Consider the following 59238-nt stretch of genomic DNA (forward strand, 5'->3'; position numbering starts at 1 on the left):
GTCCTATTTATAGCCGGCAGCGTAGCCGGCAGCGTAGCCGGTAGCGTAGCCGGCATTCTTACTGTCTTTTTACTAATCCTTCTTTAGCCGTAGCCCTCCGTAAGATTCGGCAGTATTAGAAGAGTTCTAAGCTCCTAATCCGCAAAACTCCTTTCTAACGACTTATTCGCGAAATTGCCTAGGATTATAGAATAGACCTTCGCTTCTAAGCCTCCGCGATAGGCGCCCTTTAAGAGGCTATAGAAGCCTACCTAGTTTGTATCTTCGAATGTATGTTTCTCTTCTACCTCTTTTCGGACTATACTAATACTATTTTAGCGGTCAACCTTATAGCTATCTACGCGAAGCGTATAACGATTATAGACAAGGATTTCAAAGCACTCGATTAGATCCTAAAAGGCTAGAATGTCTACATTCGAGATAGTGCTAGATAGGATAGATATACTAGTAGGAAGGATGTTCGTAGTATCGTCTACAAGCTTTTCTATATACGAAATAAGCCGCTATTATACGGCGCTATATACCGCGCTCTAAATACTCTCTAAGTATATATATATAGTATAGTATGCTTTATTAGCCGTACGGAATAGAAGTCTCCCAAAATCCCGTTAGTACTAAGGAGTAAAAAGGCCGGCTACGCTGCCGGCTACGCTGCCGGCTACGCTGCTAGCTACGCTGCTAGGTTTTTTAAAGAACTAAAAGAAGATAGACATTCCGGTTGATTTGTATTAGTTTAGATTTTTATAAAAAGAAAATAGGGAAAAATAAGGAAGGTTGAAGAGCCTAATAGTTATAGTTATAGGCACTATCCCTGTTTTCTAGAGCATATTATATACCTGCCTTCGCAACTCTACCTAATACTCCCTCTAAATATCCTTATACTCTACCTACTAGAAATTCAACTAGGTACCTAGACCTATAGCTGCCTCTATATCTTTTACTATCTTCTATAGGTTGAAGGCCTCTTCTATAGCAGCCTCTACCTCCTTATATAATATAAAGTTACTACCTGCCCTACCCTTTATATCTCCTAAATAACTAAGAGTTCTAAGGAACGAACTAGCATTCGGCCTTAGTATAGCGAGTAACTAGTAGAACGTTCTACAGAGCTGCCTTATAGCTCTTTTATATACTATACCGATACCGAGGGAGGAGCTATCCTAGTACTTAATATTATCGAATAGTTCGGTAGGAAAGTGTATAAACTTCTTAAGGAGGAGGACTTCTAGGGAAATCGATAAGTTCTACCTAGATCTAGATAAAGACATTCTGCTAAGCAGTTAGGGAATTGAACCGTAAACGAAAGGATGAAATTCATACCTAAGGAGTGTAGTTTCCGAACTAAACTATAATGCCTTGTATATATATATATACTTTTAATTGGTTAGTACCCTTAGCTGATTGTCTATAGATTTGAGGTTATATAAGTACCTTTATACAACTACGTAGCCTAAGTAGGATTCGAAAATTCTATAAGTACTAAGGACTAAAAATGCCGGCTACGCTGCCGGCTATACTGCTAAGTCTTATAAAGGGCTTGCTTAAAGCTACATATACATTCGTACACTTCTTAAAAACCGATAAATTATATAGTTCGAACTAGCTACTTATATAGTTGCTTAGCAAACCAACCTAAACCAAACTAGAGTTTCGGCTTAGCAAACTAAACTAAACTAACCCGAACTACTGCGGGGTCTAACCTTAAAAGGCACCGTTGTCGACTATCTTGCTAAGTACTATAGTAAGGCCGAGAAGCGTAGTATACTACTACTCGACATCGCTAAATAGCTTAGTCTACAACTCTAGAACTCTAATCGGCCTATAGTCTCCTTCTTTACTAAAATAATAAATAAGTTTATTGGTAAGCGCGATATCTCTACTTAGGAAGCTTGCTACTAATTACTCGGTCTACCTTTGTCCTAAGGCTCTCGTACGATATAGAGCTTCGATTGTCGGCTTCTATAGCATTAGTCTAAAGTCAAGCGATATAATAAGCAGGTCGGTAAGATCGTTATATAGGGCAAATCGCTATTGCTAAAGTATATCGATCGTCTTAGTATCCTACTAGCGAAATTCGCTAAGTCTAACCTCCTTAATCGGCCTAACCTTACCCTATTCGAGTTCCTAACTCGATAGGACTTTGCAACGTTCAAGCTACGACCTCGTACGAAGGCTCGTCTTATTAACTACTTTCCTAAGTACTGCGGCAATCTATAGGAAGATAATAGGACCTACGAAGACTACTACCGCACTAAGGTCGCCCTATACTACCCTTTCGATAGTCGATATCCTAACCTGCTATACACCTTTGCCGATTATCTAGAAGAAGAATTCTATATATAGCAAGACGCATATAAGTAGTGTACAAACAACTATACCGGTTACGCTTTTAACTACTTTAGAATCAACCTCCCTACCCTAACTAAAGACCTATTCGAGGAGGAATACTATAAGCCTAAAGAGGAGGAAGTAGAGGGCGAGCTTCTTATACGTACTATATCTAACCGAAACCCCGCTAAAGAAGATAAGGATCTTAACAACCTTAGCAATCGTTAAATTAATAAGGATTACGACTAGACCGCTTACGTCGGGCTCTATAATCTTAGACCGGAGATTAAGGATTAGTAGAAGAACAAGCGTAGCACTAGAAGCACTTATTAGAAGATCGGCACTATTGCTAACTACTAGCAGAAGGTTAACGGCCTCTCTCTAGAATAGCGACTTTGGTATAACCGTATCTACAACTATGCTAATAAGATAATCAATAGGGCAACTATACCGGATCCTATCTTACTAAACATCGATAGCAAGGCGGGCGTTAGCAAGTCCTATATAATCGAGCTTCTCTCTTCTACTATCGAGCGACTAGTAGAACAATTCGATGCCTCTAGTACTATATAATACTAGCTCGGCAATCCGATTATGCGAATCGCTCTAACTAGTGCTGCTGCTTTTAGTATAAAGGGCTCTACTATCTATTCTGCTTTCCGGTTGCCTCTTACGATAAAAGAATACATCCCTCTCGAGGGTAATGCATTGTCGGCCTTCTAAGCACATATAACTAATATCCTGTATATTATAATCGACGAGAAATCGATGATTGATCTAGTTAAGCTATACTAGATTAATAAGCGACTGCGACAGGTAGGGCAGCAAGATCCGAGCTATCTATAGGCGGACTAAGATAACCCGGATATCGACACCTCCCTACTATTTAGAGGCTTTACGATCTGCATATATAGTGACTTTAGCTAGTTGCTTCTAGTCGCGGGTCGCCCTCTCTTTAGTCGACTAAGCTAGACTAATACACCTAAAGTTGTTCTTAGACGCTATATATAGCATCTGTTTAATGAAACTATCTAGCTTAATGTTATTTAACGCTAGTAGGGTACTAATCCTACTACCTAAGCTTTCAAAGCCGCACTCGAAGGCCTACGTACTAGACTAGGCAAGGTTACTATCGATTACTAGCAAACACTAGTGTCTCGTATCCGCGATCCCTCGTATCTATATCCTACGGCCTTCTAAAACGCAATTCGTCTTTTCAGCTATAAGAAGTAGGTCGCTATACTTAACTATATATCGATGCGAGACAATTAGCAGCCTATTAAAGCTATTAAAGCTAAGCATACTAGCCGCTATATAGTCTAAGCCGACTATAAGATAGGCGGTAACTTATACAAGATACTCCCGATCTGCATTAATGCCCGTATATTAGTTACCGAGAACCTTTAGGTATAGAAAGGCGTCGTTAATAGGATAATCGGTACTATTCGTAACGTTGTATAGGCAAAGGATGTAACCCGTACCGAGTAAGAGGTCGTCGACAACGATCTGCTAGTAGCTATACTCGTAGAGTTAGATTAATATTCCGGACCGATACTAAACTAAGAGATCGATAGCTTGCCGCCTAAAGTAGTGCCGATCGTGCTATCTCGCCGTAAGTAGAAGTATAACGACCGTTCCGATAGCTAATACACTCGCACTTAGTTTCCGTTAACTATCGCCTACGCTATTACTATCTATAAGGCATAAGGTATAACTCTCGATAAGGGTGTCCTCGATATCTCTAAGAAGGACTTTACGCCTATATTAACATACGTCGTATGCTCTCGGTTTCGTAGTCTTAACGATATCCTTTTCGACGAACCTTTCAACTATAACCGATTTAAAGGCAAGCTATACAAATCACATATCGACCGCTATACGGACTATATCCGTCGTAAGAAGCAGCGTACGGTACCGCCTAGTAGTATGCTTTTATTAGATCTACCGCACCTAGACCCTAATGCTACTAGGCGTAATCTATAGACCGTATAAGCTTAGCAAGAAACCCGCCTTTAGCAACAGCGCGTACGCGAATAGGATTAGGAGGAAGCTCGTCGTTAGCGCTAGCAACAAGAAGAGGTACAGCTTAATACTAACCTGCTTAAGATTGCTAAAATAGAATCTCGCGGCTAGTTGTCCGATAAAGCCGTACTTCTAGTTACTTCTATTCTATTCCTTAAGCGCACTTTGCCGACTCTAATAGTGCCCGGACGGTTCGTGCGATTTAGTAAACTATCTCGCAGGTTTATAGAGGTCTATAGTCGCCGCCTTAAGGGCACCGCGTTTACTAATGCTCTCCGGAATATAGAGGCCCGTAATGAACTTGTTTACGAGGGTCCTCGCGGTATTAAAGCTATAGAGCGGACCGACTAAGATCGACTCGGTAATCGACATATCGCTAGCGAATTCCTTAATAATAAGACCTTCTAGCGCAACGTTTAGGCTAATCGTTAAGCTCAATAGTCTTAGCAAGCGCCGCTTCTTCGCGGTAGTAATATTGTAGACAGCGAATAGGATACTTAGTAAGAGCAAGGCACGTAGCAAGAGCAAGGCACACAGCAAGAGCAAGGCATACAGCAAGAGCAAGGTACATAGCAAGAGCAAGGTACGTAGCAAGAGCAAGGCAGTGAGATAGACGTTAGGGATAACATTAATAAGGAGACTCGGATTCAGATTGCTATTATAGAAGAACAGGCGCGTTAATAGGCGTTTAACGATAGATTACGTCGCTATTAGGAGGAGGACTTGGCTTTAGCGCAGACACAGGACGATAGTAATAAGGCATTTAAGTAATGTAGCGACTCGTAGCGGTAGCGATAAAGCTACTAATACTATAGCTATATAGACCGCAGTAATAGGCGTAAATCTAATGTTGTTCTCGGGCTCTACGCCGTCGCTCCGCTCGATTAGGACAAGCACTATAGGGCTTAAACGATACTTTATAATCCGTCTCTTTAAATATAGGCAATATCGATGCTAGGTAGTGTTTAAATACATTAATATAGGTCTCCCGAATAGGCTCTAGTATGCGAGCAAGCTAATTAGAGTCTATACTATTAGGGGGCATAGGTTTATCGTTATTACTACCGAGTAGGTCGGCGGTCGGATTAGCTAGAGTTAGGTTGCTAATAAATAGGACCCTAATATTATTAGGGCACTCGCTAATATTAATGTGTTTAATGTCCTCTTTCCTAGCGATTCTAAATCGCTACTTCTAAATGCCTAAGTCTATAGCTATAGTATAGTGCTTAAGAACAGGGTTGCTAATAATAATAGTAGCTCCCCTATATAGGTTGTCTATATCTACTACGTAGGCAGTAAAGTCTAGTAGGCGTTTATTTCCGAGGTCGTCCTTTAGAGCTATAGGAATATAGTAGGCCCTATAGGTTAAGTGCCGAGCGTTATTAAACTAAGTAAGGGTTAGTAGGTTAGTCTTCGGCAGTTGTCGAAGGTCTAATTGCTTAGCTAGGCAATGGCTAATAAGGGCACTAACTGAATTTCCTAGATCTAGCATAACCTTAGTTTAATAGGTAGTGCCCTTCGTATACTATATAAGGTAGGAGCGTATTATAGCTAGCACAATGTCGATAGTCTTACGCCGCACGAGGCTAACGGTTAGTGCGGCGCTTATTCTTTTTTCGAAGGACCGATAGGGGTAGCATTAGCGGCTAAAAGGTGCTTACGGTGCTCGGCGGTAGTACGGTCGATTCGGGCCTAATCCTTAGGTTTGTCGCATTAGCCTAGTAGGTAGCTAGTGCTATCGTAGTTAAAGCACTTCAATCCGGTTAGGAGGTTGCTATGTCTACTCGGATTGGCGCTAGAGCTAGAGGAACGATTAGGGGCATATAGAAATAAGCCTCTTCCTTGTCCTCTTCCTCGCTAGGGGTTTCTACCGTAGTATCGGCCCCTGCCTCTCCTACGTTAGTCGTTACTGTTTCTATTATTAGCAGTATTAGTTTAGGGAGTACTTCCTTAGTTTCTACCGCGGCTACTACGGTTGGTAGATAGTCGTATCTTAGATTCTAACCGTTGCTATAGCTATACTATACGCTCTATAGTTTCGACTTTAACTATAAATTGAATACGTATAAGATTGGCCTGTTTAAACACACGGCGGCGGTCTAATTCAAGGACTAATTCCTATCTCAATTTAGGGCGTATTTCGGAGATCTAGATAGAATTAGTTTTAGGTAGCAAATCGTCCTTAAGGGTCTTTAGATAGGCCTTAAAGGATCGAGAGGTTTAGTCGGCCTTTTGTTTAGTACGTAGGTATTAGTCTTAGGCGTGCTGCTAGCGTAATATAGGGTTGCTAAGGGTGTTTAGCATAATAGTCTTGTAGTCCTGCTATTAAACAGCGGTCTGATCGTTAAGGGATTTAAAATAGTTATCCTAGGTACGCTTTAGGTCGCTATTAATGTACTATATAGCGTAGACGACTAATAAGTAGTTATCTAGCAAGGCCCTTAGTGCATTCCGCTAGTTCAATTTACAATTACGTATATAATTATTGTACTGCTTGCGGCTAGAGCTATTAAACACGGTATAGTCCTTAAGTTTAGCATCCTTCTTCTAGACAGGTAGCGAGGAAGGTCCCGCTATTAGTTTAGCATTAGTTGTTAGGGCCTCCTATAGGCGGCGAATCTCGAGGAGATTATTCCTTAGCTATTATTCTTAACATAGGGCAGTAAGCCTGTTTTAGGTAGCTTCTTAAAGTCTCGCTACTAGCTAGGGCCTAAAGGCTAGTTAGCTATATCGACGGTTGACAATATTGCTAAGAATGTCGTTAACGGGCAACGATAGGTTATCCCCTTCGATTATAGGTTCTTTAGTAGGCCCTCTAGTAGGCTCTTTAGTAGGCACCTTAGTAGGAGGTACTTTAGTAGGCACTTTAGCAGGAGGCGCTTTAGTAGGCACTGTGCCGCTAGCGTTATCGTTGCTAGCGCTGCTAGCGGCAGCACGGTTGTTGTTTCGTAATAAACCGGCTATTATAAGGGGCGTTACTAATAATATATTATTAGCCCCTAAGATGCGGATATAGCGGAATTAGTAGATATCGGCCTAGTATGCTTAACTTAGTATAATAGGCCGTATAGAAGGCCTTGCTTAATAATTGGTACGGTTGTTTTAATAGAATGGTACGTGTAGGTCCCGTTCTTCGGGCGTAATATAGTTAAATCGATAGTTTTCGTAGCTATACCGCTAAAAGCTTAAAATAAGGACTATCTAGCTACTGCCCTTAAAGGGTAGATCGAATACTATATAAGAAGGGTTATATTAGCAGGTAGATAGGGTAGTAGTAAATTAGTATAGTATTCGATAGAGATCTAGGAGGAGAGGGAGGAAGGTAGGAGAGTTAGCCTAACGCTAAGCGCTAAGCCCTACCTAAGGCATTAAGACCCTAGCTTTACTCGGCCTAATTACATACCAATTATGTGTAGCCTCCTTAGCCCTAACACAGTATAAGAAGGGTTATATTAGCAGGTAGATAGGGTAGTAGTAAATTAGTATAGTATTCGATAGAGATCTAAGAGGAGAGGGAGGAAGGCAGGCTAGTTAGCCTAACGCTAAGCGCTAAGCCCTGCCTAAGGCATCCGGACCCTAGCTTTACTTAGTCTAGTTATATACTAAACACGTATAACCTCTAATATACGCTTCCCTTCTAAAGGCCGCGCCCTCGTAGCCTGTCTATATTCTAACCTAATCTCCGTTACCGCTAACTTAGTAGATTAGCTAAGCTATTTAGCCGCGCTAAATTAAACACTTAACTACCTAATTATATAACTATATCAAACCTTACCTTCTAGTACAATATCTAACTTCTAACTAAGCTATTACTGTCGTAGTAACAATAAGGTAATATATAACTATAAGAATTAAGGACTATCGACTAATTATAATACGAGTATACCTTCCCTACTATAATAGGTAGGTATACGGGATATTGTAGTACTGCCCCCGTTCTAAGTAATATCGTACCGAGTTCTCTACGTCTACTCTTAAAAGACCTAGAAATGTCCGCTTCCGAGGGTTGTCCGCTTCCGAGGGATTGTTCTTATTATTACGAGGGATTGTTCTTATTATTACGAGGGCTATTATTTACTATCGTAGTTTCGCTAGCCCTAATTAGCTAGGTTTAGCAGCCTTCAAGTGTCAATCTTATCTTATCTTTTTAAAAAAAACACGGTTCGTCCGGTTTCTATAGGTAAAGGCTATTATAAGTATAGTAGTTAAGGTTCGCCTCGCTTAAAGGGTCGGAAAGATCGAGGAGTAACTTATTGTCCGTAAGATCGACCCTAGCTAGCTTAGCTCTATAGTTTTGCCCTTAGTTAGTCTATTAACTCAATCTTTTAAGCCTTAATATTTTAACTTAGCCTTAAAGTTTTAATTAAACCTTTAATACAGCTATTCTTTTAACTTGATTAGTGTAGTACGCTTCCGGCCTTAGGCCGCAGTATAGGTAAGGTTGTCTTCGCAAGTGCAGCGACAATAATAGGTAATATAATAATAGCGGCGCTAGTCGTCTTAGCGCTAACTTTACCTTCTTCTAATTTCCTTCTTTAACTAATAACAACTCGGCAATACCGTTACTAATATAGCCGTACCTTTCCTTCTTTAAGCGGCAATACACTCCGTAATACCGTTACTAATACGGCCGCGCCGTCCTCGCCGATTGCCTAGGCCTCGAGGCCTCGATAGAATAAAGAAATAAGAGGAGGACCTAAATACTAAGAGAAGGGCCTTATTACGTTAGTAAAGAGGTAGAGCCCTTAAAAGAGCATACGATTAGTTAACGCGTCGTAGCGCGCCTATTAACCTTCGGTACGCATTTACTATTGCGGTATAGTTTTATTATCCCTTATTACTAACAATTGCTTGCCTCTAATTAGTTAGCTAATAGCACCCCGGGGGTAGCATTAATCCTAGGCCTTAATAGTAACATTATAAGCTTTTAGTCTTCTTCTTGTTCTTTACGCTAGTCTAATACTTATCTAATAGCTCGGCTATATCCTCGAAGGAGTCTTTAGCTTCCTATAAGTCCTATTTAGGCGAATAGCCTTGCTATCTTAATAGGTACTCCTTCTTGCCTTATCTAGTCCGATGCTTTAGGATACGTTCTATAGACTATAGCTCTTTACTATTAGCTAGTATATCTTCGTGTTTAGTAGGAGCTTCTTTAAGGCCTCTACGGTAGTAATATAGTTTAAGGAGGGAGATATAGAAGGTATTATAGATAGTATAGTGTAGTAGGAGCTACAACTAATAGGCCTATACGGAGGAGCCTTTAACTTCTCGGATACGGAATAGGCTAATGTATCTCGGTGCGAGTTTGGGCCTTGTTTTGCTATTAGGTAATAGGTGTTTGCGGATGCGGAGGTTCTTAGTGCTTAGCATAACTAGGTCGCCTTGCTTAAAGGTTATTAGCGTATAGTGTTTGTTATAATAGGCCTTCTAATAGGTCTGTGCCTTCGCTAGTTTGTTAGCTAACTTAGTATAAATTTCCCGTATCTTTTAAACCCTCTTAATAGCCGCTAGTGTTTTAGGTACTTAACGCGCTTCCCTTTCCTTACGCTCGGCCTCGAGCGATAGGGGGTCTTATAGCATAGTAGCGTTCTAGCCTATTATAGCTATATATAGTAAAACCTTAGTTAATAAGTAGACACTATTATTATATACGAATTTAGCTAGCTATAGGAGGTTAACCTAGTCGTTAGGGTTGTTATTAATATAGCTACGTAGGTACTGCTATAGGGTAGCATTTTGCCTCTCTATTTGGCCGTTGGTCTGTAAATAGAAGGCTATTAATAGCCGATGCTTTAGTCTTAGCTATAGGCATAATTCGTTCTAATAGTGCGATATAAATGTCGAGCCCCTATCGGAGACTATCCCCTTAGGGGTCCCCTAATAGCTATAGAAGATATTGTTCTATAGTGCTTTGGCTATATCGATAGTCGTCTAATCCTTCCGAGTAGGAATATAACGAGCGCTCTTAGTAAATCGGTCTACGACAACTAGGATAGCATTATACATATCCTTACTACCCCTACGCTTAGCAGGCGGAAGGCCTATAATAAAGTCTATTATAAGCTTAGCAAATAGCTTCTTTAGAATAGGAAGCGAAGACAACTCGCCGAATAGCAAGTACTTCGGTGCTTTAACTCGCTAGCATACTATATAGGTCTATATATACTCCTTTATATACCGCTTACTATTTAGCTAGTAGTATATACGCGATAGTAACTCGTGCGACCTCTCTATACTATAGTAACTAGCGAGCTTACTATTATAGTGCCTCTTTAAAAGCTCTTGTCTAATCGATTGTTTAGCGGGGATATAGTATCTGCCCTTAAACTTTAAGTAACCTCGGTCGTCGATCGACTAATTATTACTCTTACTAGATCGAGTCTTTCGCCTACTTATAAGCTTATCGATACGTTTAGTAGCAAAGGCGTCCCTCTACTAAGCACGTAACAGCTCGTTTATAAACAATTAACTATCCCTATTTGCAAGGTTATTTAATAGTACCCTCGCTATTAAACGAGGTACGCATTATATGCATCTAATAGCACTAGTAGCCGGATTAACTATACTAGTGCTTTAATCGCTATTACTATATATAGCGATATCGACTAGGGAGTTATTATAACTTCTCCTATCTGTATTCTTAGCCCTTGCCTTAACACGTACTATTAATATAGTAAGAGCATTAATATACTTTAAGCCGTCGTAGAGTCCGGTAAGCCGCTTATCCTACGCTTGCTTATTAATAATACGGGCTATAGCAATCTTATACTATAGGGTTAGAAACAAAGAATTAATGTGTTAATAAGTCTCGCTATCGTAATTAGGCCGCCTCGATAGGCTATCGGTAGGGTTACTTACGCCTAGCCGGTATAATATATTAAAATCGAACCTAGCGAGGTAGACGGCCTATCTAGCCTATCGACCTATAACTCTAGTAACCTTAGTAATGCTACGGAGGTTGTTATAGTCCGTATAGACCTAAATAGTATGCTATATACTATCGAGATAGTAGCGCTAGTACTTAAAGGCTTCTACGATTACTAAGAGCTCTTACTCGTAGGTTTTATATCGACGTTCTATATCGATTATCTTCCGTAAAAAGAAGGCAATCGGGTACTAGTAATAGATATTAGCTAATTGCTATAATATAATAGCCGATATAGCGAACTGTAAAGCGTTAGTCTTAATCCGGATCTGTTTGCTTAGTATAAAATAGTATAACAAGGGGACTTTAGTAAAGCGCTTCTTTAAACCGTTAAAAGCGGCTTGTGCTCTATTAGTCTATTTAAACTCTCTAGATAGATTAGCCTTAGTTTTAGTAAGCTTAGTTAGGGGCATTATATACCGCGAATAGCCCTTAATAAAGCGACGATAGAAATTAGCGAAGCCGAGGAACGATTAAAGCTCCTTAATACTAGTAGGTGTTAGCTACTTAGTAATAGTCTTAATCCGGTTAGGATTAGCCTTAATACCCTCGGTTAATACGAGGAAGCTAAGGAAGGACACCTCTTTAGTAGCAAAGGTACATTTAGAAGGCTTGCAATATAGGCTATAAGCCTATAGGCGGTCGAGTACCTTACGTACTACGGCCTAGTGCTCTACGATGTTAGGTAAATAGGTATAAACTAGGATATCGTCTAGGTAAACTATATAAAGGTAGTCTAATAGGCCTAATAGGGCCCGATTAATATAGGACTAGAATGTTATAGAGGCGTTAGCTAGCCTAAATAATATAACTAAGTACTTAAAATAGCTATAACGAGTGCGAAAGGCTGTCTTCTATTTATCGCCTTTACGAATACGGATGCGATAATAGGCGTCCTTAATATCTAATATAGTATAGTAGTAGGCACTAGAAAGGCGATCGAGGGTCTTATTAATAAGCGGAAGTAGACAGCGGTCCTTAATAGTAATAGCATTAAGCCTACGGTAATTAATATATAGGCGTAGGCTACTATCCTTCTTTAGTACGAACAGGATAGGGGCGCTAGCAGGGCTATTACTATACCGTATCCGGCTATTAGCTAGGTTTTCCTCTAGATACTTACGTAATATAGCAAGCTCTCGTTTACTAAGGTTATAGAGGGGCCTAAAAGGAACCTCCTTACTCTCTATAATATTAATCTTATAATCCGTCTCTTTAAATATAGGCAATGTCGATACTAGGTAGTGTTTGAATATATTAATATAGGTCTCTCGAATAGTCTATAGTATACGAGCAAGCTAATTAGGATCTATGCTATTAGGGGGCACAGGTTCGTCGTTATTACTACCGAGCAGGTCGGTAGTCGGATCCGCTAGAGTTAGGTTGCTAATAAATAGGACCCTAATATCGTTAGGGCACTCGCTAACGTCGATATACTTAATATCCTCCTTTCTAGCGATTCTAAATCGCTACTACTAGAGGCCTAAGTCTATAGTTATAGCGTAGTGCTTAAGAATAGGGTTGCTAATAACAATAGTAGCTCCTCTATATAGGTTGTCTATATCTACTACGTAGGTAGTAAAGTCTAGTAGGCGTTTATTTCCGAGGTCGTCCTTTAGGACTATAGGAATGTAGTAGGCCCTATAGGTTAAGTGCCGAGCGTTATTAAACTAAGCAAGGGTTAGTATATTAGTTCTAGGCAATTGTCGGAGGTCTAATTGCTTAGCTAGGCGGTAATTAATAAGGGCGCTAACCGAATTTCCTAGATCTAGTATAACCTTAGTTTAATAGTTAGTTCTATACGTGTCCTATATAAGGCAGGTACGTATAATAGCTAGCACAATATCGATAGTCTTACGCCGCACAAGGCTAACAGTTAGTACGGCGCTTATTCTTTTTTCGAAGGTTAGCCTATAGGAGTAGTATTAGCGGCTAAAAGGTGCTTTCGATGTTTAGCGGTAGTACGGTCGATTCGGGCCTAGTCCTTAGGTTTGTCGCATTAGCCTAGTAAATAGCTAGTACTATTATAGTTAAAGCACTTCAATCCGGTTAGGAGATTGCTATAGCCGCTATTGCTACTATTATTAGTTAAGCGATTAGTATTGTAGGGATACGAGCCCCTTCTACGGCCCCTATTACGGCCTCCTCTATATAGCCGCCGGCTACGGCCTCTTCTACGGTTATTGCTACTGTTTCTATTGTTAGTATTATTGTTTTAGGTAGAACCTTAGTTTCCTCCTCGGCTACGGTTGCTACGGTTAGTACTAGCTAGTCGGATCCTCGATTCTAGTCGTTACTAGAGCTAAACAGCTCGTTTAGCTGTTTCTACTTCGACTATAAATTAAATACGTATTAGATTAGTCTGTTCAAACACACAGCGGCGGTCTAATTTAAGGACTAATTCCTATCTTAATTTAGGGCGTATTTCGGAGATCTATATAGAATTAGTCTTAGCCGGAAGGTTATCTTCGAGGGTCTTTAAATAGGCCTTAAATAAGCGAGCCGATTAATTAGTCTTTTGTTTAGCTCGAAGGTACTAGTCCTAAGCGTGTTATTGCCTTAGTATCGGGTTTGTAAGGGTGTCTAGTATAATGGTTTTGTAGGTTTGCTACTAAACAGCGGTCTAGTTATTAAGGGAGTCAAAATGGTTATCCTAGGTGCGCTTTAAGTCTCTATTAATATATTGTATAGCATAGACGACTAACGAGTAGTCGTCTAGAAGGGCCCTTAGCGCGTTTCGCTAATTAAGCTCGCAGTTACGGATATAGTCGTTATATTGTTTTCGACTAGAGCTATTAAATATAGTATAGTCCTAAAGTTTAGCATCCTTCTTTTAGACTGAAATAGATAGGGAGGAAGGCCCTACTATTAGTTTAGTATTAGTTGCTAGGGCTTCTTATAGGCGACGAATTTCGAGGAGATTATCCTTTAGCTATTGTTCTTAACGCAAGGCAGTAAGCCTGTTTTAAGTAGCTTCTTAAAGTCTCGCTACTAGCTAGGGGCTAAAGGCTAGCTAGCTATATCGTCGATTAACAATGTTATTAAGAATATCGTTAATAGGCAATTCTAGATTATTACCTAGAATTATAGGTTCTTCTTTAGTAGGCTCTCCGGTAGGCTCTTTAGCAGGAGGCACTTTAGCAGGCTCTATGCTACTAGAGTTATTATTGCTAGCGCTGCTAGCGGCGCCGCGGTTGTTATTTCGTAATAAACCGGCTATTATAATAAGGGGTAACACTAATAATATATTATAGGCCCCTAAGATGCGGATATAGCGGAATTAGTAGATATCGGCTTAGTGCGATTAATTCAGTATAATAGGCCGTATAGAAGGCCTTGCTTAATAATTAGTACGGTTGTTTTAATAGAATAGTACGTGTAGGTCCCGTTCTTCGGGCGCAATATAGTTAGATTAACGGTTTTCGTAGCTATACCGCTAAAAGCTTGAAATAAGGACTATCTAGCTACTGCCCTTAAAGGGTAGATCGAATACTATATAAGAAGGGTTATATTAGTAGGTAGATAGGGTAGTAGTAAATTAGTGTAGTATTCGATAGAGATCTAAGAGGAGAGGGAGGAAGGCAGGCTAGTTAGCCTAACGCTAAGCGCTAAGCCCTGCCTAAGGCATCCGGACCCTAGCTTTACTTAGTCTAGTTACATGCCAAACACGTGTAACCTCTAACATCTAGCTAATCTTATAAGTAATTAAGAAGGTCTCGAAGGACGAGATTAATAGCTATACTATTAACTCGCTAGTATAAGAGCCTCGTTCTAGAGGCGGTAAATCGATAAGGACTTAAGTTAGTTTACTATACTTATTAACAAACTAACAATTAATAGCTTAGAAGTGCTTATAGCTATACTAAGCCTTCTAAGTATTAGTACTAAATTATCGATAACTAAGGGCGTTAAGAAGCGCTATTTCAACCCTCTCTCGCTAGTTCTCGAAGTTATACTATACTCGTACTATTATTAAGGTATAAGACTTTAAAAGAGCCTTATCTACGTATAGATTAATTGCTAATATTATCTCTTTAAAGGCCTTAGAAACAAGGCTAGAATATGCGACACTATACGCTATAGTATAGCGAGCTATTACCTACCTAAATTTATCGATATTAGCTTCCGCTATATTCCTTAGAATCGTAGCCGTACGCCTTGCCTCGTTGCTCTCGCTTGCTACCTATATTTTGTTAATATTAATATAGTCTTATAAGGGTATTATATCTCTTTCCGGGTATACGATAATACTATATATCTTAAGAAGGTATTCTATAGCGTTGCTAGATACTAATTTCTATACCCTTAGGCTATCTACCGGATAGTGCTTATAGTAGAAGTATTTGTATCTTTAGCTATTCCTAGTAGGCTCCCTATCTTACGGATCTCGGACGTATAACTATAATAGTAGATCTGTGTTATTCTTCGTATAGATAAGCTTCTTCTACTAAGCGAGCGTCGGTAGTATAGGCTTCGGTACTAGTATTAGTATTAGAAGAAAGGCTAAGGAAGAAAACATCGATTACTAGGTTTAGGGCTCGTCCGGTATCGGATTTAGTACTATATCGTCTATGCTATTCGTACGCTTACGTTTCCGTAGCTTCTAGCTTTCCTATTTAGGATCTTAGGTATTTAGGAAATTTTCGAGCGCTCGTTAGGTCGGTTAGCGATTTTCTCGGATCTTTATTATAAGGAAGAAGGTAGTTAGGTTCTAATTAGAAAAAATAGAATTAGAAATTTTAAAATTTAGCTTTAGAGGCTAAGTGCGGCCCCCTTTAATTAGGCTATCCGAAGCTAAGAGTATAGGTTAGCGAGTCTAATTAAGGCTTAGTATAGACCCTATAATGCAAACTCGAGCTCTCGGAGGCAGATATAGAAAGCTAAATACTAATCTTCGACTAATTATTCTATACTTAATTAATAATAATAATCTTACTACTACCCTTAGTACCCTTACTATCGATTAGACGGTATAGCACCTTGTAGATATAAGCCTTAAAATATACCTACTATAGCGGATACTACGATTTTAGCTTAAGAAAGCACTATTCCGAGTATATATACCTCCTTCCGAATTTAAGATAATAACGAGTACCTAGTACTATCCGCCTATCCTTCTGTTCTATACCCTTATATACCTTTTAAAGGCTATTAGCGATACGCTCTTAGTAGTTAGCAGCCCTTTAAACGGTCTCCGCCGCGTAGATAAGGCTCTTCGTTATCTTTCTCGTAATCCTTCGAAATAGTAGCTATAAGCCCTTCCTTTCTGTCTCCCTAATATACTACTCGAAGTCCGCCTATTCTATATACTTAATAAACGAAATATCGTCCGAATTAGCCTAATAATTATTTACCTAATTAGCATTAATAAGAGGTAGATAGACTAAGCGGATATTCTTTAGCTATTATTAAAGCCTATAGTCCTATAGAGCGAGAAAGGCTTATATCTTAGATAGAAAGTAGTACAATAAATAAGGTAGTAAATACTAGTAATAATACTATAACCTCGTCTTTAGAGGCCGCTAGCGACTTAGTAACCTAGTAGAATTAGCGACCTTTGTATTCTAAGTAGGTTCTATCTACCTACCTCGAAGCGGTTTATCCTCCGAGCCTATTAAAAGAGCTTAATTTTTAGTAAGAAACAAGTAACAAATAACCTAATTTCGTATAATTAAAGAGATCTACGTACGCTATAGTACAACCGTTAAGCCCGTTAAATTGCCGACTAAACACACTAAATATTCGAATATTCAGTGACCTCGTATTTATATTTACACCCAATATTGAATATGAATATAAATTGAATCCTATTCAATATTCAACATCTATAATTATACCTCATTGCAACGTAGCCTGCGACAGTAAGAGATCGGATGGACCAAACGATCGAAAACACGTTCTTACGAAGTCCCGTCTTTGGCACATTCGCGACAGTAACCATGAGCTGTGCTCAAAATCCCAAAGACTTTGGTGTCTACGGCTTGAGAACACGGGGCATCTTGGTTTTATTATAGAAAGAGTTCCAGTCAGACGGATCACTCCAAAGTAGCGACATCGCGATATCACTTCCAAGTTGTTCCAATTCCAGTCAATTTCCCCGTACGAATATCCTTCCTCATCGGGCTTAGCATGACCAGGGTAGGTGAATGACAGGGCCAAAAGGAAAGAGTTCAAATAGACAGCGTGCACCCAGTTTCCGGTCGCCGTTTGGATCTTCTCCGACCTCCAAGATGACTCAAGACGACACGCCCAGTGGTGTACCCCAGAGGTTCAGTGCCGATGGTGTTGTCCAGTACTGTCCGGGGAACACAACCCTTTGCCATATCCCATTGGATTCACCATTGATTCCTGTTCTCAAGAAGATATATGAAGCTATAAAAAGTCATCCGGTGCTTTCGGTGCCAATTCATCTCCTACCGCAAGACTCGTGGCATATGACGACTTGCGATGGTGTGATCAAGTACGGGTATTGGCCACCTGGGAGAAGCGAGAAGGATTTGCAGGAGTTCACTGAGGAAGTTAGGGAGAGGATGAAAGCTCTTGGAGAGAAGTTGGAAGGGGAGGGATTGGCTTCGCCGTATCATATTCGTGGGAGGGGATTCGACGCTTGTGTCAATGGTATTGCGCTTGAAGTTGAAGGGGCTACAGAGGAAGAAGAGCGGCGTCTAAGACGACTTAGAGACACGCTTGCGGACGCTTTCGGCTTCAAACAACCTACTCATGATACTTATGTGAGTGGCTCTGTCTTCGGAATTGCTATTTCCAAATGCTGACTTTCTGACGACAGACGTTCCATGTAAGCATTGCTTACCTGCTCCGTTTTCTGGAAGACGAGGAGCGACAAGAATTGAACAAATTGCTTTCTCGGTTTTTAGATGATATCAAGGTCGAGTTCCAGCTTGGTGATGTGGAGTTCTGCACGTTCGACAACATGCATAAATTCGATAGATTGTTTTATTTAGGCATGACAGGAGAGTAGTACCTTGTAATGAATATGTGCCTCCGGACTACTCAATGTCACCGTTGGCTTTCTTTTTTCGAGCACTCGTATTTCCGACACAACTGACGGCGTATCTACCCTTTTCACGTTTTCCCGAGCTCGAAGTCCGCAGGAATTGGACGAAGGGAGGTCGTTTGCGTCGGCTGGAGATTGCATGTCTACGTCGGCTAAAGATAAGAACAGAGTTGTGCAAGGATATATTTACAGATAGCTATTGCCCTTGTATCAGAGGTCCGAGTGACCGGCAGTAGGAGAGACTATAGAAGAGTCGCACACAAATACCGCCACGTGGTACAGACGACCGCCGTGACTGGGAGAAGCAGAATAGCCAACAGCGTTACAGCCGCTGACCTATTCCAAGGGTAGAGTTTTGAGCAAGCCGATTCCTAAATTCTCGCTATACAAGGCATATTGGACTTGCAATTGGACAATATCAAAGTTTACCGGTATTCCCCAAGGGCCATGGATTCCCCGGAGACAGGGGGCAGCTGTACACCGTTCGGGACACGCGTAAGAAAGAGTACCGATGTGGGTGCGGCACCGTTTTGCCATGAATAGCCTAATGTAGATGCCATATGAGTAGGTCTCATACCTTCATCAGAGGTAGACACTCGCAGGTCCCAACATACGTAGGGCAATCACTATGGCTACCAAAGATGCAGAAAAAGCCTCGATGCAAGAGGCCATGGAAATATCTCTCGCCAACGAGGCCAACGACCAAGAACACACTCTCACATTCTGGGCCGCCCTCCGCCTCTACCCAAAAGGGATCTTCTGGGCCTTCGCCATGGCCACAGCCGTAATCATGGAAGGCTACGACACGAAACTCATCGGGACACTCTACGCCCAACCCGCATTCCAAAAAGCATATGGCCACCGTACAGCCAAAGGCACATACCAAATCTCAGCGCCTTGGCAAGCCGGACTCAACAATGGAGGAGCAGTTGGACAGTTCGCTGGACTTTTAATCGCAGGTTACTTGAGTGAAAGGTACGGGTTTCGGAGAACGATGTTGGTGGGACAAGGTCTCATAATCGCGTTTATTTTCATAACGTTTTTTTCGCCCAACTTAAAGGTTCTCGAGGTCGGTTTGATTTTGTTTGGTGAGTATATATCCGAATCCAAAAAATGGATGGTGTTGAACTTACTTTTTTTGCTATAGGTGTGCCGTTGGGATTCTTCCAGGCAACGAGTGTTATATATGCTCTTGAACTGGGACCGTTGCCTTTGAGGGCGTATTTGACGAATTACATCCATCAATGTTGGGTAGGTCTGGCCTCGTCTGAATACATTGTGGTCGATACTGATGAAGTCCCAGGCATTCGGGCAGCTCTTAGCCATTGGTGTTCTTCGAGGTCTGTTAAGCAGGACGGACGAATGGGCATATCGCATACCATTCGCAATACAATGGGTGTGGCCAGTGATTCTCATCCCCCTCATCTACCTCGCTCCAGAATCACCCTGGTGGCTCGTCCGTCGTAATCGGCTGCAAGAAGCCAGAGATGCCGTCAAGCGCCTGACCTCTCCGAAGAATGTCGATTTCGATATTGACAAGAATATTGCGCTGATGGTGGTCACGACTGAACATGAACTGGCGGTGGAAGCGAGTACGACTTACTGGACCTGCTTTCAAGGAACGAATCTGCGAAGAACGATAGTTGTCATGTTCATCTATTGCATTCAAACGTTAAATGGAAATCCTCTCCGAGGTTACTCGACATACTTCTTTGAGCAGGCCGGACTGCAGACAACCCAAGCTTTCAATATGAGCATAATCGGCTTTGCTGTGGCTATTGTTGGAGGACTGTCATCGGTGAGTGGGACCACCTCTTTGCATCTGGTTGCCTTTGTCAGCTAACGCAAACTGCTCTCTCTGTAGTGGGCATTCTTACCCTTAGCAGGTCGACGCACGATATACCTGATTGGCCTGGCCATAATGACCATTATCATGGCTTTGATCGGCGGTCTCGGGATCCCACAAGCCCACACTCCCAAGTCAGATTACTCCTGGGCCATCGGCTCGCTGCTCGTGATTTCATCTTTCGTCTACTACAGCACAATTGGTCCATTGACCAACACGTTTTGTGGCGAGATACCTACTGCAATGCTACGCAGCAAATCGATTGCGCTCGCACGAAGCCTTTACATCATCTCGACCATTATCGCCAACACCCTCACACCATATCAGCTCAATCCAACGGCGTGGAATTGGGGCGCTAAAACCGGATTTTTCTGGATGGGAGGGTGTGTGATTTCGATCGTCTTTGCGTGGTTCTGTATACCAGAGACAAAAGATCGCACGACGGCCGAGGTTGACTATCTTTTCGAGACAAAGGTCTCTGCTCGAAAGTTCTCCAAGACCCCGGTAGCTTTTACGGCTGCTGTGAGTAATATTGAGAAGTGAAGATTTACAGGGGCGGTATTGTGCTGGCTTGACGAAGAGTATGCGGCTCGAATATGTGGATGATGTCAGCAGTTTTGAACAACTTTTATTTTCATGCTCCAGAGCAGTCCCACAGTGTCATCGAGCTACATGAAAGGGGGCGGAACTCCAAAGTACCAGATGCAAAAGTACTTTGAAGTCACTCGCCTCTCTTTGCGTAATTGCGCATCTGAGAGTCTTTGCCCGAAGTCGGCGAAAAAGTCACTCCGGCAGATGCAGTCCTTCACGCATTCCATCCGCTCTACAGCCCATCTGTTGTCGTCTCGATCCATACACTCGATGGCATATAGGAATAGAGGGCGGAGATATCCCGGGTTGAGCTTGCCCTCGTGGTAGCAGTTCCAGTCGCCGTCAACGATGCTCCTTATTTCCTGCATTGCCCGTCTTGAGCCGGTGGACTTGGAGATAGGATCGCCGAGAACACGGTCCATCTCGACAAATTCGGCATGATACGCAGCAGCACAGAGTCCAACAAGGGTTATGATGGGCTCCGCGATGTCCGCTGCCAGATTTGATCGCAGATCAATCGGGCTCAGGCGCTGAATAGCAGAGCGAGTCTCCCAGAGGGCCACCAAACGTGATCTGACGTGCAGCATTGACTTCACCACTTCTTGTTGATCTACACCCGTGATACGCGACCGATGATAGTGAGTTAGCTTGGCGATTTGTCCAGAAATCATTTGAAGCTGAAAGTAGAATTCGAAAATCGGGTGTTGCAACATGTCGTAGATCGATGCATCAAAATCGATGCCGTCCACAGATCGAGGTATAGGCTGTCCTGATTGGCAGCATAGGGACAGCGTGGTAAGGCTGTCCGAAATGAGACCGTTGCCACCAGCACGTAAAGCGTTCCCGTGTAAAATGCGAAGCCAGCATATGATTCGCGCTGACTCCTCGGAATGAGACGACTTATTCTCATGCCCGGTTCCTAATATGTGGATGAGAGATTCACTCGGACTAGCCAAGAGAGGAACCGTTTCTTGGTGTACGAAGTCGAAAAGGCATAATAAGAACGTTGCCGCAACGATCGCGTCAAAGTCCTGCTCCGTGTTGTCGATGGATTTCTCGTATGCATTTCTGGAGGAATGGTAGAATGACACAGCACGAGAAGATGATAGCCCGTATCGTAGAGCCTTGTAAAGTGTCGAAAGTGCGATGATGGCTGAGGCGACGACAGTGCTGTGCGTGCCGAGCTCAGCAAGGTAGCATTTGACGATCTTCCAATTACGAGCATCGAATGGCGTTATAGCAGGGCAATCCACCGTGTCCACAAAGTAAGGAAAGGCAGTCTGCGAAGGTACTTCTCGGGCCCTGAGTAGATCCATGGTCGTTGTAAGCTTAATGTCTCTCGATATAAGAGTGGCCGAATCGTAGACCGAGCCACCATCATCGGTGTTAGTATCATTTTGACGCCTGAGCGCAACGTGCAGACGCCCAGTCACGTCGACAATCGCACTATCGGGACCCATATAAGGATCTTGGCCATCATGTGCAAGGCACACTGGGGCGGCTTTGAGGCCGAGCGTCTTGGCGAGGGAAGCATCTTGCGCTTTAATGTAGTGTGTACCTCGATTACATCGATCGATATGTGAGACTAGACGGCCCTGTACTGGTAGTAGTCGCGTGAGCTCGCACGATTCCACCGAGCCCACCGAGGAAGCGCTGCTCGAGCCCTGAACGTCGGCGGCTCGCTGAATCTTCAATGGCTTGTAAGCGCAGCGACGTTGCAGCCTTACGCAATTGTCACAGGACGGTCTCGCCTCATCACCTGCATAGAGCTAGACCGGTTAGCGAAAGCAACGCTAATTAGACGCGCTCATCTCATCAAGTTTAAACCTCACATTTCACCTTCCGCGAGCGGCAGGTCATGCATCCACTGCGCACACGACCATGGTAGACACGCTTGGCTACCTTGCGCTCCTGCTCGGGCGTCGTCTCAGAAGGCATGTCGGCTTTGCTGTCACTAGATGTTTGGCAATGACCCTGGCGCCGAAGCGGTGGCGTGAGCAAGGTTCGAGCGCATACTACGACTCTGTGCCTTTTGCGAGACAGGGGACTCTTTGGTTGGGAATGAGTGATGTCTGACCGGGTCGGCTGGCGCGGAGACGACCACATCTTATCTCCAGCCGAGAAGCGAGCATGATCTTCTACTGACCGGGGCTCCCTGCGAGCCGTAATCAACCCTCGCCGACAGGCTGCGTCCGGAGGGCAACGTTACAAGCATGCCGCGTGCAGCTCGTGTAGTGATGTTATTTCCAGTCGAGGCGGAATCGAAGTGCTAAAGCTGCCACACCACCTCCTACCTGTAGCCATGCATACCGCAGCTGTTGAAGCACTGGAGCTTCGCGACCATGGAAACCGACTCTCTCCGACTTTGCGACTACCTCGTGGACATTGTCAAAGAAGCAGGGCGTATCATCGTCAGCGCACGACCATCAGCGCAGTCCGCTACGGACAAGAAGAACTGTACGTGGATCGGTCATCATGCCCAGTCTTAGTTGACCTGAGAGTGCATAGCCGCAGACATCGTGACCGAAACCGATAAGGCCGTGGAATCCTTCATACATGGCTGCGTCAGCAAGCGATATCCAGAATACTCGTTCATCGGCGAGGAATCGTACCGCGCTGGCGAGTGCATCTCAGACAAGCCCACATTCGTGGTCGATCCGATTGACGGAACCTCCAACTTCGTCCACGGTTTCCCAGAAGTATGTGTATCGATTGGTGTTCTTGTAAACAGGATGCCCACCGTTGGCGTCGTATACAACCCTTTTCGACGTGAGCTGTGGACCGGGGTGAAAGGACATGGAGCTTATGTGACTATCCTAGACCTCCAGCATAACGACTCCCTTATGGCAAGACAGAAACTGCCATTGAATTCAGCGCCTCTGGAAGGACTAAGGCTTGCATGCATTGGCATCGAATTTGGAAGTGATCGCGAGGGCCCAAACTTCGACTTGAACCTAAAGGTCTTTTCTACGCTTGCTCGGACGATTGGATCAGGAGGTCGGTTCGTAAACTCGTTACGATGCACTGGATCTGCTGCCCTAGCGATATGCAGAGTCGCCGCAGGACAGCAGGAAGCATTCTGGGAGTGCGGCTGTTGGGCATGGGACGTAGCTGCCGCATGGTGCATATTGCAAGAAGCTGGCGGGATCATGGTGGATGGTCATCCTGGCAACTGGGACCCTCCTATTGACAATCGTCGATATCTTGCAGTAAGGCCAGCGGTTGAAGGCCAGAAGACTTTCGTGGCAGACTTCTGGTCTGTCCTCGGTGACGAGAGATCCACCTATGGGCCCCCGGGGTCTGAGTAGAGCAAATAGAAGAAGAATTCAGGTTGCGTAGGGTAACTTTGACTTTCATTAACATTTGACAGGACTTTCACGACATTTCAAAAGCATGCAACTATCTCAGTAGGTAGGGCTATCTCCCACAATTCGGGTTGACAACCTGAGGCATCAATATTATGTAAGACACATCAGGCTCCACCATCCAACAGATCAATAGGCACATAAATCCCACTCACACACTAACTGCAACAGCGCCTCAGTTCCGCGCCATGGTTGCGGACTCCTCAGTCGCCGCTCCTTCCATCTACTGATTATTATTAGGACAAATCGCATCCATATACTTATCATAATCCGAGTTGGCATAAAAATTCTCAAAATCCCCTATAACATCCACAACACAATGATCCGCTCTCCGATCGCAAAAAGCCCTCCTACTATCAACCTGCGATCTCGGCTGAATGAAGGCACTTAGACCGCCGTCAGATCTCCAAGCCCTGCGCCCAGCGACCCCTCTCCCAGTGCTGATCGAACAGAAATCAGGCATGACAATCACACTCATCTTTTTCCTGAAATGCTTCTCCGCCCAGTCGAAAGCTTGGTTAGCAGCTTGGACGGCGAGATCATTGACGCCGTTGGGGTACATGGCTGAGATGAAGGGCACGAGAGCTGCGCCGTTTGCGGCGTGATCTTTTTGAGCGTTGCCCCAGCAGTCGAGATATGTGCCGACGTCGAGGTCTGTGGCGAAAACGTGAATTTTGTTGGTACCTTTTACGAATTGGACTTCGTTGATCTCGGGGATGATATTGAGCCCTGAGAGACCGTGTGTTCGAGCGTATTGATAGCAGGTGTCTGCTCCGTTGTATTTTGGTGCTTCTGGACTAATGCCTGACGATGCCCAGATTTTGAGGTAGACTTGGCGTTGCATGCCCAAATCTCGAACTAGTTTTGCGGCCTTGTCGGCGATGTAGGAGGTTTGAAGGTCGAGGACGATCAAAAAGTCGGAGCGGAGGTTTGCCCCTTTGTAGGCTCGGAGGATTGTCTCGAGACTGTCGAGCTTTGGTTTCGATTCTGCTTGGATGAGGTGACTGCCTCTTCCGTAGATTTTCAAGGGTGTCCCAAGGAGGTAGTCTGCTGTATGGTCTATGACAGCGACACCAGCCGGTCTCTTTTGGTGGCCTAGTGCTACGCTGAGTGCGTTCATCTGCCCGTCGAGATTGTCTTTGACCGTGTGCGTGTTCATCAGATAATCGTGGAAAGCTATCAGTACACCGTCCTTGGTGACTTTGACATCGATCTCTACCCCACTGACGCCGCTGAACTTAGGCGCTCTCAGGAAAGAGTCGTAGCTGTTCTCTGCGGTGCAGTAGACGTCTAGCTTGTCGTGGAATACTCCACGATGGGCAATGGTCTGCCATGCGGCAGTGGGAGATGCGGACAGCGCAAGCAGCGCCAATGCTCGTAGATCAAGAGATCGAGTAAGAAGCATCTTGCCGACAATTAGAAGCTTGGAACTTCTTGTGTGGATGGATGTCTGAGGGAGTTTGAGTGATTGTTGATGTTGTCCGTCGAGCCGCGTGTATGTTATTTATGTTCCCATCCATCGTTCACCTGTGTAGTCTGAGAAGTAGTGTACCTACGAGCTATTCCGAGCTCTTTGTGGCTCCCTGTAGTTCGACTTCCTAGTGCACGGGCGAAAGATGGGATCTCTCATAGCACGTGCGTGCACATTCGACTGTCAATGGCGGCATAGTGCTGTGATGTTGGTTTTCCCCGAATCTGGACCTTGATTTTGAGTCTGTCCAAGATCTCGTTGCTCGTCGGCTGCTAACTTCTCGTATGTCAAGGTTGACGCAGACATGAGTTCATTGAATATCCTAGGCACAGACCAAAAATAAGTGTCCTCTAAAGCACCTCTAGACTATGTCCGACAATTGAGAGCAACGGGGCACTGTGCCGCAGGGTCCTCCCAGACTTTGGACGTTACCACTGAGCCCGCTTATTGATGATTGTGGTGATGAGCGACTACATGCTCGTATAGCGTGCCTATATCACAATCAAAGTCAGCATGAATATGTGAATGTGAATGCACATCGTCGACCTGAAGTGGCCGTTTCCGCCAAGATCTTCCTCCATGGCATGGTAAATGCACCGAACCAAATACGGCTTGAATGAACTTGATGAGGAAAATCAAAACATTCTCCGTACCTGATGGTTGCATCCGTGTCAATGTTGGTCATCCCTGGGCCGTAGTATAATTATGGACCACAAACGTAGCCAGGAGCTCGTATCAGTCAGACTTTGTGCATCGTAGGCTTCAAATGACATATCGACCAACCAGCCACCGTAGCATCTGGCTGCCAGGTCTACTCGATTGTGCCATACGAACAGCCATTGCCGCATCATCTTCCTGGCGTGCTCCATGTTCTTCGCGTCACGATCACGATCTGCCGTCGCTGCAATCTATGCGCAATTTCTCCGTGCCTCCGGCCGCAGGCAAGTGGACAATAAGGAAGAGAGTTCCCTTCGGAAGTGGGAGGCTTCCTTATGCCGTGCTCTGCACGGACCTCAGCTACAATTTCGGAGACATACGTCATCACAGACAGATACAGCCAGCCTTCTCCCTGCTTTCTCGCTTTTCGATTGGATATCCACGTAGCCTGATCGCACAAGTCTTAGCCACTCTGGCTTTACCTTCCCTCGGTTGTTTATTTTGGAGGGTTGCAGCTGCCCGGCACAGTTAGGCAGAGACTACCGGCGAGCTATCCGGACGGGAAACATCGAAGACGCGACACCCTCGCGATCCTAAGAATACATCGACTAACGAGGCTACGATATAATTAGTAAATGCTTAGTTCTACTCTGTGGTTGCAGATTCGCGCGTACGAACTTACGCCACACTGGAGGGACGCAGCTGCCTGGCACAATTGGTAGCCTTCTCTTTGCGCTTGGTGGTTGGGCCCAATTTCCCAATTTTCAATTGGCCTAAACCCTTGCTAACCTAGAACAGGAAGAAATTGATAGCCTTCCGATACTGTGAATGATCGGCCTATATCAGGATGTGGATCGGGCCGCCTGCGCAGTTCCACGGTCAAAACCAGACCGTGTACTGGTCCAATTTGAAGCTTCATTGTCGCATGGTATGGGCCTGTAAATGCGGAGTTGATTGTACGAGGGCAGACTAGAATAGGCCTTGTCTATGCATGTGGCGCAGCGCCCTCGTGATTCCACCTTATGCCTGTAGTTGCAGATTCGCGCTCCCGTATAGAAGGTACGAACCGAGGTGTGAGGCTGTGAGCTCACCTCACCTCGTCTTGCAAGCCAATGCCAACACCAGTAAGCTGCAACGATTTTGTGGACCGCGGCTACAGAATATTCCAAGCCATTCCCAGCACGTCCATCTGTACCGGTACTTACCAACGTACAAATCCAATTCCCATTCGTTGGCTGCCTCGAAAGAAGCATTGTGGGTTGCCATGCAGCGGGAAATATCTCCGGTGTGCTGATCCAATGAGAAGGCGCTCGACGATCACGTTGATGCAATCTGGACATAACTTAGCGCTAGTGAAGAGCCTGATACTGCTACAGCGTTTTGCCGCATCGGAGTGAAAGCACTAATCCCAGATTTCATAGTTCGCAACGAACCAGAGACCCCAATTCTACGGGCTGCTAGTGTTTACTTGCACTCCAATACGACAAGACGTTGTACTGCTCAGCGCTTGGCAGAGCCAGGATATCTCGAGCACATGATACGGACTTGGCGAGCCGAGTCTTCCTGGAGGAATTGCAAAAGTTATAAGTAGGTCCAACGATTATTGCGGGACCGAAGCCTGCAGAATGTTCTCCACGCCGACATGCTAATTCTAGTTCTACTCCTTGGCCTCTCCGCCAGCATCGTCTCCGCAACGACATTGCAACGTCGAGATTATGCGCAGACCGACTTCTTCAGTGCCATCCACCGGAACATCTGCAGCGAGGTGAATGACAAGCAACACTCCTACCACACCGAATCATGCGAGTGCACGGCAACGAACGCCCTTCGAGCGTCCTGTCGCTCTGCAACCAATGAACTGCACCAGCACATCAGACAATGCAGCACCCAGAACAGGAATGTGAAATGCTTCCCATCCGAGAACTCGCCCAAGACTGGACCAGATTGCGCCTGCAAGCCGGAGGAGAGGAAGAGCGGAGTTAAACTGCCAAACGACAGCAACGATATCGCCTGCACTGGTGGAGTGCACTTCCTTGCAGCATACGCTACGGAAGTGGAAGCCATTGACGTGTGGTCTGACATTCGAGCTTCTCCGAATAACAACGTCATTACTTGTTGGGTCCAAGATAACAGAGGCCGGACACTTACTTCGTATGCTCCGTGCAATTATGCAGGCGGAGTGCCGCTCCGGATCCCACTCCATGGTGCTGGCGGCCAAGACGTTGCAACATATCAAGCCTGCATTCAAACCACCACCAATGACCGCGAAAGAGTCAATATTTCATGGGTTCTTACAAGTCCCTTTGGCCAAACCCAGAAACGAGACGAATTGACAGCGGGTATTAGCTTGCGAGAAGCCGTAGACTACGATGACAGTGCGGCTACATCAGACGTGCAGGGTAACATCGTTGTACGCAACGGGCATGGAGATGAGATATTTTTCCCGAATAAGGGATAGGTGGCGCCTTCCCTTGAATTGAGTAGGTGCGGTGCTGATTACTGTCCACGGAAGGTAGTATACAGAGTGAGCGACAGTACGAAGGTTCGACTCCTTCGACGAGCTGCCGGTGCCGGGTTTGTCCTCTGTGGTGGTTAGGGAAAGGTGGATGGTTATTGGACACTGTGTAATTAGCAATTAAAATAAAAAACGATCTTATGGCTCGATAGGCGGCGCCTTGCTTGTGTGGTCATTCAAGTTCGGCGACCTCGACCTCGTTAACGCAATGATGCACACGCACTCTAGACGCCTTCGTGTGACCACTTGCTAGAGGGAAGAGTATTGGCAGGCAATTTTGAGTAGAATTGATCATGGCACCCTGCAGTCTCCGTGTCCACACCGCCGCATAGCTACTTTTTTCTCATGCCCGGCTCTTCTTATACACTTCCTGCCACCTTCCCCCTTCTACCTGTGACTTCAATCTTCATTTCACGTGGACTTGAGCGTCGATCGGCACTTTCGGAACTTCTGTAGATGGTCTCGTGTGTGGAAGAAATCTTTATCGCAAGGAGGTGTGGTTAGGTGTGTGGGTCTTGTCGCGTGGTTGTCCGATAGAGTGGTTGGATGGAGCAGCCTACCTGATAAGCTACGAATGGTTGGAACTTGGGCTCAAAGGCACGGGGTTGAAACGGAGATAGCCGCATGGTTTGAAGGTGCACGTGACCGAATCGACATCCAACTTCCTGGAGCACGTTCGTGGAACGTAAGAACGATGATGCATCCAAAGACATTTGCATCATTGCCTGCCTTCAACTTATCACTAAATGCCCTCGCCAAGGGTGAACAACGTGCTTGCGATAAGAACTTCCTGATACGGTCGCAAAATCGCGGAAGCTTATGCATAACGCACGTCAAAATCAAGGTTGCGAACCCCAACGTGGGTCTCAGCGTTCACATGCAAAAAGCGTTCGGCGGCTTGGTGGGACCTTTAAGTCCTCAAGGAAATCTTGTTGAGCTGGCGAGTCAGACATTTTGACTATCGACTGACACCTTCAGTGCTTAGAAGCTGTGCCTGTGCCTGTACCTGACTTCACGAGGTCAAACATCCGGGTAGGCATGATTTTTTCGAAATTCTGCCACATTTCCTCGCCTGCCACCTCTCTAGCACGAGATGCCGAATGAAAGTGATGACAGGCCTACGTCTTTCGCTTATCTGTACGCCGCCATGATTCAACAACGACTCCCCCGAATCCGTAGCACGATCAAACGAGCATTATCGCAAGACCATGGCTCCGCACAACGCATGACTTTCATCACACATGATAGTCCACAGAGCCATTCACCGCCACCATCGTACAGAACAGATGAATCAGAATCCTCAGACGGACATCCAGACTTTTCTCCGCTCGATCCCGACATGTCGCCGAGTAGGCCTTCGAGCTCTGGCAGCTCTACCCCAGCCCGTCAAGATGAGAACGCGAGCGGTGTGCGATGGAGATTCGCTGTGGCAGGCTTTCAAATCCTTCGACTTGCAGAAGCAGAAGCTGCGATGTCGAGCGAGAATACCAATTTGGTGCGAAGTCAATACATAAATGGCACTGCGTGCATTCTGAAAGGTCTGCCAACAGAGCTCAGCCCCGCCGAGACGCTTATCCTCCGCGAGGCGATTGCAGATTTTCTTGCAGAGGAGCAGAGCCGCGACCGACGAATGGTTCTTCGAGCAGATCCAGTACTTCCAACTCGGCGCTCAGCAGCATTGCAGCAGCAATCCGTGCTCCATCGAGCGGTGGCATTTGCTACCCTTCATGTGTTCCTCATTGCGTCTTTCATACTGCCATATATGCAGATGCTCCTACGCCAAGCATATCAGTTCGATCGAAAGCACAAGATAAGCGATCGAGTGCTCGCAAACAGTTTCGTGGCTGCCGATAAGATGGGCAGAAGTACCATGACGATAGCTGGTCAGATCTGCGCTATGGATGATGGCAGGGTAGGTGAGCTGATGAAGGTGGCTGGTATGTATGTGGTGCAAGGCTTCGGTGGCGGGATTTATGATGGCATTGGAGAGAGTCTCTCAGCATTCGGCATCCGTGCGGAGGAGAGACCGAACATTGTGGCATCATCCCGTGATGCAGCGATCCCGCGTGAGAGACCGCAATCCAGCTCATTTTGATGGCAAGTCAGGTGACATGGCCCGAGGACGATTTTGTGATACCCCACCTGCACAGTTGTGCTTTTTGCTGCGTTGAAGCGATTGGGCATTGCTACGGGATAGACATTGATAGGGAATAGATCCGCATACATTACCAACCTCCTCAGTCGCAGAGTGGGAGCACGATCACTACCAGTAAAGCGGGCGTTCTCGACACAATCTGACGGTAATCGAGTGCCTGCAGTCGTCTTTAGCGATGTCCGAGAAAACAGTTGATCTTGATGGCGTCAAGTACTACACCCTGCTGGAAGGCCCAAAACCAATGGCAGAACCACCAATACTACTTTGCCATGCTCTGATGAGCAATCTCCACATGTACGACGATACAGTGAAGGCACTCAACGGAGCAGGTTACAACACGATTCGCTTCGATCACATAGGACACAACAAGACACCACCTCCTCACGACGAGAATGCCAGATATCACATGGACGACATTACACGGCACATGCACGCGATTGTCCAAGCAGGCACCGGACAGGCAAAGCTCAAAGCATTCATCGGCTGCAGCATCGGAGGCGTACTTGCTCTGCGTTACGGCATGCTATACCCAGAAGAAGTAGAACAGATCTTCTCCGTCGCCGCACCAGGTATCGCTACGCCAGACCAGGCGAAAGGTCCAGAAGGACTCTGGGCGAAGCGCATCGAGCAATTCGAAGACGATATCAGAAGCGGGCACGACACGTTATGCCAGCAAACCGTGCAGCGCTGGTTTCCCGGAGGCAAGAAGTCGCAAGATCTTGCGGCGCGAGAGCGAGCCTTGCCCATGAATCAAACTGTTACGCTCGAAGGGTATAAGATTTTGGCTGATGCTATACGAGGCTATGACTATACTTCAGAGATTTCGAAAATTCCGAAGAACAGGGTGGTTGTTGTTTGCGGGAGTGAAGATTCTGCTGCGGATTCAGAGCAGCTGGAGGATCTTGCGGAGGAAATTTGTGGTGTTTGGTGGGAGATGCGCGGGGCTGGGCATTTGCCTCTGCTGCAGTACCCTGAAGAATTCAATGGGTTTGTTTTGAGGTATTTGAGGGGAGGGGTGTCCGATTCTGCGCCAAAGTAATGTGCATATCGTTGTGGTCGGGATGGATCGATGAGATGGAAATTGCTGGGGATAGAACTACTCATGCGATTGCTGGTGATGTGTTCAGTGGGATATCGGCGGATCACTCCATGCTGTGCTCTGGACATGTATACTTGGCGTCGTGTTGATCATTCATCAGTACGGTAGGTAGTAAGGAAGGGAAGAGATGGTCAACTCCGGCTTCGGCCCTCCTCCGACCTGAAGCATTCCGAGAGTCGGCGTTCCAGGTGTTCTTGTGCATGGCCAGAAGTGTTGGTGCTTACTGCGTAGGAACGACCATCCATCACGGACCATTAATCAGCATTCGCTAGCCTTCTTGGTGTCACCCGTCAATCAATGCGATTCGACGGCCGACGGGAGGAAGCAGGACTAAAAGGTGGCATGTGGTGAAGGCCGACGGCGCAGATGTATTCTATTGGACGCCGTCACTTGGCCCATGTTTGTGGTAGTGCGCAGGGCGTATGTACTCTGCGCAGAGAAGTGAGTCGAAGGCAAAGGCATTGTTACATCTCTGTTTCGCCCTCCCATCACGCCTTCCAATCTACACATCGGGCAGGCTTGCCGCGCCTTGTGCCATCGGGACCTGACCTGACGTTGGGCTCCCACGATGGCGACCACGGAGCAGGAGCAGGAGCAGGAGCAGGAGCAGGAGCAGCAGCAGCAGCAGCAGCAGGAGCAGGAGCAGGAGCAGGAGCAGGAGCAGCAGCAGCAGCAGCAGCAGGAGCAGGAGCAACACGGCGAACTTGCCCCGGTTGACTTCTCGTCGCTCCTCCCCGACGTGACGGCCTCAGCCCCGCTTCGACCCGATCAATGCCCGCTGCACCCGGATCTTGACGAGTGAGTCTTGGCATCAACCAACGTCGAAGCGCGTGCGTTTGGCTAAGACATGTGCGGTACAGCTGCCTCTGCAATGGCTTCGTGGGCGACTGGGACCAGCTCGGATCGGCCTCATCATCATCAGAGCCTCTGCCAGGCATTGCCGAGCCAGACTACAGCAAGTTCGAAAACTGGATCCCAAGATTCATCCACCCAGAAAAGCCATGCGACTACTGTAGATCGAAACGTCTGGCCTGCTACATGCAGCGAGGCGAGCCGTTCTGTACGTCGTGTGCCGTCCTGTTCAGGGAATGCTCCTTCACCAAGTCGAATACGCTGGAGTCGATGAACTATGCCGACAAAGATCTGGGGACTTTCCTGGATACATTACATACTGTCGACGAAGACGCCCTGAGAGAACGCGGAACACTCACGGGAATCAAGACGCTTCGCTCCAAGGGTATGGCCGGCGGAACAAGCACTCCCGTCAGGTCGGACGATGCTCCAGGCAGCTCAAAAAGGAACGGCATTCGTTTCCCGAGGCATGCAGTCAAGATCCTTCGTGACTGGCTTGACGCCCATGCACATCATCCCTATCCAAGCGAGGAAGAGAAGGCAGAGCTCGAGACGCAGACGGAGCTGAAGCCTGCTCAGATTGCTAACTGGCTTGCCAACGCCCGCAGAAGAAGAAAGGTCACGGAGAAAGCCAGACCAAAGGTTGCCATGTCACCCAGCTTGCGCCCAACGACGTGTCCAATCGATATCCCAAGCACGCCTGAGAAAACATGGGACGACATGAACCCCTTCGAAAGATGGCAGCATTCTCCACCTGAAAACGAACCCGCTGACTTGTCCGATATCGCCAACGCCATCGCACAAAGTGATATACCGGCCGACCATGTCTCCACATCGCCTTCGACACTTGCTCGCTCGAAGCGACGCAAGGTGAGCAGCGATGGCTCGGGCTGGTCAAAGGCACGAGCGCCGTCTTTGACTTCCCAGGAGACTGGTCAAACCTCATCTCTATCCGCATCGACCAGCGCTAGGTTCTCCAACGGATCATCTCACTCAACACACGGCTCCTTTGGATCCTTCAGCTCCAGCCTGGCTGGCAAGAAAGATCGACGACGGCGAAGAAGGCCAGCTCCTCCAGCAGCCGGACGCAAACTCACAGACGATAAGAAACGGATTTTCCAATGCACTTTCTGCACAGATACATTCAAGTCGAAATACGACTGGACGAGGCATGAGAAGTCTCTACATCTCAGCTTAGAGAAGTGGATGTGCGCTCCGCTTGGTCCGGTACTGACCGACCAAGAATCCGGCAACAAGAAATGCGTGTACTGCGATCTTCACAATCCGTCCAGCGACCATCTAGAATCTCACAATCACCGACAGTGTGAGGATAAGGGCCTTGATGCCAGAACATTCTACCGCAAAGATCATCTGCGACAGCACCTACGGTTGATGCACGGTGGTGAGATGACACCAGCCATGGATTCCTGGAAGTCCATCGCTGTCAGCATCAACAGTCGATGTGGATTCTGCGCGCAGAGATTCACCGCGTGGCAAGAGCGTGTTGACCATTTGACTGCTCACTTCAAAGCAGGTGCAAGAATGTCTGAATGGAAAGGCTGCAGAGGCTTAGACCCTGCCGTCGCTGCGCAAGTCACGAATGCCATGCCGCCATACTTGATCGGTATCGAGTCGGTGAGCCCCAATCCATTTTCCGCATCGAACAGAGCTTCATGGCGACAAGTGCAAGAATTTGGGGGAATTACTGCTCCAAAGGATGCTCACGACGAGATGCAAGATGCGCATTGTGGCGGCAGTGGATCCAAGTCCACGTGCTGGGAGATTCTTACTGTGCGTCTGGGCAAGTATGCAAAGAAGATGGCGGATGAAGGAAAGCGGATGACGGATGAGATGCTGCAGTCCGAGGCACGACAAATTCTTTACAACTCGGACGATACTTGGAATCAAACTGCGGCCGACAATCCCGAATGGCTCGATCTGTTCAAGAAGGCCCACGGCCTCAACTTCATTCCTTCCGCGGTGGGTGGCGAAGGCCTACAGATCCCCGAAGACCTTGAAACGTACGGGGACCTTGGTCTACGAATCCCTTTTGCAGTCCAACTGCGAGCATACAATCAGGCTCAGACTGGCCAGCAGCGTGTCGACGCGGCTACTCGGCCTGGGCCTTACAAGGCGGCAGCCGAGAAACGCAAGCATAATTTGCACCAGGTTTATACGCTTCTCTCCGGCGAGAATGTACTGCACGCTGACATCGAGAATTGCGGTCACGCAGAATGCGCCAAGAACATCATCGACATCAGCACAGTCAACGGTACCAGCTCACCCGGACCGACACCAAGAAGATGGTGTGATCAAGACATCACCCCAGAGTTGCGCCAGAAACTTCAGAACATCAATAGTCCTTCTGGCAGTCAGGAGCGGCAGAGCGATGATCACGAAGAATCTGAAAGAGCCGCAGCTGCAAGAGCTCGCGCGCTCCAGATCCTCGTTGATCAAGAAAACGTTGCTTGCCCTTGGCAGGCGATCGATCACGATTTAATTGCAGCGAGGGCAAGGACCCGCGGCCTTGCAACGATGGACGCTCATATGAGATCTCAGAAGACCTGCGCATGGGAAAAGTCAGATTATGATTTGGAGAAGGCTCGCGCGAGAAGTCATGGTCTGCAGGCTCTTGCCCGAGCAGAGGCTCCGGGCACAGATGACTGCATGCCAAGCGACTTCATGCTCCCCCCACCGAAGAAGTCATTCTTGCAAAGACACCGCTACGAGCTTCCCAAGGAGAAGGCTAATATGTTTGCCACCACCACAGGCGCTTGGGAAGACAGCGGTGTCATGCCTCAAGTGGTCAACACTTCTCTGACCGACATTCCGGAAAACAGCACCGGCGCCATGGCAGAGTTCCTGGGCGGGAACCTCGGCGCTGACTTGCCATTCATCAACGATGCCATTACCTCGTCGATTAATGCCGCGTCGGCGGAGAATATCGACTGGCAGATTTCGGCCGAAGGAGAGTTCAGCCCGGAACAGCTGATAGACTTGATGAACCCAACCAGCGCTCCGGATTTTGATCCGATGCATGTCATGGAGACGAACTGGAATGGGGATATCATGCCGTCTACGCATACATCCTCGAGCATGGACCTGCCGAATGACTTGCACATGAACGACATCAGCCTGGAAGATATGAACTTTGACGATATCATCTTCGAAATGCCATTAGATGACACTTTTGGCACTACTAGCGGTGCTTGATGAGCAACAAATTGGGGAGGATTTAGCGATCTTACTAGACTGCATGGGAGGAAAGTGCGGATAGAGTGCGGTATAGAGGCGTCTGGGTTCTCCGAAAGCAATTGTCGCTTCGAAAGAGTGAACGTTTTATCTGTGAAAGAACATCGACCAAAGTAATCATAACTGCAATGGTGCAACTACTTCGTTCATGACTCAGCTGACCGTTCCTGGTCACACATGTGGTGCGCCACACTCTTTCTGTGGTTCCTGCCAAGCCCAAACAGCACACACATGGGCATCGGAACCCGTGCGTTTCATCATCATCACAGCGTGTTTGTAGTCAGCGCTAACCACTTCAGTTCTGTTTGTCCACCTCATTCCCTTCTTCCAACAACTTCTCATCGGCCTTGGAAACTGTTCTCAATGGCATTAGCAAGGACCTAGATCATACCAAAACCAAACCAAGCAAATTCATAATCATGGCTTCGAAAGACACGGCCGCAATCGCAGACGGTAAGCAAATCAAAACCAACACATCCATATGAAAACCTCCCCACTCACATCAATTTCCACCTACATAGAATCCATCACCTACACCTCAGGCGCCGACCTCTCAACCCCACCAGCCCTGCGATTCCTGCACTACAACGACGTCTACCACGTCGAACCCGGCTCGCGCGAACCCGTCGGCGGAATCGCAAGATTCCAAACCCTATGCAACTCCTACCGATCCTCGATCCCAGACTCAAAATACGCTGGACAATCTGACCTCCTCACCTTCTTCTCCGGAGACGCTTTCAACCCCTCGCTCGAAAGTTCCGTCACCAAAGGAAAACACATGATCGCACCCCTCAACGACATTGGAACCGACGTCGCGTGTTTGGGGAATCATGATTTGGATTTTGGCGTTGAGCAGTTTGAATTTCTGAAGGGGAAGTGTAGATTTTCTTGGCTTTGTGCGAATGTTTTGGATCCTGCGTTGGGGGAACACGTTCCGATCGCGAGGTGTCGGAGGACAGAAGTTTTGACCGCGTCGAATGGGATTCGGGTCGGGGTTATTGGGGTTGTGGAGAGGGAGTGGTTGGATACGATTAATTCGCTGCCGCCGGATTTGAAGTATTTGAGTGCTACGGCTGTGGTGAGGGAGTTGGCGGGGAAGCTGAGGGAGGAGGAGAAGGTGGAGATGGTGGTGGTTGTGAGTCATCAGAGGGAACCGAATGATTTGAAGTTGGCGAGGAATTTGGAGGCTGGGGTGGTGGATCTGGTGTTAGGTGGGCATGATCATTATTATGCTCATCATGTGGATGAGGGGAGTGGGGTGCATGTTTTGAGGAGTGGGAGTGATTTTAAGCAGTTGAGTTATATTGAGGCGAGGAGGAAGGTCGGTGGTGGCAAAGGTTGGGATTTTGATATTACGAGGAGGGATGTGGTTTCGAGTGTTCCGCAGGATCAGGCGGCGGTGGAGATGGTCGAGAAGATCACGGCGAGTCTGAGACCCAAGCTGGAGAAACCGATTGGGTATACTTCTGCGCCGCTGGATGCGAGGTTTACGACTGTTCGGACCAAGGAGAGCAATCTGGGCAACTTCACCTGCGACTTGATGCGGTTTCATTACAATGCCGATTGCGCCATCATGGCGTCAGGCACGATTCGAGGGGACCAGGTGTATCCGCCAGGAGTTTTACGGGTCAAGGACATGATGAATTGCTTTCCGTTTGAAGATCCTTGCGTTGTAATCGCATTGAAGGGCAGCCAGATTGTGGAGGCACTCGAAAACGGGGTTAAGACGTATCCTGCCCTCGAAGGACGATTTCCGCAGGTTAGTGGAATTGAGTTCACGTTTGATGCTTCGAAGGAGCCCGGCCAGAGGTGTTCGGACATCAAGATTGGTGAGAAGCCGGTCGACATGGACAAGGAGTACACACTTGCCACGCGCGACTACATGGTCAGAGGCAAAGATGGCTTTACCAGCTTGATGCTGGAAGGTCAGGGTGGCTCGGCGAGAAGCATCGTGTCTGATGAGAATGGTATGCTCATCAGCATGATCCTTCACCAATACTTCATGAGTCTAAAAGTGCTCGGAAAATGGAAACTTTTCGGAAAAGGCATGAGCGGTCACTGGGGGAAAATCCATGGCTCACTCCATAAAAGCCATCCCATTCTGGATGCCAGTCCGGTCGCAGCATCTACAGCAAATACGGACAAAATCACGCCTGCGCCCAGTGTCTCGCAAGACGAACAAGTGCATACGAATGGCGAGGCTCGTGAATCGCTCGTCGACCGAGCACAGAATCACTCTCGTCAAGGCTCGGATCTGGCTCATCGACCTTCGAAATCTCGCAAGCTGAAGCATGAGGAGTGCACTACAGCAGCAGCAGCAGATTCTGACAGCGAGGATGAGCATGATCTCCCGGAGGATCCCATTCGAGAGCGCGAGTTATACGTCATGCGAAAGGTGATGCGGAAGTGGTGTCGCCTGGCCGGCCTGCATGGCAAAGCGGAGATGTGCGCTCAGAAGGGAGAGGATTTTGCTGTGGCGTGGACGAGAGGCATTGCTCCGCGACTTGAGGGTCGTATCAAGATCGTTGGTGCTGCCGCATGAGGGTTTGCGTGTAAAGGCCGCTGGGAGTGCCCAGAGCACGAAGGATGCAGTATCTCGTGCGATATTGGTTCCAATGCTTGGACCTGCGAAATTCGAAGTCGGAGCTGTTGCAGGCGGGCTTCGTTGGAATGAAAGTGCAGGTGGTGTGTTTTGGGAAGAGGGAGAAAGTTGGAGAGCCGGTTGGCAGGCAGAATCTCATCGCTAGGCCAAGCCATGCATAACGGAAGAAATAGACCAAATGGAATCCGGCTGAGCCAAGGATTGACAGTGGGATTACAGTTCGTAGCGGAAACGGTATGATGCTGCTCTTGTGCTATATTCTTTTTTATTTGTCTAGACCCTCTCCTTTCTCTATTAAAATTGCCGCCGGCTATTAATTAAAAGTACCGAACGCCGAACGCCGAGTAACGTATATAAGGAGGACTTCGTAATACTACCCCCTTTAAGTTCGTTAGCGTAGTAGGAAGGGCCGCTACTAGCTATTTCTAGTAGACGCTAAACGATTAGGAGTTAGTTTAGTATACTACTAATTAGAAAGCGATTAGAAAGTAGCAATCTCTAGAAATTAGCTAGCAAAGCGCCTTTTATTTAGTAGTAATCCTTCTATACTAATAGGCTATAGACCTAAGACGACTAAAAGTAATAGCTAAGAAGGTAGACTTCTAGAGCTTATAATCTATCTCTAATAACCTCGGATATATCTATCTATTTTATACCTATAGCCTATAGCTAGCTATTTATAATAACTTAAAACGAGTAGTTAATAAGTTTAAGAAGATAGTTAAGGCGGCGTAGGTACTCCTTAAATAGTCTTATATAATTTTCTAAAAACAATAAAAATAGACTTAATAGTAGTTTAGTTTACGAACTATAAGACGTATATAGTTTAGTTTCTTAGTAGCAGACTAGCGGTCTAGTTCCGGTTTAGTTTGCTATCCCGCTAGTTCTAAACTAGTTTCCGAGCAAATCTAAGAGGCTCCGACTAAACTATAACGACGTACGATAATCGGGGATTAACTCTAGAAAACGACGGGGGCCCTATTATAAGAACCTAAGTAAGTAAAGTCTCCTATTATGCCTTAGTAAGCCTATATAACAATTATGTGATATTATTACGTGCACTGCGGTGCTGTCTCGCTAGCGTAAAGCCTGCTTAGCGTATACGCGGAAAAGCTTAGTCGCTCGTACGGATATACTTAGTTACTAGTTCGGTATATATACTATCCGTACGTAGCCTAGTTAATAGTAAACGCTCTGCCCTATTCTAAGAAAGGTACGGTTTAGTTCTACTTTCTACTACGGCGATTAGTAGAGGGTGTTCTATACGTTACTATATACCTATTTTCTTATAGTTCTAAACCGTCTACCCTTCGTAGCGGCCTATAGAACCCCGAAAGATAAACGCAAGCGATCTAAATGCGCCGGGCGCGGGAAACGCGTAGAATAATGCCCTAGGAGCGCCGATAGCATTAGAAAACGACGTAGCGATATAATAAGACAAAGCCGAATATTAGGCGCGCCGAGAAGCGACCTACCTACGGCTCGAACGATTTCTAGCTAAGTAAGAAGTACTTAGGCTAGAAGTATAGGCTTAAGAAGCTAAGCGAGAGAATGCGCGTCTTCGTACTCTTAGGGACGCCGGCGATACGCTAGCTCCGAGTAGTAGTACTACCGGCGAGGGTCCTACGAGGACCCTACCCCTAGATAAGGACAAGGACGAGGAAGAATTAGCTAACGAGTCGATTTAGAGGCCTAAATATTAGAGAGCTAAATCTGTCTCGTATCGACTACCTCTTTCCGGAAGTACGCTAAGCGTAGCTACTATACCTAGTATAAGCTACGTAGTCGCTAGTCTTGCGGCTATTAAGCCTCGCCTAAAGGAACCTAAGCCCTTTAAAGGCGATACGATTAAGGAGTCGAGGCGGTTCCTTCGAGAACTTTCTATTACCTTTATACTATCCGGAGCTACCTATTATACGGACGAAAGCAAGGTGCTTTATAGTGTTATATACCTCGTAGGCGATACGTAGGAGCGATAGTATAATAAAAACAGCCTTAAGGACCTATAAAATTATACCTACTAGGACTTTAAAACCTTCTATCGGGACTGTATCGGGGACCCTATATAGTATAAACCGTATACTAGACGTAACCCTCGAGTATAAGGCGGCCCGTTAGCGTAAGGGACAGTTAGTCTAAAGCTTTACCCTTAAGCTCGTAGTACTCGAAGACTAACTTAGCGACTATAGCGAGGAGTATAGGATCCGCTATTTCCTCGTTAAACTCTAGCTAGCGATTCGTAGCGCGATTATTAAATACTATATAGTGCTAACGACGCGTTACGAACTCGTAGAGCTTGCGACGCGTATCGAGACCCCTAATAAGCCGTCTAGTAAACGTAAAGATCGTAACTACGATAAAACCGGAGGTAGTAAAGGTAAGAAGCGTCGATCTAATAGTTAGGCCTATAAGCAGTAGTTAAATCGCGACCGTAGCGCAGGCGGAAAGTATACGAAGGGCGATAACTCGTAAGGCGGGTATAATATTAGTAAGGTCGAATATTATAGCTATCGCTAGAAAGGCTATTATAAGAACGCGTACCCGAACCGCTATCTCTAGAAAGACGACAACCCTATAGTACGTAAGGTAGCCGCTAACGCTAAAGAGAAGAAGAACGACTCGAAGGCTAAGGGAAAAGATAAGGCACCTCCTAAGAGCTAGGGATAGGTACGGAATCTTAACTAAGTAGCTTAGTAGTAGTAGTACCTACGGGATGCGTACGCGGAGTAATCGTTACGTAAGAAGGGGAAGTGTCCGTCGAATGCTTATTAGATAATGCTACTAACATTAATATAGTATCTTAAGAATTCGTTCTACGATACTAGCCTTAGCGGATTGTTAATGCCGTACTACCTAGTACCGACAGTTTCTAGGGCGACCGAAGATACTACTACGGAGCGCATTATTTACGCTTACGGATCGCCGACTCTATAGGCTAAGAACGCATTACTACCGGAGTGTTCTACGCTTTCGAGATGCCCCTCCCTAATATTATTCTTAGTAGGCCTTAGAGGCGCGATTAAAAGGTAATCGTCGATAGCTCGACAAATACCTAGACCTATAGGAACGAAGCCGTAGCGCGTTCGATACGCGTACGGGAACTATAGGAATTCTAGAAGGATATACGTAACGCCCTATACGTATATGCGATTAGCGTTCGCTAGCTCCGCGATATCGCTAAAGGTTCCTCCTTACTAGAAGAATTTAAAGACTTCGAAGACGTCTTTATAATAACGCCCGAAGCGAGACGTAAGCTCCCCGAAGACGTAGAGTATACGATAAACCTAATCCCCGGAACGAAGCCGCTATATAAACCTCTCTACTATTCTTTAGGAAGAGAGCTTAGCGACCTTCGTAATTACCTAAGCTTAGCCTTAGAAAATAACTAGATCTAGCTTAGTATAAGCGAGGCAGGTACGCCGATCCTATTCGTACTAAAGAAGGATAGTAGTCTAAGACTCTACGTCGATTATAGGGGGCTAAACGAGATTACTATTAAAAATCGTTACCCCCTACCCCTTATTAGCGAAACGCTTAATAGGCTTAAGGACGCCGAATAGTATACGTCCTTAGACCTATAGGATACGTATTATCGTATCTATATTAAGCGAGGCGACGAGTAGAAGACTACGTTCTATACGCGGTATAGGCACTTCGAGTATAAGGTAATGCCTTTTAGGCTTACTAATGCTCCTACTACGTTTTAAGGATATATTAATAGGGCGTTAGCTAGCCTAGTTAATATCTACTATATCGTCTACCTTAACGATATTCTTATCTATAGCAAAACGCGAGAGGACTACGTACGAGACGTACGCGCTATCCTTACGCGGCTCCGGAAGTTCGCCTTATATATAAATAGAAAGAAATATTCCTTCTAGAAGAAAGAAGTCGAATTCCTCGGGTTTATCGTTAGTACCGAAGGCGTATCGATAGATTAGCGTAGGGTAAACGCTATTACCGAGTAGCCTCGCCTATTAACGCTAAAGGAGGTTTAATCCTTCTTTAGATTCTATAACTTCTATCGGAGGTTTATTCTAAATTACTCCCGAATCGTTATACTACTAATTGCCCTATCGAAAGGTACCGTAAATAGCCGGAAGCTAGGGTAGGTCTAGTAGGGCGAAAGCGAGGAGTAAGCGTTCCGCTAGCTAAAGGCTACCTTTAGCTCGGCCTCGATATTGCGATACTATAATCCTACGAAGCCCCTATATATCGAAACCGATACCTCTACGTTCGCCTTAGTAGGGATTATATTATAATAGAGCGAAGATAGCTATTATAGGAATTAGTACCCTATTGCCTTCTAGTTACGAAAAATAGTCCTAGCCGAGACGAATTATAAGACTTATAACTAGGAGCTCCTAGCGGTTATCGAGTCCTTTAAGCATTAGCGCCCGTACCTCGATAGCGCTTAGTATACGACCCGCGTAGTTGTCGACTACGCTAATCTTAAAGGCTTTATAAAGATAAAGTAGCTTATCGGAAGGTAGGTAAGATAGGCAACCTTCCTTATACCTTTTAACTTTACTATTAAACATCGGGCTAGTAAGCGAAATCTAGCCGATACGCCTTTACGACGTAGCGACTACGAGAGCGAGTCGTAGGCGGTAAATAACCTTCTTCCTATATTATAGTCGAAACTAGCTCTATAGTTAAATCTGCCCGATAATATCGAGCCGATCGCAAATCGCGTCTCGATTATATACGTAGGGATACGAGACGCTACTATAACGCTAGCGGAGCGCAAGGCTTTATTAGTAGTCCTATAAGAGTAGCGGCTACTATTGTTAGTAACGACGGACCCTACTACGCGACGCCTAATATTATCCTTAGCTTCGTACGTACCTTATAACAGTTAGAGCAAGCGAGAGGAGGAGGCTTAGACGAGATAAGGTTACCGTCGGGTAGCCTAGCCTCTTCGAGTAGCTCTAACCTTCCGGCTAGCTATTTACGCTATAGTAACCTTATTTATTACGGTAATGCGCTATATATCCCTAAGGACTACGCATTACGTACGCAACTAATACGTATATACTACGACTAATACGGGTACTAGGTTACGAGAGGCTAAGTAAGCAGCGTAAAAGTATATAATACTTGCTATACTAGAATAAAAGGAATTGTCGTCGCTACGGCGACGATAATATCCTTAAACAAACAAAGGGAAGTGAATGTCTAAGACAAACACTTCTAGCTAATAGTATACTATAATACTACCCCCCCTCTAAATCGCCGTTAGCTCCTATAAGGCGGAGGTCTATTAGTGTCTATTAGTTTCTATTAAAACTATACCGGGTATATCTATATAACTCCGTAGTAATGCTTTCTAAATTTCTAAATAAATGTGCGAAGTAACAATAGTAACAACCCTTATAAGCGCGCATTCCGAATAGGAAGCAATAGGGGTTAAAGGTACTCCTAACTAACTAGAGGTTACACGTCTAGTACGTCCGTACTAGTTTAGCTCCTACGATAGACTAGTTATTATACCGTAGTATGCCTTAAGTCTAGGCCCGAATTGTAGCCTCTAACCGGTTATCGTACCGTAGCACGCCTTAGGTTATATCGTGTTTGCCTCTCCGGCACTTCGGTGCTAGCTAGACTTAGGGCGGCTCTAGTAGTGCCGTCTGTTTAGACGAGTGTCGGTTTAGACTAAGGCTACGATATAGGCTCGTCGTTAGGCTCGATAACGTTATTAAACTTCTAGCCGTCCGGCGCCTTCTAGCGCGGCGGCGGTCCTAGCGCTTATAAGTTCTTATAATAAAAGTCTGCTATAAGGTTATCTGCTAAGCCCTTTAAGTTTATATAAGGTTTAGTTGTAATCTTACCGCCGACCTAGCGGATAGTATATTTTACGTTTTTCTTTGCTTTGCCGGTCTAATTGCTATCTACTACCTCTTTAATATAAAAGCTCTTACTACTGTCGTCGGCTTCGATCGGCGGCGGGGCGTAGTACTTTTAGCTAGGGAATAGTTCGTCGGATGCTAGGCGTAAGAGACTAGTATAGAAGACGTCGTAGATGCGAAGGGCGTTTAGCAATTCGAGTCGGTATATATTAGTCGCGATAACCTTGCTAACTTCGAAAGGGCCTACGTTCTTGTAATCGAGCTTCTTATATAGATGCCTAGTTTTAATATTGCGGGTATCTAGCTAAACCTTGTCTTTAGGCTTATATTAATACGCTGCTTTCCGATTGTTAGTAGCGGCAGCGTCGTAGCGTGCCTTAGTCGCTTCGAGATATGTCGTATAGAGGTCTTATATAGCTTTAATATACTTTGCAAAATCATCTGCGTATACCTTAGCAAAACGCTAGTCTTTCGTTATAGTTGCCTTAGGTTAGGCCTAACGTGCTTTTATATATATCTCCGGATATCTTCCGAGTATTGCGTAGAACGGTAAGACTCCGGTTGCGCTAGACTACTAATTGTTAATTGCAAACTTAGCAATCGGGAGCTACTAAACCTAGTCGTCTTATACGTAATTAACGTATATACAAAGATACTATTCTAGCCCCTTATTACTATTCTCTAACTGCCTATTAGTTTACGGATAGAAGGTAGTAGAGATCTTCTAGTTAGTACTAGTGCGAGCTATAAGTACTTTCTAGAATACACTAGTCTACTATAACCCTCGGTCTAAGATAACATTCTAAAAGAAGCTAGTATCCTTCTAGACATATCTTATAACGACATCCGCGGCGGTCTCTAGCGTAAGATCCGTTACGGGTATAAAATGTCTTCGTTTCGTACGGCGATATATAAGGGTTAGTATATTGTTATACTTAACTCCTTCTATACTATAGCTATCGGGGAGCTTAATTATATAGTCTACTACTATATCTTAGTAGGCTCCGCTTAGGATTAGCAGCTGTCGTAAGCTGCCCTAGTAGGCACTATTAAATGCCGTAGAGCGTTTGTACACCTAGTACGCATTGCACTACTTAGATACATCGGCATATATACTAGGCTAGTAGTATACACGTGTTATTAACTCGTAGGTCTTGTCTCTACCGGGGTAGCTAGCAATAGGAGCATTATATATATTACTTAGCACTTCGCTCCGTAAATTATAAGGTATATAGGTGCGCCCTTGAATCTTAATTAGCTTATCGACAAGCTCGTATTCGGAGATATTAATATTAGCTATATTAATCTTCTATAGAAGCCGTATCGTATTCGACTTCTTAGCTTCCTTAATTGCGTATACGAATTCGTCCTTATCGTATACGGCGGCGATAAGTTCCTTAATAGAGACTTCGTTCGTAGAGAGATAGGTAACTACCGCTCGGTATTAATCTATTACGGTAATACCGGAGGTAATAGCAGCTACTTTAAGATCTTAGCGCTACGTATTAGGAAGGTTGTAAGGCTTAAGAACTACTTGCTAGCGATTCTTAACATCCTCGGAGGAGTCTATGTTAGGATACGCTCTATAGAGCGGAGACGGACACGATTCTAGTATGCAAAGATAATTAATTGTTAGTTAGTTACTAGCCTAGGAAACTATATATATCAATCGTCCTAATCTGCGGCAGGATCGATAGTATCCGGAGTAGGATCGGCCGCACTACTATCTAAACCGTAATAACCTCCCCCCTAAAAGGAAAGACTTGTACGCCCTCGTATATAATACGCCGCCTAATGCTTCTTAGTACTGTATCTGCTAATGCTAATGCTTATACCATTTGCACTATATCCTGTTAATCGTGTACTAATACTTATACTAATAGGTGACTTCTGTACTATATCCTGTTAATCGTATACTAATGCTTATACTAATAGATGCTTTCTGCTGCGCTTAGGGGTAGATAGCGACCTGTCGTCGGCCTAGGCGTTAAGGGCATCGCGCTTGCGCTTGCGCTTCGACTCTAGGGTCTCCGTAGAGGGCTCTAGCCGAGTAACGGTCGGTGTAATAGTAGCCTTCTTGCGGAGGACGTGTAGATCTATCTCCTTAGCGATGCTATTATATAGGCTTATAACCTTGGCTATATACGCCGCCGTCTCGTAGGTAGTGTCTAGCGCCGCGTTAGGTATTATCTTCTCCGTAAGCTCGCTAAAATCGATTAAGCCGTCGCTATAGCGGGCGTCTAGGTCTAAAGTGTATTTGCCTAGGTATCGATCGGTTACCTCCTATAGGCCGTTAATCTCCGCTTCGGTAGTATTACTAATGCTACCGCCGAGAATTGCTAGCGAATCGGCCGGAACTAAGGCGACGGTAGGTAGGTTACCGGTAGTATCGCGGAGAAAATCGTCCGCGAGGAGCGCTATGTTTTGTTTGCCGGTCTAAAGCGCGACCTATGCTACTACGCGGTTCTAAGCGGCTATTACTAGTATTGCATCTCTACTGTCCTTTATCTACGCTATAAGGTAGTCGTAATGCTTAGCCTATCGATATGCGACAAGTGCGTTCTAGTTAAGGGAGCGGTTAGTAAGCATCGTCTAATTAACTACTAGTTGCAGGCGGCCTCTAGCGCCGCTTAGAGCGTAGGGGGGCAGGGTCGGAAGTAGCGGCAATTCAAGGTCTACCTACTCGATCGCGCTAGCAAATATAGCGGTATTTTCGGTATTATTGCTCTCCTTACGCGACGGCGGCGGTAGTAGCGGCATACTATAGTTGCTATCTACGCGTAGTCGTATACGACTTAGCTTATCGGCCTCTAGCTATTTGTTAACGCGGCCGCCTCGCGACCCGTTATTTTAGCTCCGCGACGGAGGTAGGGCGGCCTAAGGTAGAATCTTACCGAAAGTGACGGCGTTCGTAGTGTTACCCTTATCTAGCTTATAGTCGTCGTTAGGAATAAGGTAGGAAGACACCGGGTCCTACGTCTCGTTAACGTTATACTAACAAGCGCTCTCGTTACGATCCGCGAGCGAATTAACTACGTTATCTCTCGCAGCTGCCGGTACGAAGGCGTTAGGCACCGGTTGCTTGTTTATCTTCTTCTTAGGCTAGTTCTTCAAGATTCCTAAGGGCACTCTAAAGCTAGCGGGTAGGTTCGCTATAATCTTGTCTATATAGGCCTTAAATAGGTTACTTATATAGTCCTTATCTCTAAAGGATAGCTATACGATCGCGTCCTAATCGACGGCGATCTTCTTATCGAGAGTAAGTATAGGGATCTTCTTAAGTTTAGCCTCGGCGTAGCTTATATACTCGCGATATCCTACTAGAACCTAAGGATATCTATACGATTTGTATATTACCGTATCGTCGTACATCTTGTTAGGGTCGACTAGGTCGGTAGTATAGCCCTCTCCCTATAGGGAATAGACGCCGTATACGTAGATATAGCGCTAATAGTAATCCTTAACGTCCTAAGTAACCGCCGGTTCGCCTAACTAGCGACGCTACGGCAATAGGAGACCTTAAGCGTTAAACGTCGTTAACTAGTATCGCTATAGCTATTCGGCGCTAATAAGGCTAGCGACCTTTATACGCATTAGTATATAGACGCATCGGTCGCTAATTTGCGCGTTTTCTAGAGAAAAGCGAAGCGTAGAGAGTCGACCTATAATAGGGTCGAATAGGAATTAGTAGACTAGAGCGTTAGTAAGATCGGCCTTACTGCCCTTTTCCTAGGCAATTCTCGTACTAACCTCGCGGTCGACGCCTCGGATATAATAGGTAATATCCGAACCGTCGACGGCGCGGATATATAAGGCGGAGCGTCCGTTGCCTATAATAGCGACGATATAGTCGAACGGAAGTGTCTCTTCGACCTAGTTATAGGCTACAATAAGCGGAAGCGCTAGTAGATACTATACGTTTCGTATAAATTAACGGACGGCGAAACTAATCGCGCGATGTCGTAGAGGCGGTAGTTGCGCGAAGAAGCGGTAGTCGGTTAGAGGCTAATCGTCGACGGCGTCCGGTCCGTAGCGTAAGTACGCGGACTAAAACGTTACTAATCGCGGGAAAATTCCTCCAAATTTCGTATCTAACGTTAGAAAATCGAGTAGACGGCCGTCGGTATCGAGGGCTCTACGTATATACAACCGAATAAGGGTACGTTCCGCTATAGGATCGGTATAATTAGGAAGATCGTACTCGTTGTCCGGATAGTTACACTTCTCGATTAACTCTAGCGTACGGAAAATAGAGTAGTCGAGTTCTAGGCCGCTGTCTAGGATATAGAAGGTCGTAACTAGCTTGTCGTATTCGCGTTCCTAAAGGGTAGCGTCTACGTCGTATACCGGTTACGCAGTATAGTAATACAGTTCGGCAGGGATCTATATCGGGTTGTCGTAATATAACAACTTTAGATAGAGCGAGTAGAGCTTTAAGTGCGCCTAAATATATTCTATCTACTAATCGTAAGGCTTGTCTAGGCGAAACAGCTCTAGTAAGGCACCGTTTACGTCCCGTTTAAATAAAGCTTAAAAGATATATTACGCTCTATCGTAGTAACGGTTACCGTAAAACTCCTTATCGCCTTTAATACCTATAGACCGGATTCTAGCTACTAAGGAGTCGCACTCCTCCGCTTCTTTTAGCTAGCAGATACAAGCGGCCTCTAGCGTTTCCGACTATCCGACGAAGCCGCGCGTTCTTAACTCGTCGATAGTACGCTAGTACTAAGTAAATTCGGCGTCGCGCCGGAATTAGTATAATTAGGGCCGACGACCGGGCGAAGGTAGAGCGAAATAAATAATTCGCTTAGCAATTATATCGTTAGTTAGTAGTCTCGATCGTAATAGTTAGAGCACCGGCGGTAGCGCCTCTAGGGACGCGGGTCGTAGGCGAGAACGCGCAAACGCCGGCTAAGCGTATAATCGAGATATCGGTAGGGCCTACGAGTGCGAGAATAGCGCTTAAGATTGTAGCTACGGTATAGGTAATAACAATTTCGGTAGTACGGCTAGGAACTACGGAGATAGCGGCGGTAAAGTCGATTGTTATTACGCTAAAGTCGATTGTCCTAGCAACTTCGGCGGTAGCTATAGAGACCGCGGAGGTAAAGTTAATTGTCCTAACGATAATAAGATCGCCGGTAATGCTCGTAACGTCGACGTACGCTCTACCTACGGTCCGTTGTCTATCGAATGTTCTAGGCCTACTAACCGAGCGCGTACTTCCTTAAGAGCCTCGTTAAGCGTTTTGCGTACGCTTTCGTGTCTATCCCTTAGAGCTTCTAGTGCGTCTAGCCCTATATCGGCGGTAGGGTTATACTAATCGCAACGCAAATAATAGGTATCGCCCTCGGTATAGTCCCGTAGGTGCGCGTAGTTAGGTCGATAGCGCTAGACGTACTCTCCCTCGATCGCATCCGTAGCATTAGCGCTCTTAGGTACGAAGTCCTACGTATCGAGGTATAGGTTCTGCGACTAAGCTAGGTTATCGCGCTAGATAGCGTCGATCTTTTAGAAGATCTAATAGCCGCGAAGTAGCGGAGTGTCCTACTAAGATATTGGACACAAAAGCGTCTGAACGAACTCAAGAAGGTCATCGGTGTAAGCGATTCGATAGCGCTTCTCTAACTCGCTTTCGTAAAGGAGTAAGTCGGGTTAGCTACTACGATAACCGCTAGCGCGTAGGCGCGTAAGTAGGCAAAACTCGTATCGCGCGGTAGCTTAAGGGCTAAATTAGGGAGGATTAGTCTCGCGTTAGCGAACTAGCGACGCTAGGCCGTATTAAATTGTCTAATCGTTAGGCTAGTATTGTTTAATCCGGGCTCGTTAGGATAGGCCGCGAAGTAATCCTCTATTTCTATCTAGTCCGCCTTATTCTTACCTTAATCGTCCTCTAAGTTAGCACTGTCCCGCTACGCTTTATTCTCCTCCTAATTACTATCCGGCTCGCCCTTATCGGCGTCGTTTCCGCTGCCCTCTTCTCTAGCATTTTCCCGATCGCCGCTCCGCTCGTTACTATCGGCCCTATTCTCCCTAGTATCCTAACTAATATCTTCCTAACCGGCGTCGAGTTCGCTATCCTCGGGGTCTTCCGTAATCTCTAGAATACGGCTAGTAACAAATAGGCTATCGCTAGGGGCGACGCGGCGCTTAGCCTCGCGGTCGGCGAGCATCTAGTCGTAGTATTCTACGCCTCTATTAGTAATATAATAGTGTGCGCCGTTACGGAGAAAGACGTAGCTGTCTATAACGAGTGCCTCGGTAGCTAGGAAAACGGAGTAGATCGGCTAAGCAAAGGCCTTAGCTACCGCCGAGTAGAAAGCAACGAGCTATAGGTCGCCTAATAAGAGATAGGCCAAGATCTGCCTACGGGCTTCGGCGGTTTCCTAGGGCATTTCCTTCTTCTAGCGTAAGTAATAGGGGGGATCTCGGCCTGCTTTGTAGCAACGATAGCCTTCCTTTCCGGTCTCGGTAATTGTAAACAATCCGTTTCCTATATCCTTTAAAAGGCCGTCGGTACATATTAGGCTTATTCTAACGCTAACCGTCTAAGTCGGTAGGCCGGCAATTTTCGTAATATATGCTTTAACGTCGTCTACCGTAAACTATACGTCTTCCCTAAAGGAAACGCCTACTACGAGAACTTGCTTTTCTTATACTTACTATAACGGTTCTCCTAGAACCGGCTCTATAGTAGGCGCCTCTAATATCGCGCTCGCCGAGCGAAACCAAATGTCGACGTTCTACTATAAAAAGGCAAGGAATATATTCTAATCGAGAATCCGGGTTAGGATATCAAAATTGATGCTAATAGTACGGATAGAATAGCGACTGTCGGTAACTCGGGCCGGTTGCCGTCTACGATAACGGTTAGGGTCTAAGATAGCGCGGTAGGAATAGGTTATCTACCGGTATAAGCGCGTTACGACTCCGTAGGAGCCGTATTGCCGCGCTAGCGCTCGGACTAACGCGGCTACGTTTCGTCTAAAAAAGGCTAACGATAGCGTGTTTTCTTAACTACTATTCTAATACTCTTCTAAGGCGGTTGCTCGTCTTCGGGATACGCTTACTCGAACGCCTCGACCAATTCTCGCGCGGCTTCTAGATTATCGATATCGTACTAAACGTTGTAGGCGTCGCTATAGCCGAGCTACTTAACTAGAAACTAGCGGATCGGCTTGCCCCGGCGAACGATTATACGCCTATCGAGCACCCTCTCTATCTCGTAAGAATCTCCTTCGTTATAATCGCTAAGTGCTTCTTCTATAGCTACTAGCGGTAGTTCGTAATTAGCCTTTCGTCCGAAGGGATCTAGCTCCGACGGGGCCTTCTTAAGATACGCGATAGAGATTACTAGATAGATTTTTATAATCGGCGGCAGTTTAAGACGGTATACGAGCCGGCCGATACGCTCGAGCACCTTAAATAGACCTTCGCGACGATAGCCGAACTTCCGTAATTGCCCTAGAACCTTGTAGCCCGAATAACCGAGCCTAACGGAGAGCTTAAGTATAACTTTGTCGCCTAGACGCAGCATTAATAGCTTGTGCTTAGCGTTATATCGTTCTTTTATCTTTATCGCTCCCTACGCTATCGCATCCTAGGCTTCCTTCTAGATTCTACCTCGAGCCGCCGCTAATTCGTTAGGATAATCGTCTAAGTATGTAATCGAGTCTAGGTTCGTACGCTTCCCTATTACGATTTCGTTAGGCGACTAACCGGTTATAGCGCTACGGGAATTGTTTAACGTAGCCTAGAGAGAAGCGATATACTGCGTCTAATCTTCGCCTAGGTGCTCGGAGAGCTAGTATCGAAGTGCGGTTTTAACCGTCTAATTCGTTCTCTCCGATTGCCTATCGGTTTAGGGGTAGTACGCTATAGAAGTTAGCAGCTTAGAGCGCAATCGGTCGAAGATACCCTTTATAAAGCCTAAGAGCTAACGCGGGTCTCGATCGGCAATTATTACTATAGGGAAGCTTATATCTATAAGGCAGAGGTAGTCGATATACGCTACGCCCTACCGTACTGCCTCCTAATCTTTACGACCTACGACTATCGCTACCTTTTTAGAGAATTTGTACGTAGATATAAGGATAGCATCTATGCTACTAGGACTAACTAGCAGCGCTGTTACTAGATCTACCGTAGCGGTGTAGAAAACGCCTCTAGTCGGTAGGATAGGCTACAATTCGCTATATAGCGTATAACGCTGCGTTTAGATTAAGAGGCACTGCTAGCAATAGTCGATATACTTACGGAGTTTCCTACTTATACCCTAGATATAAAAAGACGCTTAAAGCCGGTCGTAGCAGCGATAGAACCCTTAATAGTGCCTATCGTCGTACGCTTACGCAAACACGTCTTTAACTATAGACTACGGGATATATAAACGCTCGCGACCTGCCGTAGATTCGCGGTAGTAGAGCAGGTCGTCGCGCTTAAAGAACTTAATCCCTAAGGGGTTGTTAAACTCGTCCCCGGCGAACGGGTCCTTGCCTTTATCGTATAGAACTAGGTCTTTCGTAATAGTAGGGACATCTACTCTATCGAGATATAAGCGCTCGAGCGCGTTACGCGCCCGCGCGCGGCGTACTAGGCGCTATACTATCGACTAGTAGTCGTCGTGCTCGTACGCTAGCGAAAGCTTATACTTAAATGCCGGATCTATCTCCACTAGGATTATATAGAACGCCCCTAGACTAGATAAACCGCCGTGCCTATAGTATACAAAGGGATTTAGATTTTCCGCCTCCGGATCTTTCTTAGGGGTTTCGAGGTCGCCGAGAAGGCGACTAAGAGCGTCTAGAACTAGGTAGATGCGGCCTAGGCGATATACTATACTAATACGAAACTAAGACAGGTATAGGGATGCCCGTACTAGCTTAAGGTTCTGTTTGCCCGTATCGGTCGTCGTAGTTAGCGAAACCGAGTTAGTAAGGCCTACTACGGCGTAGTAATCCGTAAAGATTGTAGTAGGATGCGCTAAAGCGTATATTAAATAGCCGATTTTTCTTACTATCTAGACAATCCCGGAGTATTCTAGTTTAGTTAGCTAGTACCTCTTCTCCGCGTTACTTAATCCTCGGCTAAGAAATAGAATCGGCTAGATACGGTAGCGAGGAAACAGTTACGCCTTGCCGTGTTCGTCGAAGAGCGGCTCCGGATCGCCTTTAACGTAGTAGACTACTACGCTATGCCCGAACTCCCTCGAGGAGTTTATATTAGCGTAAAGCCGTCTCGAGTAGTCGAAGTAATAGAGGAATTCGGGCGATCTAAATATAGACTAGAGGTAATTAAATGCCTTAACTAATTCTAGGCGATGCTCTAGATTTTCCCCTAACGGAGTCGTCGCGATATGCCGTCGTCTCCCGTTGCCTATTAGTAGCGCTCTCTTAAGCAATCTAGTCTTCTCGGCCTATAAAGGCGCGGCTATCTACGCGTAATAGGGTATATACTAACGGAGCTAGTTAGTTAAGCTAAGGTAGTGCTCTAACTTTTAGACGGACTCTAGGAACTAGAGCGAGGTAATCGCGGCGATTTTCTTATCGCTCGTCGCAAGACCTAGCCTACTAACGTATTAGCCTAGCAATGTCGCCGACGGGAAACCGAGAAACGTCTTCTTCGGACTAATGCTAATAGAGACAGCGTCTAGAAGGCGAAAAACCTCCTCTAAATAGCGTAGGTACTCCTCTAGCGTCCGCGAGAATACTACGATATTATCGATATATACTCGAGCAAAGCCCCGATAGTCGCGTAGGATGCGATCTAGCTTCCGCTAAACGAATTGTACGCTATTCGAGTAGCCTATAATAGCTACGTTAAACTACTCCTATCTACGGTAGGTGTTAATCGCTAGTTTGTAGCGATCCTCCTTGCGTACTCCCTATTAGTAGAAGAATGTTAGGCAGTCTATAGTGCTAATATAGTTGCATCCTACTAGGAGGCTAAACAGGTCGGACTAGAGCGGAATCTAGTAACTGTCCGGTATCGACATACGGTTTAGAGCGCGAATGTCTACTACCGCCCTAGGCTTATTAACGTTGCCGCCCTTCCTATCGGGTACGCGCTTCTAAACTACAAAGACGGGGAACCCGAAGGGTATTAGTTCGGTAGTGAACTCTATTTTGCCCTAGTTATAGAGATCTTCGTATATCTTATCGACTACTTCCCGATCTCGCTTTCCTAAATTAATTACCTTAGGCGGAGGGAGTTTGTTAAGGTAGTCTAGGGTTGTAGGGATCGGTATATATTTAGACTCGGGGATATTAACAATCGTACGCCGATCCGTAAAGAGCTTAGGATATTTTTCTACTACTGCGGCGATTGCGTTAGCCCGATCGGGCGCGCCGTAGATAGTTATACCTAAGTCGTGCTTCTACTTAAGCTCGGCTATTGTTATTAGCGCGTTTGGATTCAGCGCGGCTAGCCTATAATCCTCGGCGTCTACGTAAAAAGCGCCTTCGAAGGTAGAATCTAGCAGCGTACTAATTCGCTAGCCGGCCTTTAGAAGTACTTCGGAGGTAGAATTATTGCGGACTTACGCGTACGAGAAGGACGCGTCTACTAACTAGTTGTATGCCGACACTAACGGCGGCGATCCGGTAGACAATCCCTAGGCAGATCCGTGCGGTTGTAGCACTAATCCTACTTCTAGTAAGAAGTCGCGTTATTATAGCAGTTCGCCGGTAAAATTAATTAGGACTATAGTTACCGAACGAGGTAGAAGCTAGACATCGCTTGCTACGCGGATAGGGCGATTAAGGACCGGTTTACCCTTCTTTCGCTTTACGCTAACCTTAAAGGTAGCGTTGCCCTAATTAGCAACCGTAACCTTCCTTACTAGTACGTTAATCTTTATACCTTTAATAGCGACCGCGTCTATTCCCTATAGGATCTTAGCCTTCAAACTCGGAATAAGGTAAACCTCGCGGACCGTATAGGCTAGCGCTACCGTGCCGTCCGCACGCTATAATAGTATATAAAAATCTAACTAAACATACTCGGATATAGCCTAAGCCCCTATAATACCCCTAATTTTAAGCGGCTCGCGAAGATAGAGAATCTAGATATCGGGCCGCTATTAAAGTACGAATGCTTTATCGGCGAGAGTTATAGTACAGCCGGTATCTAAACAAATCTACTCCGTAGCGCCCTAGGGCGAAAATCGGCAAGGAAACGTTATATACTAAAAGTTGCGAAAGGCGTAGCCGCGCTATACTAACGGCACCGCTACAGATCGGTAGACTATAGGGTTGTCTAGCAATCTTTGCTATATAGGCGGCGGCGGCGCTAATTTCTTCGCGTAGCTAGTACGAACGTAATAGTATAAGAGATTTCTCGACGCGAATTTGTAACTATATATCTTATAGGCGTAGGCGGACGAAAGATATAGACGAATACTAGAGGGGACCTTAATTTCTTAAGGGGCTTTAGCCGCAAGCGAAAGAGGAGTGCCGATGCCGCTAAAGTAGGCACTATACTCGGACTAATACGGGTCCGAATAATATATATCTTCGCCTAGGTCGCCGAAGTAACCTTACTTAACGGGCTAGGAGTCGTCCGCGTCCTACGACCGATCCTATAACTGTTCTAGGTTAGCATCCTCGGCACTATAATAGGCCTATTTAGAAGGAATTTGCTCCGGGGCTTCCTCGCTACCGAAGTGCGCTTATTAACAATTATTCTAGCGCGGCTTCGCGTCGGCGGCCCTATCGAGGCGCTTTAAATCCTTCTAAGGGAAGAACTTCTTCTATAGCTCGCTTCCGCTTGCGTTAGGTTGCTAATTGTTCTAATAGTAGTTGTTAGGACGATTCTGCTGTTTGTTAGTATTAAAACGGGCGCGATACTCGCCTAACGATCCGGTCCGGCTAGGATTATCCTTCTAATTCCGAGCACCGTCGGCTCTTCTTAGTAGATTATCGCGACTGCTTCCCTAATAGTTAGGCTAGCGACGATTCTTACCTCCGGCAGCTATCTGCTCCTATATATAGAACTTCTTCTCGCAGGCTATAACGAATTCGTCCGTCGTCGTATCCTCGTCTAGTTCGAATAAGGCCTCCTAGAAACGCGGCTTTAAACGGCGATAGGCCTACAGGATCTGCAGTTCTTTACCGAAGCTAGCGTCGCCCGCTAACCTTATCGTCGTAACGATATAGTCTATAATCGACTTTCCTACTCTAACGTCCTTCTAGCTATACGATTGCTAGTTAAGCAGCTTTATCGCTTTTACCGCCGAAACCTTCTAGCGCTTACTAAGCTTCTCTTACTAACGCTTAATGCCGTGCCCCTTGCGAAGATAGCGGCGATCTTAACTAGAAATCTGCGCCTAGTACTAGGTCTATACAATTCCGCGGAAATAAAGGGAAATATTAAGGCGAACCTCCTCTAATCCTACTATATAGGCGTAATCCTTAGCCGCCGAGATAAAGGCGTATACCGATCGGTAGGTCATTTTATTGCCTACTAAGGCGTAATCGCCGTCGCTATATTCCGTTATACTTAGAGTCGGGTCGAAGAATCCTAGATAGGCTAGATCGAACCTAGGGCGGTACTAATAGTCGGCCGGTTCTTCGGAGTCCGATTTAGAGGAGGAACGATCTCTATAATAGCGATAACGGCGAGCCCGGCGATGCGCGCCGTGTTTTCCGCTATAGTAGCTATAGTAGCTATTATCGTCGCTCGACGAGCTATTAGATAGCGAAGGGGAACCGCGAGCACGATGCTTTCTATTCTAGTTCTTACGCTAATAACTAGGATTTAGCTCGCTATGCTCCGTATAGCTATCGTATCGGTTAGCGTCTTGCGGGCTACTATTTTATATATAAGGGCCTAGGGTGTAAGCTTGCTAGTAACCTTGTTAGTAAGCTTATTAGTAATAGCGAGGGTTATCTAGGCGAAATTAGCGCGACTAGCCTATATTCCCTCTAGTGTAGGTAGCGTAGCCTAGGGGCGGCGCTTGTTAATAGTAGCGAGGGTTATCGGGGGCGAATTAGCGTGTCTAGCTAGGAGCAGCCTAGCCCTAGGCGTACGTTTGCTAGTAATATAGCGGATCGGGAGCGAATCGGCCCGTCTAGCTAGCGTTTCTATTGCGTTCGGGCTCCCGAGCAGCCTAGCCCTAGGTATACTATTGCTAGTAATAGCGTAGATCGGGAGTGAATTAGCCCGTCTAGCTAGCATTTCTGTTACGTTTAGGCTTACGAGCAGCCTAGCCCTAGGCGTACGTTTGCTAGTAATTACGTAGATTATTAGGAGCAAATTTGCCTGTCTAGCTAGCATTCCCTCCGCTATAGGCGGCGTAATTATAGCCTAGATTACTATCTAGACCTAACCGCGGGCCGCTGCTAGCCGGTTAGCCGTCGGGCGGGTCGTTCTAATCCTATAGCGAGTCGCGGCGGCTGCTCTCGGAAACCAAACCCGCTCTCTTAAGTCGCGACCTCTAACGCCGGCTAAGATAGTCCTCGACTTGCTCTCGGAACTCGTAGCTATAGTAGCCGTCGCGGTCCTCCTACCTTAGATCGTCCTAGCCGGCGTAGGAGCGATCGCTACCTACGATACGTAAACGATCGTCGCGACTATTATCGTAGTCTTTAGAGCCCGCCTAGGAACCGGTCTAATCCGGTTAAGGAGAAAGGCATTATTCTATAAGAAATTAGGCGAGGCGATTATCTAAGATAATGCCTCGATATAGTACCGACTTCTATAAGGCATATAGGCGCTACTAGTCTAGTTGTTTACGGATCTCGCTACGATCTAGCTCTATCGTAGACCCTATAGATAGCGGACGCTAGTACCGGCTACGAGGCTCGCTATTGCCTAGATTTCCCTTTATTAGCCCGCGGCCTCGCGGCGCGTCCTTATAATTGCGGTCTATCGGGCCTCGTCTGTTATCTAGTAGAGGATACGGCGAGGATTCTAACGGCGAGGATTTATCGCTAGAGATCCTTATAGGTAACGGTCTACGTAGAAACACAGAGGGCAATGTACTATCTATATAATTATTAGGACGTCGCGCGCGTAGTTGTTCCGAATAGGTAGTAGCTCTAGGCGGTCGATGCCTACTCGGAGAGGGTAGTAGTAACGACGCCGCCTACTAAGTAATCGGCGAAAACTCTAGTGCCTGCGAAGAAGGCGAGCGATAAGTAGCCGGATCGGGCTACGGGCGTTGCTCTCCTACTCGTACTCGTTCGATGTCCGCGGGCGAGTATACCTTAGGGAAAAACTGCTTATAATAGTACGAATCGCGAGTGTTCGGAAAAGCTGCTTTTAGTTCCTTAACCGATCGTATTAAGGTACCTTTATCGACTACCTACTAGCTAGGGAAGTCGATTCCGTCGAGGGTATATAGGTATAGCTCGTCGATCTTAGCCTAAGACGGTAGTAGATTTCCTAGTCGCGGGTAGTGTTATAGGACGTAAGAGGCAAGCAGGTCTATACGGCCGTGCTTTGCTCTAAGTTAGACCGCAAAATTCTCGCTATATCGGACGTAGTAGCCGATAAAGGTACAAATGCGTAGGATATAAGACTTAGTATCTAGTAATCTAAGATTACGGTACTATAGTAGCGGTCGGACCGCTAGTTTAATAGATTTATACTTCTATCCGGGTTAGAAGCGAAACGAAGCGTAGGATTGACGTAAAGCGTTATATAGTAGAGTATCGTTACGGAGGCCGTCCGGATTAGTAGCAAAAGGTA

At 46.0% G+C, this 59238-nt stretch overlaps 12 protein-coding genes across 12 annotated transcripts; 11 read left to right on the top strand and 1 right to left on the bottom strand.

Annotated features, from left to right (window-relative positions):
- The first annotated feature begins 17491 nt into the window (after positions 1-17491).
- On the top strand, positions 17492-18270 carry MYCFIDRAFT_211195 (uncharacterized protein). Its single transcript, XM_007928105.1, has 2 exons — positions 17492-18006; positions 18063-18270. The coding sequence occupies exons 1-2, from the start codon at positions 17506-17508 to the stop codon at positions 18252-18254; spliced, it is 693 nt and encodes a 230-aa protein (XP_007926296.1). The 5' UTR covers positions 17492-17505; the 3' UTR covers positions 18255-18270.
- A 678-nt stretch (positions 18271-18948) lies between these two features.
- Positions 18949-20679, top strand: MYCFIDRAFT_136338 (uncharacterized protein; the record flags this gene model as incomplete). Its single annotated transcript, XM_007928106.1, has 4 exons — positions 18949-19378; positions 19438-19541; positions 19594-20088; positions 20155-20679. The coding sequence occupies 4 exons, from the start codon at positions 18949-18951 to the stop codon at positions 20677-20679; spliced, it is 1554 nt and encodes a 517-aa protein (XP_007926297.1).
- A 69-nt stretch (positions 20680-20748) lies between these two features.
- Positions 20749-21445, bottom strand: MYCFIDRAFT_203450 (uncharacterized protein). The gene has a single exon (XM_007928107.1). It carries the CDS (start codon positions 21438-21440, stop codon positions 20805-20807), a length of 636 nt encoding a protein of 211 aa, XP_007926298.1. The 5' UTR covers positions 21441-21445; the 3' UTR covers positions 20749-20804.
- Positions 21446-23069: 1624 nt separating this feature from the next.
- On the top strand, positions 23070-24035 carry MYCFIDRAFT_36290 (uncharacterized protein; the record flags this gene model as incomplete). Its single annotated transcript, XM_007927554.1, has 2 exons — positions 23070-23184; positions 23236-24035. 2 exons carry the CDS (start codon positions 23070-23072, stop codon positions 24033-24035), a joined length of 915 nt encoding a protein of 304 aa, XP_007925745.1.
- Positions 24036-24113: 78 nt separating this feature from the next.
- Positions 24114-24779, top strand: MYCFIDRAFT_203451 (uncharacterized protein). Its single transcript, XM_007928108.1, has one exon. It carries the CDS (start codon positions 24470-24472, stop codon positions 24695-24697), a length of 228 nt encoding a protein of 75 aa, XP_007926299.1. The 5' UTR covers positions 24114-24469; the 3' UTR covers positions 24698-24779.
- Positions 24780-26219: 1440 nt separating this feature from the next.
- MYCFIDRAFT_174431 (uncharacterized protein) lies at positions 26220-26997 on the top strand (the record flags this gene model as incomplete). The annotated part of the gene is made up of 6 exons (XM_007928109.1): positions 26220-26243; positions 26286-26311; positions 26350-26508; positions 26542-26747; positions 26883-26890; positions 26923-26997. The coding sequence occupies 6 exons, from the start codon at positions 26220-26222 to the stop codon at positions 26995-26997; spliced, it is 498 nt and encodes a 165-aa protein (XP_007926300.1).
- Positions 26998-27862: 865 nt separating this feature from the next.
- Positions 27863-28883, top strand: MYCFIDRAFT_215133 (uncharacterized protein; the record flags this gene model as incomplete). Its single annotated transcript, XM_007928110.1, has 1 exon — positions 27863-28883. The coding sequence occupies one exon, from the start codon at positions 27863-27865 to the stop codon at positions 28676-28678; it is 816 nt and encodes a 271-aa protein (XP_007926301.1). The 3' UTR covers positions 28679-28883.
- Positions 28884-29695: 812 nt separating this feature from the next.
- Positions 29696-30980, top strand: MYCFIDRAFT_211198 (uncharacterized protein). Its single transcript, XM_007928111.1, has one exon. The coding sequence runs from the start codon at positions 29829-29831 to the stop codon at positions 30828-30830; it is 1002 nt and encodes a 333-aa protein (XP_007926302.1). The 5' UTR covers positions 29696-29828; the 3' UTR covers positions 30831-30980.
- An 85-nt stretch (positions 30981-31065) lies between these two features.
- Positions 31066-31929, top strand: MYCFIDRAFT_196346 (uncharacterized protein; the record flags this gene model as incomplete). Its single annotated transcript, XM_007928112.1, has 1 exon — positions 31066-31929. One exon carries the CDS (start codon positions 31066-31068, stop codon positions 31927-31929), a length of 864 nt encoding a protein of 287 aa, XP_007926303.1.
- A 964-nt stretch (positions 31930-32893) lies between these two features.
- On the top strand, positions 32894-34806 carry MYCFIDRAFT_153646 (uncharacterized protein; the record flags this gene model as incomplete). Its single annotated transcript, XM_007928113.1, has 1 exon — positions 32894-34806. A coding segment is annotated over exon 1 (1779 nt), but the record flags the coding sequence as incomplete, so codon positions are not given.
- A 343-nt stretch (positions 34807-35149) lies between these two features.
- MYCFIDRAFT_211199 (uncharacterized protein) lies at positions 35150-36244 on the top strand. Its single transcript, XM_007928114.1, has one exon. It carries the CDS (start codon positions 35377-35379, stop codon positions 36052-36054), a length of 678 nt encoding a protein of 225 aa, XP_007926305.1. The 5' UTR covers positions 35150-35376; the 3' UTR covers positions 36055-36244.
- Positions 36245-36574: 330 nt separating this feature from the next.
- MYCFIDRAFT_153650 (uncharacterized protein) lies at positions 36575-38948 on the top strand (the record flags this gene model as incomplete). The annotated part of the gene is made up of 1 exon (XM_007928115.1): positions 36575-38948. The coding sequence occupies one exon, from the start codon at positions 36575-36577 to the stop codon at positions 38633-38635; it is 2061 nt and encodes a 686-aa protein (XP_007926306.1). The 3' UTR covers positions 38636-38948.
- Positions 38949-59238: the final 20290 nt, after the last annotated feature.

This window comes from Pseudocercospora fijiensis (genome assembly GCF_000340215.1).
Source record: "Pseudocercospora fijiensis CIRAD86 unplaced genomic scaffold MYCFIscaffold_4, whole genome shotgun sequence".
NCBI classification, from domain to species: Eukaryota; Fungi; Ascomycota; class Dothideomycetes; order Mycosphaerellales; family Mycosphaerellaceae; genus Pseudocercospora; species Pseudocercospora fijiensis.

Excerpts from the sequence above, each read along its gene's own strand:
- MYCFIDRAFT_211195 (XM_007928105.1), top strand. The coding sequence starts at position 17,506 with ATGACTCAAGACGACACGCCCAGTGGTGTACCCCAGAGGTTCAGTGCC. Across the intron at positions 18,007-18,062 it reads AACCTACTCATGATACTTAT|ACGTTCCATGTAAGCATTGC; the intron begins GTGAGTGGCTCT and ends TTCTGACGACAG.
- MYCFIDRAFT_203450 (XM_007928107.1), bottom strand. The coding sequence starts at position 21,440 with ATGTTGCAACACCCGATTTTCGAATTCTACTTTCAGCTTCAAATGATT.
- MYCFIDRAFT_203451 (XM_007928108.1), top strand. The coding sequence starts at position 24,470 with ATGAAGGCACTTAGACCGCCGTCAGATCTCCAAGCCCTGCGCCCAGCG.
- MYCFIDRAFT_211198 (XM_007928111.1), top strand. The coding sequence starts at position 29,829 with ATGCCGAATGAAAGTGATGACAGGCCTACGTCTTTCGCTTATCTGTAC.
- MYCFIDRAFT_211199 (XM_007928114.1), top strand. The coding sequence starts at position 35,377 with ATGGACGCTCATATGAGATCTCAGAAGACCTGCGCATGGGAAAAGTCA.